The sequence below is a fragment of the Aethalodelphis obliquidens genome, unplaced genomic scaffold (assembly GCF_003676395.1).
Source record: "Aethalodelphis obliquidens isolate GAN/ISIS:26980383/991018 unplaced genomic scaffold, ASM367639v1 scaffold13, whole genome shotgun sequence".
Lineage (NCBI taxonomy): Eukaryota > Metazoa > Chordata > Mammalia > Artiodactyla > Delphinidae > Aethalodelphis > Aethalodelphis obliquidens.
The window spans coordinates 4,633,147-4,700,907 of record NW_020837957.1 but is presented as its reverse complement, the minus strand read 5'-3'; the positions used below and the strand labels follow the sequence as shown (position 1 = coordinate 4,700,907).

The 67,761-nt window shown below is 38.1% G+C and overlaps 1 protein-coding gene across 1 annotated transcript; it reads left to right on the top strand.

The window, feature by feature from the left end:
- Positions 1–7,472: 7,472 nt before the first annotated feature.
- CUNH1orf141 (chromosome unknown C1orf141 homolog) lies at positions 7,473–44,476 on the top strand. Its single transcript, XM_027114520.1, is given in 8 exon segments — positions 7,473–7,547; positions 8,135–8,292; positions 22,977–23,089; positions 30,015–30,086; positions 37,297–37,435; positions 41,994–42,147; positions 43,868–44,288; positions 44,291–44,476. Coding segments are annotated over 8 exon segments (1,296 nt in total). The 3' UTR covers positions 44,455–44,476.
- The last annotated feature ends 23,285 nt before the right edge of the window (positions 44,477–67,761 follow it).

The window sequence follows — 67,761 nt, the reverse complement described above, 5'->3', positions numbered from 1 at the left end:
TGTGCTTATAATGTTGGCCTTGCAACCTTGAAATTTGTTGATGTAGCCAAGTCTTTGCAGTGAGGCCTGTGGATGATTTAGTATGAGAGTGACTGGGGATTTTATTCTGCTCTAGTTGGCAAGTTCTCTATTTCATTGTATTCTTTTTCAAAAAACTGTCATTACTGAGCCAGTAATTAAGAACATAAATCCAAGTTTCCTTTGAAAATAATTTTACTGAGTTTAGATTTGGCAAGAACCAAATTTTATAATTCACTCAACTTCATATTTCATCCCCAGTAAATCATCATGAATTAATATCATCCATTACAGATAAACGGGGATTACTCCTCCTAAACCGTTTCATTCAGAGACATCGCCAAACTAAATTATAATTTTCAGATCCCAGTTAGGTGTAAAATCCTTTGCCTGGTGTTGAGGTTCAAAGGTAGGTAAATCAATTCTTGCTTTAAATGAGCTTTTAACACAGTGAGAAAGAATTTACCATTGTCAGTTGTCAAATGGTAAATCTCTATAGCACAATGTGCCAAGTTCTATAATGAAGGACAGAGTATAATAGCACACAAGAAAATGAAACTGTCACCGGGACAAAGAATGAAAGAATGTCAAGCAAAGTCTCACGGAAGAGGTTGCCTTTACATTAGGAGTTGGGAAAGAATAGGCTTTTGACTGGAAGACATGAGGAAAGAACATCCCAAGTGGAAGGAAAAACAGGAGTGAAGGACGTGCTTGGAAAGGGGCAGGATGTGTCTGGGGAATAGGAGTAGTAGCACATGGCAGAAGAAGATGGGTTATGGTGGGAAATTAACTGGAAAGGTAGACCGAGCCAGGTCCTGGACTGTTTTCTTGAACTGTCTCGTATGTCATCTGCAGGGTTTGCGTGTTATTCTGCAGGTAATGGGGAGCAAGCCGAGGTTTGTGGGCTGGAGCTGGACCTGATCAGTGTCCTGTTTAATAAAGACAGCTCTGATGGCATTTTGAAGGACCAATATTTGAGGGATATTGAGGAGGAAAGTTAGGGGCTAGCAAATTAGGGAGATTAGAAGCGTAGTAACTGAGAGGAGGGAAAATGAACACCTGAAGGTCTGAAGGAAGACATGACAATGAAAATAAAAGCAAGGATCAGAAAGGTCTTGTCCATTTGGTGTCAGTGTTGCCTCACTGTTCATGGAATTATGTGAAAGACTATTGACCCATTTTAACCCCAAGATTCTATGGGTTAGGTTTCTGTGACCACATAAGAACTCTCTATTCCAGAAGGGAGGATTTCCCAGCAACCGTAAGTATATATAAGAATGCTTCAGATATATCGATACATATTTAAAAAGTGAGATCATCTCTTTCACCCCTAGTTAATATATCAGTTGAAAGGGGGATGATTAGATCTATTTACTTGAACACAAACTAATTTTGTTTTTTGATGAGTCTCCAGTATGGCAACATAGTAATGCTTATCAAAGTAGTGTCCCTAAACAGTTACTATATATTCAAGGCCTACAGTAACACTTTATGGGACAATGAGTTTTAGTTTCTGTTCACTGAACTCAGAATAAGAATTTAATAAAAAACTGAGAAGTAAAACTATGAGAAAATTAGAGAAGGAAAGGAAAGAAGATAATAGATGACACGGTACAGAAGATACTGGATTTCTGGATTAAAACAGAAGATACTGACTTGCTGAATACTTTTTGTTTCCCAAGTTCCAAGCATTTAGTACAGGTATAATTGAAGAAATATACTGTGAAGGAAGCAAGTAGGCCATAAGACGTATGGAAACCATTGGTGATTGCATAGTGGCAGGTATGCAGAAAAAACCAAAATGATATGCATATGAGGAACATGCATTTTGCAGAATTTATACGTAATCTCACACATCTTAACCCTAACTGGTAAGTGTATCATTACTTATATTCTTTTCTTATCAAGCACTTAATGTGTCACTTGCATTCACTCAATTAAACATCATAACCCCATGAAGTAGGTCCTCCTATTATTCCCATTTTATGGATGGGACAACACAGAAAGTTTAGGCAATTAGCCCACAGTCATACAGCTGGTAAGTAGCAGAGCCAAGGATTCAAACCCAGGCAGTCTGATTTTAGAGTCCATGTTCTTAACCAGTATACTATGCTGCCTTTCTAAGTTTGAAGGTGGGAGAGAAAGCAGTGTTTTTTAATGCTATGGTTTGATCTAGAAGAACCTCAAGAGGACTCTGTCAAAGATTTATGTATACTCAGAAATGTAAATGCAGGATGAAAGCAAGTGTAGCATTTACTGTTTTCCATTTCCTCTATGGCTGATGGTTAATTCATTTATTCAGTTTGTTAGGTAGTAGGGATGCAAAGATGAATTAGACATGGTTCCTGCCTTCAAGAAACAGTATAGGGGGGAATCAAGTATATCAAATGCTTTAATAAAGTGTGATTAAGTACTAGGATAGCAGTATACATAGACTATCATGTGAACACAAACGTTGGACATCTAAATCACAATGTATCAGGGAAAGCCTCCCAGCGGAGGTGTTATTTGTGTTGGGTCTTGAGAGATGAATGGGACTTAGAAATACAGGGAATGGATAACAGCATTGTAGGCAGAGGGAACAGCAAAGACAAAGCAACAAGTAAAGGAAAATACAACACATTCAAGAATTGCAAGTTGTTCATTAGGACTGGAATATCAAGTACACGTGAGGGAGAGGCAGGTGAGGTTAAAGGCTTAGTCAGAGGCCAAACCATGAGCCTTGCATGATAAATCAAGGAGCTTGACCTTTGTCCTGAAAGCTACAGGGAGGCATTGAAGCTGCAATCAGGGAGGCATGTGATTGTATTTTTCTTGAAAAAATAATTCAGGCAATAGTGAAGAATAAAATGGATAGGATGGAACAAATGTACAGACATATTTTGAAACTACTACAATAATCCAGACAACAAGTTATGGAATCTTAGACTGAGGCAATAGCAATGTGAATGGATAAGAGGAAAAAAACTAAAAAGATATGTAGGATGTAGCATATACAAGAGAAAGTGACTGTTATATACTTAGGGAAAGGATGGGAGGGAGTTTTCCAGGAGAGTGGTGACAAAATTCTGGTTTAGGGAATGGCTGCATCAGAATGGCTTTAAAAAATAGATACCGGGTCTTTACCGCCATAAATCCTGACTTAGTGGATCTAAGGTGGTAACTGGGAATTTGTATTTCTTCAAACCGTTTGAGTTCATTCTGCAGTGTAACTAGGATTGAGAACCTTTACAACTCCTAAGTTTATGGGCTGGATGCCTAAGATACAACCTGTGTGATAATAAAGAGATGCCTATGTGATAATAAAGGTTGGAAGAGATTTTTGGCTAAGGGAGCAGAAGAATGGATTTACTTTTAGACCTACCTTTGGGCTACCTGTGGGAAATCTGGATTGAGTGAGGTATATAAGTTTGGAACTCAGAAGAGAGAATTTCTTTAGAAATAAATGGTATTTACTTCCAAAGCCATGGTTTGGGTTTGGAAGCTCATCCTGGGAGAATATATGGAATAGTGGAAAAGATAGCTGAACATTTAGGAACACTAGTATTTAGGAAGTGGTCTGAGAAAGAAGAGCAATTTGAAGACATTGGCAAGGAATGTTCAGAGAAGGCAAGAAGATGTGACTGTTGTCACAGAAACCAAGAGAAGGGAGACCCATAGAAAGGGGTGGTCAACATTAGCAAAAGTTATAAAAACTCAAATAAGATAAATAAGAGCAGAAAAGTGCCCACCTATGTATAAGATGGTGACCCTGGTGACTTATGAGAGCAGATTTAGAGGAATAGTTTAAGAGGAAGTCAAATGATGGCTGACTGAGAAGGACAAGGGTTGTAAAAAATTAGAAAACCTAAGTATAGACAACTAGCTTAGGAAATTTGGCAATAAAGGGAAGATGAGAGGGAATAATGGCTAGTAAGGTTAGAGGAGGAGTTTTTTTCCCTTTTTTCTTTTTTTAAATAGAAGAGACTTAAGCATGCTAAGGAGAAGAAATTGGGGAAGAAAACCAATGAAAGATAGAGGAAAGAGGATAAAAAATGGAAGTAATTCTTTTAGGAGGCCAGAGGTAGTAGAACCTAGAGTATTTGGGAGGGATTAGCTTTGGATGGGAGAGGAAACACTTCTATTAAAATTAAAATACAGGTGAGATGGGAATGGATGCCGATGAGACTCTGGTATGAGAAGTGGAAGTTGAAGAAGTTCTTACCTGAAATAGGAGAGACTATTTGCCTTGCCTAGGAAGATGGGTGTCACAAGAAAAATGTCTGCCAGGTGCCATCTTACCCAATAAATTTGGTAGAATACCTAGCACAGTGTCTTTCATGTAATAGAGTTAGTAGCTGGAGGCCAAATGAAATGTTTATCATTAAATGAAAATGTATGCTCATAGAAATAGGACAATGAAGCAGAATTTATGCCCATAGAAGTATAAATATGAAGCAGAAGTATGAAGCCAATATGCTGGTTTAAAATAGACATTAAGGGTTTCCCTGGTGGTGCAGTGGTTGAGAGTCCGCCTGCCGATGCAGGGGACATGGGTTCGTGCCCCGGTCCGGGAAGATCCCACATGCCATGGAGTGGCTAGGCCCGTGAGCCATGGCCGCTGAGCCTGCGCGTCTGTAGCCTGTGCTCCGCAACGGGAGAGGCCACAACAGTGAGAGGCCCACGTACCGCAAGAAAAAAAAAAAGAAAGGACTGAAACTTTCTCCCAGTGCCCTTCCTCCACTGGGAACCATTGGCACATTGCCAAAGACCTATGAAAGCATTTGCAAACTGAAAAAGGAAGTATTGGTTCCAAAATATGAAAATAAAACGGCAAAACTGAAACTAATATCATTCCGTCAATTTCATTAAGTGTCAAATTCCGTATTCTTCACTTCAAAGAAACTCATGATATGCACAGTGACTTGCCAGAAATCATATCATAGCTAAATAACTTATTCATAGCAAAATAATTTTAAATCAAAACCAAAAATTCTTTCAAATTGCAGCTCTGTGTGCGTGTGTGTGTGTAAAAAAATGGGATGATGTGGTGTAGCTTAAAATTCTGATGTGATGTTAAAGATGAGGGACTCTAAAAGTAAGATCCAAAAGACACTTTACCCTTTAAAAGGACCTGCTTTCCATCCCTCTCACAGTAAGTAGCATGTCTCAGTTCCCTCATGTAATTTTTACCTTCCCCAAACTTGGAAATACATTCGTTTCAATATGCCGGTTCCTCTAGTTATTTAACTCTCTCTCTCATTTAGAAATAGAAACCTTTGTCCCCAGTAAAATAAATTTTGGTGAGAAATATAGTATCCTTCCCCATACTTGAAGTCATATTATGTTTAAGGGAAACACAGAAACTAAAATTCCTGAAGTTGTTTTCAGGATATATAAGAGGGGTGGATCCTGAATCTGAAAAGACAGTATATAGCATCCAGATAATCTCTATTCTCTTCCAAAATCTCTCCCCTCCTCTCCTGTAGGAGACCCAGAGGTCTGAGGCATTCACACTGTGCTAACACCCTTGCCCTGCCTCTCTCCTTTCCAACCTGCAACCAAAGGTTATGTGGTTCACAACAAGGCAGGCTATCTGCCCGCAGCCTCATAGCCCACAAAAGCCCTTTGTCACATTGGATTACATCATGGGACAGAGGTGAAGTATTTAGATGTAGCAAAATGTCAGAGGGCATGCTGGGATGGAAAGACACTAGCAGAGCACCAGGAATTCACTCCCAGGGCAATAGGTAGTAAAGGAAAGAAAGTAGAAAAGAGAGCTAAAAGAAACCAAGTACAAAATAATATGAGCTTTTGGCATAGGATTCTTTTTTTTTTTTATTCCTAAGTAGTTTATTCTTTTGTACTTTTTTTTTTTAACATCTTTTTTTGGGTATATTTCTTTACAACTGTGTGTTAGTTTCTGCTTTATAACTAAGTTATACATATACATATGTTTCCATATCCCCTCCCTCTTGCAGCTCCCTCCCACCCTCCCTATCCCACCCCTCCTGGCATAGGATTCTTAATTCTTGTCTTTTCATGCTTTATTGTCTCTGTGTGATATTGATTGAATAATATACAATATGGGAGACATCGCATAAAATTTTTTGAGCTAGAAAGAACCTTAGTGTTGACATTGATGTTCATTAGAAATATTAATGAATTCAATACTTTCTGTGAACTTTTACATTTAAGTGCCGCTGGAGCCCATTCAATTCACTGAGCAAAAATATGTCAAATGCATAAATGTCTACTCAAATTTTTAAAATAAATAAAATAGAGGGAGATTGGGTTAATATTCCTGATCCTTGCCTCCACTCTGCCCCTAGCTATTTGTATTGCATTGTAAGGTATTTTGTGGCTTTTAATTTTCTCATCTGAAAGTGGAAATAAATTAGACCAAGTCCTGATGGCTAACACTCAGGTCCCCAAAACTAATGTGGACCATCTGACCCCAGATGAAATTTTCAGCAAATTAATTAACTGGAAAGTAAGAACTATTATGGCAACAGAACCTCACCAGTTTGGTTGCTGCTCCTTCTGTGTGACTGTTTGTCTTCTAAGTGCTGTATTAACAGTTTTGGATCATTGACCAATTTATTTTATTTATTTATTTTTGGTACGCGGGCCTCTCACTGTTGTGGCCTCTCCCGTTGCGGAGCACAGGCTCCGGACGCGCAGGCTCAGCGGCCATGGCTCACGGGCCCAACCACTCCGCGGCATGTGGGATCTTCCCGGACCGGGGCACGAACCCGTGTCCCCTGCATCGGCAGGCGGACTCTCAACCACTGCGCCACCAGGGAAGCCCCCATTGACCAATTTAATTTGAATGTAATTAACTCTGTAAATGTGAGCTCTTCTTATTTACTTTCATTAAAATTAAATCATGACAAAAAGAAAATAGGTATAAATCAAGCTGCATGCCCTTGCTTCAGGTATGAGTCACATCTGGTTCTCATACAGTAATCTTGAACTTTCTCCAACTCACCTTTATCATACATTTAAAAATTCCTGGGCTTCCCTGGTGGCGCAGTGGTTGAGAGTCCGCCTGCCGATGCAGGGGACACGGCTTCGTGCCCCGGTCCGGGAAGATTCCACGTGCCGCGAAGCGGCTGGGCCCGTGAGCCATGGCCGCTGAGCCTGCGCGTCCGGAGCCTGTGCTCGGCAACGGGAGAGGCCACAGCAGTGAGAGGCCCGCGTACCGGAAAAAAAAAAAAAAAAAAAAAATTCCTGGGGCCCACATGCTTCCGGGAATTCTGATCATATGAGCTTCTATCTAAAAAACTTGGGTACCTCTGCAATTCTGTGGTTTATTCCATGATCTATACAGTTCTTTTCTTTACCTAAAACAGTAATGTAAAAGTGGATCTCTTAATTTATGCCTAAATAATTGATTATATGTTTAAATTTAATTGCTTTGGAGATTTATTATTTTTTCCCCTCCTTTTAAAATAGGAATTTACTGACTGACAATGGCAAAAAAAATCTTAGAGAAGTTAGATATTCTGGATGAGCAAGCAAAGACACTCTTGGCCATAAGAGCAAAGGTTTGTAAAATATAGGCTAAAATTCAATTTTCCATTAAAAGGTTTTTATCTCTTTATGCCTCTGTGCTGTGCTCTGAGAGAATGTTTTAAAGAAGATTTTCGGCTCCTTAACTCACTCTTTAGCTTTACGCTTTTCCCTCTTCAGTCCATCTGTATAAATACTTGAACAAAGTTCTCTTTCGATTGCTTTCTTAACTCTATTTCTGGCTCATCTTCCACCATGTGTGTGGCTCCAGGGAGAAGAGCAGGTTGGAGAGAGCTGCCAGCTATAGTTCCAATAATTCTATGTATCAATATTGTCTTTGCTAAATATATAGGTCGTTCTTAAATTCTGGACTTTGGATTTTGGAGGGAGCCTTCATGATCATCTAGTCCAACACCCTCATTTCATAGATAGAAAAAGAGTTGGTACACAAGGCCTCCAATTTTCAGTCTGCATTATTTTTCCATTGTTGCCTGCCACATAAATTCTGTGTGTGAGTGTGTGTATGTATGAAGTGAGATTAATTTTGTCCTTTCCATACCGGATTTGCCTTATATGAAAAGTGCTCCCTTTTTCACTGAGTTATGTTTTGGATTTGCTGCAGAAAAACTGCCTTCAGAGTGAAGTAAAGAAAAAGATTTCAGTGATGCCCCTGACATTTGATTTTCAGTTGGAATTTGAAAAGGATATTGCTACCTCCATATCTGAGGCAGAATCAAAGATCACAAAAGACAGATCACATGGCATTAAAAAAACAAAAAGGTAATCATCATAACTACCTCAAACTTTCAGTTTGAACTTTTAAAGCATTATTTTATATTTGTCTTAGATTATGCAATCTATATTAAATGTAAGCTTTGTCAAGCATGTATATTTCATAATGGTTATGAGTTACAATATGCTAGATTAGCATTCTGAATATTCCTAGTTTATAAAATATTAATTATAATATTTCACTATTGCAGATGATAATTGTATATAGTAATTATAATTCCAGATTTTTAAAGAAAGACTTCTTGAGCTTTACTATATCGCCCCAAATTAATGTCAGGATTTATTTCAAACTTTAACCAATATACTGCAAAAAAAAGTAGGCCTAGAAAACTAAGTAAGGCAGTTTCTCTGTGTACTTACAAGGGGTAGCCTGAATATGTAATAATTGGTCTTTCACTGGCATTGTGTATGTATGTAATGCTATATAATTTTCTAGGCATCAGAAATGTGGAGAAGAGCCCAGACAAAAGAAATACTCAGGTACAGAATCAATAGGACTTCAAATCAGTTGGACATTGGTGGTAGTGTGTTCTTACCTCATTTATTCTGTAGTAAATCATTGTATTAAGTGCAGTTTTACAGATGCCAAACCCAAGTCTTGATGAGGTAAAATAACTTGCCCAAAGTCACAAAGCTAACACATGGCAGAAGCTGGATTTAGACATAGCAGTCTGATTTCCGAGCCTATGCTCTTATCACTACCACATTCAACAGAATGATTTCCAGCTTTTGGTCTTGGTGACTAGATGTACTTTGGTGTTTTGTACTTAGGTGGAGATCATAGGATGAAAAGCAGATTGGAGTGGATAAGAGATTAGAGTGAGAAATGCTGAGCTTTATTTTGGATATGTTAAGTTTTAGATGCCTGTGGGGCATCCAGGTGATGGTGTCCAGAAGACAACTGGACAAATATGTCTTAATCTAAAGTAAAACAAGATCATTTGGACTCAAAATACAGTTTACTCAGATTTTTGTTGTTTATGATTTACCAGGTTGTCAGAACATGTTTCCATTGTGCAGCCATAAGAAAAAGGAGTTTGTTCCTAACACAAATAAATATTAGTGGTTTATGAAATTCAGCTTTATCACAAACTTCTTTCACTACTATTTTGTTTTTATGTACAGCCGATAAAAGCCAATACTTTTACTTTGAAATCATTTATAGAACTATCCATGTTAAAATAGAATATTTTAATAATACATAGAAAAAGTTGCATAAAATGGAAGTTGGGCATGTAGAGAAGGGAAAAATAATGTCTTATTATATATCATGTATTATATAATTTTAATTATATATATTTTATATTTGTATATATTTATATTTTTGAATTTATATATATGTATACCATTATGTGATAGCATAATATATGGCTAATGACCCATTAGACACATTTAAAGATAACGTGCAGTGTGTTTTATGACAGTATTTTCCAGGATGATACTGTTGCTTTCCCTTTCCTTTCTGTAGTTTATAAAGGCATCATTGATCCTGTCTTTAGTGAGGATATCAATAGCTGAGTAATGTTCCTTTTGAGTTGCTTAAGTCTGGCTAAGTTGAAGTTTGAAATCAGAGTCCAAAATAAAGACAAACAGGCACATAGTTTCAAGATTCAAAGACCAAGTAAATTTTGCTTGCTCGGTGCTCAGAGGACCAAAACTATCACACACACACACACACACACAAGTACAGGAAAATGTCAAGAATTTACACAAGAATTAGGGTGTAACCTAGGCCAAAAGAAAGAAAATTTGGTTGAAGAAATGAAGAGGATCTAGTACATACAAATAAGTCCAACTGGCAGCATATCTAGGCTCCGAGTTTTGCTTTTAAGACCACTTCTAACAGTTGCCTCTCTTCAAGTAGCTTTGTGGCAATTTTGTACTGTCACTCATGCTTGAATGATTGGCCCTAAACCAAGTTCAAATAAAGAATTCTTACGGACAATTTCATTTTAATTTTTGTTAACAGTAGCTCTGCTATCCCATACAACTGTAATTTTAATTTATTGATTTTATTCTACAAGTGTTTACTGAATGACTACTATACTCTAGGCATATGACAGCAAGAGTGAAATATTATCTCTTCAATGGAGATTCAGATAAGCGAACGGGCAAACACCAGTTGCCACAGAGAGATTCCTAATGTGAGGATCTGCAAGTTTCCTAGAGGAGGTGGCCCCTCAGGTGAGACCCAGAGAGTTAGTGAAGAGGCAACAAGATTTAAGAGAGAGAAATTGATTCCAGGCCAAGGCAATAACATGAACAAAGGGTCAGCCAGAGGCAAAGGAAAGCCCAGCTCATTTGAGGAACCAAAAGTAGTTCAGTGTTGCTAGACTTGAAAGGGATATGGGGTAGAGACTGGAGATGGATTGGTAAGAAATGAGGCTAAAGGGGTAAATAAAGGCCAGATCACCAAGGCCTTATGAGCCAAGTAAAGCACTGCTGGCCAATCTCCTTCAGTGAGGAGCTGCTGCAGGGTTTAAACAGGGCAGTGCATACTCAGATTTGGATTTTAGAAATATCATTAAATAGCAAAAGAGGTCATTAAAAATTATGGGGGCTCCTCAGAGAACCAAACCTTTTATTAGAATTTATAGTATCTCCAGAAACTGCCTGTTCTAGGAAGCCAATCATCTTGCAGTGAGTCCTTTTTCAGCCATAGAGGAACGATTACTTAAATAACAGAGCGTAAGGCGGTAAGTTTTTTCCCCATATCAACAATGATATGCTGATTACACTGGCTATATTGCACAGATTTAATTCCTCCAAATCTTGAGATGCAGCTCCTGGTCTTATAAGTTACGTTAATTATAAAAGGATACCAGCCTCCACCAGTGCTCACAAACCTCACTCCTACACTACGCCAAGATGTCAGATCTGAGTCACACAGCTTTCAGCTTAGCCTAAACCTTCCATCATAACCACCACCACCAGTACCATAGTAACTCCTGGTAACTGCATGCCTCTTTCATTTTTGATCTCTGGTCTCTTGCTATTCAAAGTGTTGTCTTCCATCCAGCAGCACTGGCATCATCCAGCAGCATTGGCATCACCTGGCAGCTTGTTTGAAATGCAGAATCTCTGACCTCATCCCAGATGACAGCTGCAGTTAACAAGATCCCCCAGGTGATTCCCATGGACAGTAATGATGGAGAAACCCTGCTCTAGCCCAGTGATTCTCAAACATGGAGGACTAGTTAAAACACAGATTGGGGGCCCCCACTGGCAGAGTTTTTGATTCTGTAGGTCTGGGCTGGGGCCTAATAATTTGCATGTCTAGTAAGTTTCCAGGTGATGCTGACACTGATGGTCCAGGGTCATCGTCCTCTAGCTGGATGAGTCCCTCCTCCAGCTGTGTCCCACTATAACCATGCTGCCCAACACTGACATCCGTTCCATGTTTCTCCTTGGCTTGCTTAATATCATAGCAACGCTCAACCTGGTGCTACCCGATTTGTAGCTGAGCTTTGTTTTCAGAGCAGTGGTTTTCAACCCACCTGCATGTTAGTATTAACTGGGAAGCTTTAAAGTAATTGGATTCAACTTTAATTAGTTTGTAGTAGGTCCTAGGCATTACTATTTTAAAGATTTTCCCAGATGATTCTTACATAAAGCTAGGATTGAAAACCATTAAAATGCATAGGGCTTCTTTTTCAGTTACTCCCAGAGACATCTTTTCCATGTAACTATTATCTCAGGATTTCTGCATTTTTCTCGGATAAAAGGGAACTGATAAAGGTGATGGCCACAAATACCCAGAATTTGCTGGAAGGACTTTCCTAAGATTACTTTCCTGATACAGAGAGAGTTTTATAATCATTCAAAAATCTCAGTCTTTTGCCTTTCATTTGTATATAGTCTTTAAGATTTGTCAATAAACACCAAATCTACTCTTCTTTGCAACTTTTCATAATTGGACCTTTTACAGAAGAGCCATACTTCGGCTTCCCTGGTGGCGCAGTGGTTGAGAGTCTGCCTGCCAATGCAGGGGACATGGGTTCATGCCCTGGTCTGGGAAGATCCCACGTGCCGCGGAGCGGCTGGGCCCGTGAGCCATGGCCGCTGAGCCTGTGCGTCCGGAGCCTGTGCTCCGCAACGGGAGAGGCCACAACAGTGAGAGGCCCGCGTACCGCAAAAAAAAAAAAAAAAAAAAAGAAGAGCCATACTCATTTTAGAAAATTACCTGGAACATAAGAAATGTTTAAAGAGAAACAGAGTGAGTTCTTCAACACCTAAGCATTCAGTACTGGATTATCAGATGAAAATGGCAAATTTACCATTTATTAAGTGGTAAGAAATAGGAAACAATTTAGGAGTAAGTAGACAGACTTAGATTAATAGGGTCTTCTCATTAGAAGAATTATTTTCCTAAAAATAAATTCAAAATAATATTCCTTTCAGAAATATTTTTACGACAGAAGGATAAACTTGCATAAGGAAAGATAATGAAATATAGAGAATATGGTAAGAGCCTATAGTGAAATTTAATTGGTCAAATTCCACATGAGAAGCCCGCACACCGCAACAAAGAGTAGCCCCCGCTCGCTGCAACTAGGGAAAGCCCGCATGCAGCAACAAAGACCCAACACAGCCAAAACTGAATAAATAAATAAATAAGATAGTAATGAGTTACACGAGCCATGTTTACATATGGCAATCATATGTAATTGGCAATCATTTTGACGATAAAATCCTAGGTAAAGTGTGACTTATAATAGGTAGGTGGGTTGGGGAGGGACAGGAGCAGAAAGGAGAAGGAGACATTTAAGTAAGTGAAAACAGAGATTCATGCCTTGCTTGCTGCTACCCACACAACTTCTCCCTTACCTGGGCACAGGTTCTTTAAAGGCCCCACGAGGATTCTGGGCAGGTAACAGCCCTGCCTCCTCTAGCTCTCTGTGGCGAGAGCTTCACTTCTGGGCTGGATGGTTCCTCTTCCCTCCAGCTGGAAGAGGACTCCCACTTATTGCTCATACCTGGAGAAACCTGAGACTCTCCCGCAAAGCTTCTCAGCAGTGGCTGCTCACTTCAGAGTATTTGGAAAATGCACTGAGCCCTGCCCTAGAGATTGTGATTTAACTAGTAGGGAAGAGTCTGGGCATAGGTAATTTTTCAGAGCACCCCGGATGGTTCTAATATACAACTAGAGGTTTGAGAACCATTTCTGGAGGCCTCTTCATTTCTCACTCCCTCAGCTGCCATGTGAGACCCTCTCATGACAGCTTGTTTACCACTGATCACTGCAAAAGAATCTTCTCTCACTGCCTGATACTACCTGAGTCCCAAATAGCCTGACCTTCATAGGTGCTGCAAGAACCCACACTCACTGAAATGAGTAAAGAGAAACCACAGGTCATTTAAGGGGACTCACATGAAGGATAGAGATGAAGCCAAACAATCAGAACAGGTACCTGACTCCTAACGAGGCAGACTTATGGGAGGAAACAGAAGAGAACTTTAGAAAATATCTCTCTTAAGGACAGTAAACAGGAGAAAAGGGTATTTGAAAAATAATAGACATTTTTGAATCAAAAACTGAGTAGGGAAATTAAAAATAGAATACAGATGAAGACTGAATTGGTAATCTAGAAGATCAAATAAAGGCACAATCTTATAAAAACACCAAAAAATGGAAATCAGAAGAGAGACATGTAGATACATTCAGGATACTCAGTATGAAAATATATATTTAATACATAAAGCAGGAGAGTAAGAAACAGATGGTGAGGAAATAATCAAAGAAATATAAGAAAAAAGTGCCCTTTGTTTAAGACAGACTTGAATCTTCAAATCAAAAGTGTTACTAAGTGCTAGACTTATGGTAAAATTACCCAATTCCAAAGGCACAGGAAAAAAGCAGTTAATTACAAAGGAAAGGATAGCAAATCAGTTTCATATGTCTCATCTGCATCTCTGAGGCTAGAAAATAGTAAGCCATTTTCAACTTCTAACAAAATGGCAATCCAGGAATCTGCTATTCGGATGAATCATCATTTATATTTGAGAACAAAAGAAAGACAAGTTTTTGGACATGAAAGACTTTAGAATGTAAACTGCTTATTTATTCTTTCTGAGGGACTTGGAGAAATAGTTTTATCCAAATTTAAATTAAATATGAATAAAATAAAGATCCAAACTGGGTATCTTTATTACACAAAAATGCATTTGAAATTTTCCCATGGTGTCTGAATGAAATTCTGGACTTCCATCTCAAAGTGGCTGTTCTATAAAAACATAAAACATTCCAAAGATTACCATGTAAGTGGTCCATAAGAGATTTCAAGTTGGGAAGAGGCAGCTTTAGCTCAACCCCCATCCTCCCATCTGAGCTGTACTTTTCTCTGGGTTTCTTCCTTTGTTTGCCAGTGCCACTTCAATGGTCCATCCCAGACACATGCAGCAGCCTTCCTTTAATTCCAGCCCATGCAGCACAAATCAAGGCCTTTACTTGTATTCCCTTTAAGTCAACTGCAACAGGATGTAATTTCACAGGGAATTTTTCTAACTATAATACAAAAAAAGTGGGAGAGGGAAAAGGATGAATTTTTAAACATTCGAGCAGCCCCAAACCAATACAACTTACAAAAAACAGATTTATAAATTTATGCTAGTGAACTAACCTACCAAATTTATAACTCCAGTTCCATTCCTCATATTGTATGAAAACCCAGTGCTGGGCTTCCCTGGTGGCACAGTGGTTGAGAGTCCACCTGCCGATGCAGGGGACACGGGTTCGTGCCCCGGTCTGTGAAGATCCCACAATGCTATGAGATTAGATATCAATTACAGGAAAAAAATCTGTAAAAAAAACAAATACATGGAGGCTAAACAATACACTACTTAATAACCAAGAGATCATTGAAGACATCAAAGAGGAAATAAAAAAATACCTAGAAACAAATGACAATAAAAACACGACGACCCAAAACCTATGGGATGCAGCAAAAGCAGTTCTAAGAGGGAAGTTTATAGCAATACAATCCGACCTCAAGAAACAAGAAACATCTCAAATAAACAACTTAACCTTACACCTAAAGCAATTAGAGAAAGAAGAACAAAAAACCCCAAAGTTAGCAGAAGGAAAGAAATCATAAAGATCAGATTAGAAATAAATGAAAAAGAAATGAAGGAAACAATAGGAAAGATCAATAAAACTAAAAGCTGGTTCTTTGAGAAGATAAACAAAATTGATAAACCATTAGCCAGACTCATCAAGAAAAAAAGGGAGAAGACTCAAAACAACAGAATTAGAAATGAAAAAGGAGAAGAAACAACTGACACTGCAGAAATACAAAGGATCATGAGAGATTACTGCAAGCAACTGTAGGCCAATAAAATGGATAACCTGGAAGAAATGGACAAATTCTTAGAAAAGTACAAACTTCCAAGACTGAACCAGGAAGAAATAGAAAATATAAACAGACTGAACCAGGAAGAAATAGAAAATATAAACAGACCAGTCATAAGTACTGAAATTGAGACTGCGATTAAAAATCTTCCAACAAAAAAAAAGCCAAGGACCAGATGGCTTCACAGGCGAATTCTACCAAACATTTAGAGAAGAGATAACACCTATCCTTCTTAAAGTCTTCCAAAATATAGCGGCGGGAGGAACACTCCCCAACTCATTCTACCAGGCCACCATCACCCTGATACCAAAACCAGACAAAGATGTCACAAAGAAAGAAAACTACAGGCCAATATCACTGATGAACATAGATGCAAAAATCCTCAACAAAATACTAGCAAACAGAACCCAACAGCACATTAAAAGGAGCATACACCATGACAAAGTGGGGTTTATCCCAGGAATGCAAGGATTCTTCAATATATGCAAATCAACCAATGTGATACACCATCTTAACAAATTGAAGGAGAAAAACCATATGATCATCACAATAGATGCAGAAAAAGCTTTTGACAAAATTCACACCCACTTATGATAAAACCCCACAGAAAGTAGGCATAGAGGGAACTTACCTCAACATAATAAAGGCCATATATGACAAACCCACAGCCAACATCATTCTCAATGGTGAAAAACTGAAACCATTTCCTCTAAGATCAGGAACAAGACAAAGTTGCCCACTCTCACCACTATTATTCAACATAGTTTTGGAAGTTTTAGCCATAGCAATCAGACAAGGAAAAGAAATAAAAGGAATCCAAATCAGAAAAGAAGTAAAGCTGTCACTGTTTGCAGATGACATGATACTATACATAGAGAACCCTAAAGATGCTACCAGAAAACTACTAGAGCTAATCAATGAATGTGGTAAAGGAGCAGGATACAAAATTATTGCACAGAATTCTCTTGCATTCCTATATACTAATGATGAAAAATCTAAAAGAGAAATTAAGGAAACACTCCCATTTACCATTGCAACAAAAAGAATAAAATACCAGGAATAAACCTACTTAAGGAGACAAAAGACCTGTATGCAGTAAACTATAAGACACTGATGAAAGGAATTAAAGATGATACAAACAGATGGAGAGATATACCATTCTTGGATTGGAAGAATCAACATTGTGAAAATTACTACCCAAAGCAATTTACAGATTCAATGCAATCCCTATCAAACTACCAGTGGCATTTTTCGCAGAACTAGAACAAAAAAATTTCACAATTTGTATGGAAACACAAAAGACCCTGAATAGCCAAAGCAATCTTGAGAAAGAAAAACAGAGCTGGAAGAATCAGGCTCCTGGACTTCAAACGATACTACAAAGCTACAGGAATCAAGACAGTATGGTACTGGCACAAAAAAAGGAATATAGATCAATGGAATAGGATAGAAAGCCCCGAGATTAAACCCACACACATATGGTCACCTTATTTTTGATAAAGCAGGCGAGAATATACAATGGAGAAAAGACAGCCTCTTTTCTGGTAAAACTGGACAGCTACATGTAAAAGAATGAAGTTAGGGACTTCCCTGGTGGCACTGTGGTTGAGAGTCTGCCTGCCAATGCAGGGGACATGGGTTAGATCCCTGGTCTAGGAAGATCCCACATGCCGCGGAGCAACTAAGCCCATGTGCCACAACTACTGAGCCTGCTCTCTAGAGCCCGCGAGCCACAGCTTCTGAACCCACGTGCCACAACTACTGAAGTCCTCACGCCTAGAGCCCATGCCCCACAACAAGAGAAGCCAGTGCAATGAGAAGCCCGTGCGCCACAACAAAGAGTAGCCCCACTTGCGGCAACTGGAGAAAGCCTGCGCGCAGCAACAAAGACCCAAAGCAGCCAAAAATAAATAAATAAAAATTAAAAAAAAAAGAATGAAGTTAGAAAACTCCCTAACACCATACACAAAAATAAACTCAAAATGGATTAAAGGCCTAGATGTTAGGCCAGACACTATAAAACTCTTAGAGGAAAACATAGGCAGAACAGTCTATGACATAAATCACAGCAAGATCCTTTTTGACCCACCTCCTAGAGAAATGGAAATAAACAAATGGGACCCAATGAAACTTAAAAGCTTTTGCACAGCAAAGGAAACTGTAAACAAGACGAAAAGACAACCCTCAGAATGGGAGAAAATATTTGCTAATGAAGCAGCTGACAAAGGATTAATCTCTAAATTTTACAAGCAGCTCATGCAGCTCAATATCAAAAAAACAAACAACCCGATCCAAAAATGGGCAGAAGACCTAAATAGACATTTCTCCAAAGAAGATATACAGATTGCCAACAAATGCGTGAAAGGATGCTCAATATCACTAATCATTAGAGAAATGCAAATCAAAACTACAATGAGGTATCACCTCACATCAGTCAGAATGGCCATCATCAAAAAATCTACAAACAATAAATGCTGGAGAGGGTGTGGAGAAAAGGGAACCCTCTTTCACTGTTGGTGGGAATGTAAATTGATACAGCCACTATGGAGAACAGTATGGAAGTTCCTTAAAAAACTGAAAATAGAACTACCATATGACCCAGCAATCCCATTACTGGGCATATGCCCTGAGAAAACCATAATTCAAAAAGAGTCATGTACCACAATGTTCATTGCAGCACTATTTACAATAGGCAGGACATGGAAGCAACCTAAGTGTCCATCATTGGATGAATGGATAAAGAAGATGTGGCACATATATACAATGGACTATTACTCAGCCATAAAGAGAAATGAAATTGAGTTATTTGTAGTGAGGTTGATGGATGTAGAGACTGTCACAGTGTGAAGTAAGTCATAAAGGGAAAAACAAATGCCACATGCTAACACATATATATGGATTCTAGAGAAAAATAAAGGTTCTGAAGAGCCTAGGGGCAGAACAGGTATAAAGACGCAGACATAGAGAATAGACTTGAGTACACAGGGAGGGGGAAGGGTAAGCTGGGACGAAGTGAGAGTGGCATGGACATATATACACTATCAAATATAAAATAGAAAGCTAGTGGGAAGCAGCTGCATAGCACAGGGAGATCAGCTTGGTGCTTTGTGACCACCTAGAGGACTGGGATAGAGAGGATGGGAGGGAGATGCAAAATTGAGGAGATATAGGGATATATGTATATGTATAGCTGATTCACTTTGTTATAAAGCAGAAACCAACACACCACTGTAAAGCAATTATACTTCAATAAAAATGTAAAAAAAAAAAGCTGTCATCTCCCAGTACTTCCACCAGACTTTGGCTTTCCTCTCATAAGCACACTGAATCTTTAAGAACATTTTGCAAAATTAGCATGTTTAAGACCTCCCCAAAGAATGTTAAAATGACCATAATTTACGAAATTGAAGAGAAGAAACAGACAACATAAAGGCACAATATTAGTAATGAGAAAGGAGCTATGACGATGGACGTAGAAGAAATTAAAATAATTATAATGAGTACTTCATATAACTGAGCTGCTTTGAAACATGAGTCTGTTAGTGGATAATCTGGGAAAATGTGAATGGTGAAAATAGAATCAAGAAGAAAAAGAAAATGTAACTAAATCAATAACTAGAAAATTTTGAGAAATTGTCAAAGAACTGTCTTTTACAAAAGCAGTGTCTTGGATTTCCCTGGTGGTGCAGTGGTTAAGAATCTGCCTGCCAATGCAGGGGACACGGGTTCAAGCCCTGGTCCGGGAAGATGCTGCAGAGCAACTAAGCCCGTGTGCCACAACTACTGAGCCTGGGCTCTAGAGCCCGCGAGCCACAACTACTGAGCCCACGTTCCACAACTACTGAAGCCCACGTGCCTAGAGCCCATGCTCCACAACAAGAGAAGCCACTGCAATGAGATGCCTGCACACCGCAACGAAGAGTAACCCCCACTCACCACAACTAGAGAAAGCCCATGCGCAGCAAGGAAGACCCAACACAGCCAAAAATAAATGAAATAAAATAATTTATTAAGAAAAAACAAGAAAAAGCAGAGTCTTGAAGCTGTGTCAGGGTGACTACAACGTTTCAAAGAAGTATTTAAATGGTTTCTGAGCATAGAGATGGAATAGTTCCAATTCTTTTTATAAAGATAGCTTTGAACCTCAAGTCTGACCACAAGAATATAAAACCATTGCAGTATCTCGCTTATAAATATAGATTTTTTTAAAATCTAAAATAAAAATATTAGCTTAACTGTTTCACTGCCTTTCTCAACTTGGGAACATAAAACATAAAGCAGTTTTATGTTTATTTCTCCAATTTCACTCTGATCATTTTTGGTTATTAAAAGTCTGACCAGTTTAGTATTTTGATCCTACGTTTTAGTTGTGGTTTCCCCTTCCCCCATATCAGCCAGTTTAGTGACCTGAAATGAAAAGGGGTATGGCCAGTAATTTGATTCTTCCTGTCCTGACCTGTAAGTGGGAGATGAGTGTGGTCTTCCTCTAGCGCACCTCCTCTTCTTCCCTCTTTTAATCTTTTTTTTTCTTCTGGTATGGGATCATTGGTGTGCTAGAGCCAGCTCCCAACAATTTGTTAGAGCTGATTGTTGAATCTTCAGGGATTTTGTTAGATGGTTATTAAACACAGTCATTATTTAAATTAAATATGTAAGCTAAAAATTCAGTGACATACTAAAAAAGATAAAACTCATCACCTCCTAATTATTTTATTACATTTCACTATTATCTAATGTTTTTTGTTTGTTTGTTTGTTATTTGAAAGCCCAGTGTTTGATTTTATTTCATCCAACAGAAGGTTCTATTTGTGGTACTGAACAGACGGTGGGGATTAGGGCTGAGAGGGGGCAGAAAAAGGAAAAAAAAGCCACATCCACTACCACGCATAGGTTTTCCCCAGAATTGCCGCGTGGGGATGAATGAGTGATTCTGGAATTTATCACCTTCTCTCTCCTCCCTTCCTCTGGCTTCCGCTGGGTCTCGATAATGCCCATGTCTTCAACAGGCGGTCCCAAGGCGCGGGGCAGTGGGGAGATCCCTGGGGCAAAAGGCGTCACCCGGCGGCTGCAGTGAGCAGCAGGTGCCTATCTAACGTAAATAATTCTTGTAACAACCCCAAGAGGTAAATAGTACCTTCAGTTGGCATATGAGGGACTGAGATTCAGAGAAACTCAATATTCTGCAGAAGTTTACATAGAGTTTAGATGCAAAGTATGGTCTAACCTCAAAGCCCATGCTCTTTGGTTCACTGTAAGGAAATCCATATCTGAACATCTCTATATATTCTGCAAATGTATTTGAAAAAATACCTTAGTAAGATAAGGATAAAAAAATCATCTCCTTAACAAGACTAAATAGCCAACAACATTAGGGTGGAATCTTTGACACATTCCCATTTAAATTAGAAACAGAGGGATGCCCGTTCTCACTAGTATGCCAAACTATTCTGGAAGTACTTGCCAATGATATTAAATAACAACATAATATACAAATTTAAATGTTTTGAAAGGAACAGATAAATTATTTTATGAAGATTAAATGATTGTTTATTGAAAAACCTAAAGAGAATAAACTGAAAACTCATTGGAAATTGTAAGATTATAAGAGAGTTCAATCAAAATTTACCAAAACAATTCATACATTCAACAAATATTTATTGTACGTGTACTATGTGCCAGTCACTGTTCTAGGTGCTAGGAATACAACAGTGACTAAAACAAAGACCCTGCCCTCAATTTGCATTCTAGGATAAGGTGGAGAGACAGATAACAAATAAACAAGCAAATGAATGTATAATATACATTCACTAGTGATAAATGCTATGAAGAAAAATATAGTAAATTAACGGAATTAAGATTGATTCCCATAATTTACTATATTAGATGAGAGGGGGCACAAAAAGACCTTTCTGAAGAGATGGAAATTTGAGTAAAGACTTATGAAATACATCTCTTATGATTTAAGTGAGTAAACCTTGCAATACCTAGGGGAAGAATATTACAGGCAGAGGGGAGAGCAAGGGCCAAGGTACTTACGTGGGAGCATAAGTTCCTTTCCTTAAGCCAAACAGCCAAAAAACTCACTCTGCTTCCATGTGGAGGAGAGGGGTAAAGGGACGCACAGAGAGAGGCCTGGAGGGGCATTCAATGGAAGCTCCTCTACTTGGAAATACAAGAATTGGGAGGAAAGTTTCTGTCTTACAATGAGAATTGTGAATTTCATTTCAGTGTGACAGGAAACGGTTGGAGGGAAATGAGAGTCTCATTTATATTTTACAGGTGCCACCATGGTTGCATTGGGAAAATACTGCTGGGCACAAGAGTGATAGCAGAGAGAGCAGATAGAAGAAGACGAGGGATGTAGAGAAGTAGTTCAGATGAGAGATGAAGGGGCCTTGGACTAGGGTAGATGTGATGAGGAAAGAAGTGGTTGGATTTGGAATGTATTTCAAAGAAAGGTCCAATGAGATGTGCTGAGATATCGGGAACGAGATATGGGGAACGAGAGAAATAAAAGTCAAAGATGATTGCAGAGTTTTTGGCCTAAGCCTCTGGCTGAATGGAAATGAGAAAACCTGGGGAAGGAACAGATTGGAAAGGAAGTGGAAGCAAACATTTGGTTTTGAATATGTTTGAAATTCCCATGATATATCTAACTGCAGAAATCATGTAGCAGTGGGATATGTAAATCTGGAGCTCAGGGAAGAGTTTGGGGTCTGTACTATAAATCTGGAGGACATCAACCTATAGATAATAAAAAGTGGGAGACTGGATGACATAAACTAAAGGTGAGTGTCTGAGATCTGAGTCATAGCATTTAGAGGTCAGAAATATCATAAATTATATAATTATTATAATTACATACCCTCAATAGTCAGTTAAAGAATTTAGTGGAGAAAAATTTCTGTTTACAGTAAATGGATTCTGTGATCCTATCTGGTATACTATTCTGGAATCTGAGCTGACCCTAACTGCATAAACCACCACTATGACTAGGCTTGGCAATGTCCCCAGTATCTCATTTAACAAATTTCCAATGTATTTTTCTAAAAGGGTTAATTAGCTTGTGAACAATAGTTTCCTGAGTGCCCTCAATTCTATGACAACAGCACTTTTCTCTCTCTGTTTCCAGTGATTACCACTAATTTTTTAGCTCCTGCTTAATCAGTCCCAATCTTTTACACTTTGTACTATAATATATTAAAACAATAACATTCAAATCTGTATAACTGGGACTTGCCCACATTTCTCCAAATTTATTTTTTAGATTAGTTTTGTACATTTTCTGATTATTTTAATTTAGATTAATTTTATTTCTTTCAGATATGTCTCCTTCAAAAATATGCCTGAACCTAAAAAGAGTGATTTTGAAAAGTCAAATTTAAGACCACACTTTGTACCAACAAAAATAAAAATTCAAGAAATCAAGTCAATAGGTAATGCTTTGTATATTTATCTCTGTTTTGATGTATTAATGAAGTTCTTTTATTAAATACTTTATTATTTATTAATGTTTGTCTTATAAGTTCTTATAATTCGATGTTTCTGTTGAAAGCATTTGCTTGAAAGCCTATGGGTTATAACTGAAGTGTGAAAGATGTCAGTGAGCTATAAAGAAGAATTTCCTAAGAGAAAGAGATGATAAATGTCAGAATAGACATTTGTACAATTCACAAATTAAGAATATATTTTTATGTTTACTTTTCTGGAAAGAAAATCTCTGGATTTCCTTTCAGCTCAATCCTGAGTTTTCTTGTAATTGTTTTAAAAAAATCATTCAAGCTTGTACATCTTACTTAGTAGAAATTTACTTTACAGGGACTGTAAAGGAACTCACTTTCCTAGAAACTTCAGGAATCTGTGAGCTAGGAAACAGCGTTATAGATCCTCAGAAAATTTGAGTGTTTTATGTTGTCTTTGTTTTTCTTTCCCTGGCATTATCAAAAAACCCATCTAATTGTGTCATGCTCATCAACAACCCTGACTGAGGCTCCTTGAATCCACATTGCCCCATATTGCCTCATTTCTGTGACACTTCGTAATCTAATTCCTCAAAAGATTTGTTTACATATACTGTCTCTACTCCCTCAACATTTTTTTTTTTTTTTTTTTGCGGTACGTGGGCCTCTCACTGTTGTGGCCTCTCCCGTTGCGGAGCACAGGCTCCGGACGCGCAGGCTCAGTGGCCATGGCTCACGGGCCTAGCCACTCTGTGGCATGTGGGATTTTCCCGGACCGCGCCGCGAACCCGTGTACCCTGCATCGGCAGGTGGACTCCCAACCACTGCGCCACCAGGGAAGCCCACTCTGTCAACTTTTGTTTAAACTTCAACCTACTCCAAATTGGTCTTGCCTCCACCATTCTACTGAAGTTACACTGATTAAGAGTACCAGTGATCTCCATGTTGCTAAATCCAAAGGATATTTTTCTGCCACCTCTCAGTCCCACTATAGTTAGTTGATCACTCCCTTCTGCTTAAAACTCTGTTTTTCTGCTATCTCACCCTTTCTCAGTCTCTCTTTTTAATTTCTCTTCTTCATCCTTAAAATACTGTATTTGCTCAGAGCTCAATCCTGAGCCTGCCTCTGCTTCTACATTCTGTCTCCTTGGGTGATCTAATCCAGTCTTACAGATTAGATCACCCAACTGTATTTTAAATCTCTATGGTTTAAAATACCGTAGAGATACCGTTAAATCCTTCATTTATAACTCAATCCAGACTAATCCTCTGAAGGGCAGGTACCTACACTGAACTACCTATTTGATATCTCCACTCAAACTTCTCATTACATCTTAAACCTAATATCCAGAACTGGTCTCATGATTCCCTATCCTAGCCATCCTCTCAAACTTTCTCTCCCATCCCCTCCCCACAACAGCATTCCATTCTCAATACATTGGACCAATTTACTCCAACTGGCTCAAGTCTAAAACCTAGAAGCAATCCTTGATCTCTTCTTTCCCTCCTCCCCAAAGTTCAATATGTCAACAAGCTCTTTTCATTCTAACTCATCTTGAATTAATCTATTTTCACCATGTCTGCTGTCACCACCCTAATCCAAATCATCATCATCTTTGTGTGTCAACTATAGTAGCTTGCCGACAGGTATTTCTTCTTTCATTCTTGCCCTCTTTATAATCACTTTCCTTTTTTATTAAACCATTTAAAATTATGAAATAACATACATTATGAAAAGTGAATATAGCATAAAATGTACAGTATAATAACCAATTATTAAAAAAAATACCTATATAACCATATTGCACATCAAGAAATAGAGCATTGCCAACATCACCACTTGACCTTTCCCAAATCACCTCTCCCTTCCTTGTCCCTGGGAGTTACTACTGTCCTGATTTCTGTGGTAATCACTTCCTTACTTTTCTTTACATTTTTACCATCTATTATTTGCATCTCTAAAGAATATTGTTTAGTTTGCTTGCTTTTCACTGTATATGAATGTAATCATGCTGTATGCATTCATTTTTTTTTTTTTCTTAGCATTGTTTGTAAGATTCACTCATATTGTGCTGTGGAGGTGTAGTTGCTTCATTTTCATTGCTGTTAAGTATTCCATTGCATGAATATATCACGCTTTGTACTACTCTTGAAATTTGGGGTTTTTAGTTTGTCAGTCATTGCAATGCTGAAATGAATATTTTTGTTTAGGCATCCTGCTGCATCTGTGTAAAAGTTTCTTGAGAGTGTATATCCAGCATTTACATTACCGGGGATGCTTATCTTCAACTATAATAGATAATGTCAACTTTCCAAAGTGTTTTTACCAATTTATGCTCCCATCAGATTTGTGAGGGTTCTTTTTGTTCTGCTTCCTAACACTTGGAATTGTCAGTTTTCCATTTTAGCAATCTACTGGGTATATAATAGTATATCATTATGTTTTAATTTGCATTTCTGTGATTACTAATAGGTTTGAGAACTTTTTCATAGACTATTGACAAATTGGATTTATACTTTTGGAAATCATCCAAGTTTTACCTTATTTTAAAATTAGTTTTTTATCCTTTTCTTGTTGATTTTTAAATATATTCTTTTTACTAGTTCTTTGTTGGTTTGGCGTGTTGTGAATATCTTCCCCTTTTCTATGGGTTTTCTTTTCACTCTCTTTATGGTGTCTTTTTGATGAACAAAAATTCTTCCACTTTAATAAGGTCAAATATACCAAATCTTTTCTTATTTGATAAGTACTTTTTGTACCATATCTAAGAAATCTTTTCCTACTCTGTGGTCATGAATATCTTTTTCTATTTATCTTGCAAAAGATTTTAGTTCTTCTTTTTACCTTTAGGTCTAAAGGCTACCTGGAATTACATTTTGAGTGAGGTAAGAGTCAAGTTTAGTTTTTGTTCATGTGAATACCCAGCTATCCCAGTGTGGTATTAAAAAGGCTATTCTTGGGCTTCCCTGGTGGTGTAGTGGTTGGGAGTCTGCCTGCTGATGCAGGGGACACAGGTTCGTGCCACGGTCCGGGAAGGTCCCACATGCCGCGGAGCGGCTGGGCCCGTGAGCCATGGCCGCTGAGCCTGCGCGTCTGGAGCCTGTGCTCCGCAACGGGAGAGGCCACAACAGTGGGAGCCACGTATCCAAAAAAAAAAAAAAAAAAAAAAAAAGGCTATTCTTTCCCTAATACTCTGGGCTCTTTGTTCTGGAGTTCTTATTATGTTTCATTATATTATTTATCCATTTCAATATCAATACCAAACAACATTAATTTCTGTGGCTTAAAATAACCCTTGATATCTGGTAAAGCAAGTCTTCCCACCTTGTTCTTCAAGAGTATCATGGTTATTTTCTGTTTTCCATTATGATTTCTTCTTCTGACACATTGGTTATTTGGAAGTTTATGTCTTAATTCAAAATATATTAGGCTTTTCTAATTAGCTTTTGGCTATAAATTTTTAGCACAATTACATTGTAGTTTGAGGATGTAATCCATAGAATTTCAGTCCTATGTAATTAGTTAACACTTGTATTTTCACCCAGTATATGGTCGATTGTTGTAAATGTTCAGTATGTGCTTGAAAATAAAGTATATTCTGCAGCTGTTGGGTGCAATGTTCTACATATGTCTTTTAGGTCAAATTTCTTCATTGTTTTTCAACTCTTCTATATCCTTTTTTATTTTTCTGCTTGCTTATTCTGTCAATTGCTGAGAAATTTCAGACTCATTTATTTTTTCCTTGTAGAATTATCAAATTTTGCTTTACAGATCTTTAATATAGTTTAGGCTGTGTTATTAATTGCATAAAATTTTAGAATTATTATATATTTCTAGTGAATTGAACCCTTTTTCATTACAAAGTGATTGTTTTATTATCCAGTATTACTGTAGTTACCCCAGCTTTCTTTTGGCTAACATTTACATGGTATATCTTTTTCCATCATCTTGTTGCCACATTTCTGTAACATTATGATCTCTTACATAAGAGTCTTATCTCTTGTAAACATCAAATTGTTAGATTTTTAAATCTACTCTGTAATCTTTGTCTTTGAAATGGAGCATTTAGTCCATTTATACTTAATGTAACTACTTATATCTTTGGATTTAAATCTGCCATCTTATTTTGTTCTTTCTCTCCTGTTGATTCTGTGTTTCTTCTTCTGTCCTCTTATGTCTTATTTAGGATTGACTTTTTAAATTTTAAACTTTTCCCCTTTACTAATTTGGTAGTCATGCATTCTGTTTCTATTCTTTAAATGATTACCCTAGAAATTACAATATTCATCCTTTCAAAATATATTGTTACCCTCCTTCTGGACAATAAAGGAATCCTAGAACATGTTAATTATTTTCCTGCTGTACTGAGTTTTATGTTATCACTAAAGTCCAAAGTCTTACCTAAATATCATCTAAATCAGCTATGGTGAGACTCAAGGTATGATTGATCCTGAGGCAAAATTCCTCTCCAGCTTGAACCTGTGGAATCAAACAAATTATGTGCTTCCAAAATACAGTTGGGACAGGAATAAGATAGACATTCTCATTCCAAAAGGGAGAAATAGGAAAGAAGAATGGAGTAATGGGTCCCAAGGAAGTTTAAAACCTACTAAGACAAACGTCATGAGATCTTAAGGCTCAAGGATAATCCTCTTTGGCTTGATGCTCTGCCTTCCTGACCCACTGGGGCAGAGGTCCTGCTCTCACAACTCTGCTGAGTGGGGGGGGGTCACATCTCCCCCACTTCCCCACTGGGACTCTGCTAGGCCAGGATTTCATCCCCAGGACTATCTAGTGAGAGTGTTGGCCCACCCCCAAGGGCTCCATAGGCAGAAACTGAGGCAGTGGCCTCTGATTTTGATACTGAGGCAGGCCTGATGATCTTTGAGTCACCTTCATGGTCATTCTTCCCTTGTCTTGAGGAATAGCATGTTTGCAGTGCATAGCTCTGTGGTCCTATCCTGTAAAACCCAAGAAGTCCGACAGCCTTCCTTCATTTTATCCTGTCTCTATCCCCTTCACTTCAAACTGGCAGTGTCTCTCCTGGGATGGCTGATTAGGTCCATGTTTCACACCCATACCAATCTCCTTATCTCCTTATCAAATGGTCAGTGCACCACAGCCTTAGTGTTCTCTTTTGAACGTGCTTTCTCAGTTATTGTAATACGAGAATTTTCTAAATTCTTAAGTTCTGGTTCCATTTTGCTTAACGATTTTGTCTTCAATTCATTTCTCCCGTCTTGCATTTTTACTACAAGCAGTCAGGAGAAATCAAGCCTCTTCTTTAACACTTTGCTTAGAAATCTCAGCTAACTATCCAATTTCATCACTCACAAGTTCTACCTTCTACAACAAAACCAGAACACAAACACAAGTCAGCCAAGTTCTTTGCCACTTTATAACAAGGATCACCTTTGCTCCATTGTCCAATAGCATGTTCCCCATTTCTGTCTGAGACCTCATCAGAATGGCCTTTACCATCCGTATTTCTACCAACATTTCTGCATATGGTTATTCATGTATTCTCAGTGAAAATGAAAGCTTCCTCAATGGCTCTCCTCTTTCTTTCTGAGTTCTCACCAGAATTGCCTTTAAAATCTCTTCATGGCCATATTAGCTTTTTCTAGCATGCACCTCACAACTCTTTCGGCCTCTACCCACTACCCAGTTCCAAAGGTTCTTTTATATTTTTAGGTATTTGTTACAGCAGCACCCCACCTCTCAGTCCCAATTTCTCTCTTATTCAGGCTGCTATAACAAAGTACTATAAACTGGGTGGCTTAAACAACAAATATTTATTTCTCACAGTTCTCACTGGAGGCTGGAAGCCTGAGATCAGTAGGATCAGGTTCTGTTGAGAGTCTTCTTCTTCGTTTGCAGACAGCCACCTTCTTACTTTATTCTCACATGGCGGAGAGAGCATTATTCTCATCATGGACGTTCTACCCTTATCACCTCATCTAAACCTAATTATCTCCCCAAAGCCCAACTCCCAAAACCACCACATTGAAAATTAGAGCTTCAACATATGAATTGTGGGAGAGACACAAACATTCAATCCCTAGCAACTACCCTATCTAAATTATACCTCCCTCTCATGCTGTCCCTCACCAAAATCTGTCTATGTCTGTCACGGCATGCATCTCAATTTATAATTGTTCACTCCTTTGTTTCTTTACTTAATTCTTTTCTGTACTATCCAATAAAATGTGTGCATCATTGGGCAGAAATCACAATTCCAGAGTCCAACACCAGGCACTGGCCTGGCACATTGCAGGTGATCAACAAATAACTGTTGATTGAAGGAATACCAGATGTAAGTTTGTTACATCTATTATCTCATTTAATTCTTACAGCATCCCTGTTACATAAGTACTATTATTTCCACTTAACAGATGGGGAAGCTAAAGCTCAGTGGGGTTAAATGATTTTCCTAAAGCTACATAACTCACAAACAGAAAAGTAGTTTTTGGTCCCAGGCTACCTACATCCAAAGTCTGCATGCTTGACCATACATTATACCTACTTAAAAAAAAAAATCCATTAAATGATAATACAAATTAGTAAAACTCATAATTGGAGATGGGGGATTCAGGATTAGAGGAATCTTTCTCTTTTCAAAGGAATTAATGAGAAGATTTATTTGACTATCAAGTATGATTCTGTTTTATTTAGAAATCTTTTTTTCTAAGAAAATACAGCTTTATTGTACAATAGTAATTGAATGTTATATTCTGTTAATAGAAATTCTTTTTAAAAGCAAATTATTCTAGAATATATTTAGCTCTAACAAACTACATTTCTAAAAAGTTTACAAGTAGAGAAAATGGTTTGTTGAGTTAAATTAGAAGTAGTCTAACAGTATAGAAATATCATTTATGTTTGGATTTCTTTCTTTAGAGCCAGTAGAAGAATATCTAAAATCAAGATCTATTAGATCTTTTCATTATCTTAAGGATACAACTGAGGTAGGTTTAATTTGCATGCTTACAATTATTTAATAGAAATCCAGATTATCCCTAATAGTTTTATATATTTTTCTACAAATCCCAAATTTAAATGAATTTTAGGATTCAGAAGCATAAAATTTTAAAGTGATTTCGTCTCTGACATTATGCAAAACTTTATATATGGCAATAACAGAGAAAATAATATGTTATCTGTTGGACAGGCAATACAGTGGAAATTATTTATTGAATGTTATCATAAAGTTACCAAAGTCAGTTAAGACAGGGCCTCATAGAAAATTATATGTGCATAATTTAAATATTTTATTTTAATTTAGAATATAAAAATATACATCCATTTGTTAATCTTTTGATGTGTAGCCAAGACCTTTTTTTTTTTTTTTTTTGCGGTACGCGGGTCTCTCACTGTTGTGGCCTCTCCCGTTGCGGAGCACAGGCTCCGGACGTGCAGGCTCAGCGGCCACGGCTCACGGGCCCAGCCGCTCCGCGGCACGTGGGATCTTCCCAGACCGTGGCACGAACCCGTTTACCCTGCATCGGCAGGCGGACTCTCAACCACTGCGCCACCAGGGAAGCCAAAAGACCGTTTTGGTTATAGTTATTTAACTCACATAATTACAATAACAATGATTATAACAGGTTTAGCACCAATACTATTGGAAACATTTTTTAAAAATTTATTTTCTTGAAGTATAGTTGATTTACAATGTTGTGTTCATTTCTGCTGTATAGCAAAATGAGTCAGTTATACATATATATACATTCTTTCATATTCTTTTGCATTATGGTTTATCACAGGATATTGAATATAGTTCTCAGTACTATGCAGTAGGACCTTGTTGTTTATCCATTCTACATATAATAGTTTGCATCTGCTAATCCTAAACTCCTAATCCATCCCTCCCCCACACCTCTCCCTCTTGGCAACCCCAAGTCTGTTCTCTATGTCTGTAGCACCAGAACTATTGACTCTTGCTAACAACCTGAGCAGAGGTACATGGGCATCCTGAAAAGTGACCAACCAGCCTTGACCATTGAGCATGCCTGGATATTATTCAGGAGGTTTTATCTAGGAGACTAGAGAGAGAAATTAATACAGAGAATCAGCAAAGGGAAGTCATTTAAGAGAGTCTCTTAGGTGTTAATTTACTTCTTCTTATTATTATATTTATTTATTTATTTTTTAAACACAAAAGGCAATTTATTGGCTCATGTACATGAAATGTCCAGGGCTGTCTAGCTTCAGGCATAGCTGGATCCAGGGGCTGATATGATGCCATCATGGGTCAGTCTTCATCTCTCAACAATGGTTTCCTGCCTTGGTTTTCCACTCTGTGGCAAGATGGCAGCTGAAGTGCTGGACCTCCTTCCCCTCTTCTCAGCAGGCTCTTTCTTTCTTTCTTTTTTAACATCTTTATTGGAGTATAATTGTTTTACAGTGGTGTGTTAGTTTCTGGTTTAGAACAAAGTGAATCAGCTATACATATACATATATCCTCATACCTCCTCCCTCTTGCGGCTCCCTCCCACCCTCCCTATCCCACCCCTCTAGGTGATCACAAAGCACCAAGCTGATCTCCCTGTGCTATGTGGCTGCTTCCCACTAGCTATTTTATATTTGGTAGTACTCGTAAGTCCATGACACTCTCTCACTTAATTTACTTATTATTAACCCTGTTTATTGCTAATCTGGAGAATGAAACATGAAGAAATACATACTTTGCACCATAATTAATAACATGTTATCATTTTATTGCAAATTTATACCTTTTATACTTTTAAAAAATATTGACAAAATACACTGTCTGGCTTATTAGTTTTATCCTCATCTACATGTTTTATATAGGTTTGTGTTTAATAAAAATCTCCCAAGAAATATAAATATATTGTAACTTCATCATAAGATTACTCATCATAATAAATTTACTAGCATCTTATATAAAACATTTTAATTTTTAGAAAACAAATTAAAATATACATATGCCTTTTTAAATTAAATAATATAGAAAGGCTAATAAGAACACAAAGCCCTTGCACCCATTCTTCCTGTTCTAATTTCCTCTTTTCAGAAGCAACCATGTTTAACCTTTTGGGGTTTCAATTCCTCTTATGATTAACTCTATAATTCTAAAGAATGAGCTTCTACTGCTAATTTTTTATTTATCAACTTTAAGCATTATCTACTGCATAATCAAAAACAAAGATTTGAATTAGTTTATTTACACTACATCTCACCTCTCTCCCTCTTTCCTCTTCTGTATCTTTTTTTTTTTTGGCTGTACGCGGGCTTCTCACTGTTGTGGCCTCTCCCATTGTGGAGCACAGGCTCCAGACGCACAGGCTCAGCGGCCATGGCTCACGGGCCCAGCCGCTCCGCGGCATGTGGGATCCCTCCGGACCGGGCCACGAACCCGTGTCCCCTGCATCAGCAGGCGGACTCTCAACCACTGTGCCACCAGGGAAGCCCCCTCTTCTGTATCTTTGATAGTTACTTTTCTGCTTCTTCTGTTTTAACATTGAAATAATATATCTAAATACTTTTTTCTTTCCTATCAACTTTAATCACTAACTCCTGATTCCTCTTTACTTAAGATGAAAGAACTTAACAGTTTTAGCCTTTCCTCCACATCTTCTTCCCTAGGTCAAGTATATCTTTATTTTTACACTTTTGAGGTCAGTGATTATACTCACTTTGAAACTCTGATTAAGCCTTTATGTTTTGTCTGTAGATTAATTCTAAAGCTAAAAACGCTTTAAACAGCATTTATATTATTACATTTTTGTAAATAATTGTTTATTGTAGAACAAAGTAGTGTGCTAGGACTATGTTTCTTCTCAAGGGGTGCAGTGTAAAAACAATAGGCTCTCTTTTCTTATTCTCCATCAGTTACTAAAAAATAATGCCATATACTAATTTCCCTTATATTTACATCTTGACTGTCTTGTGTACTTTTTCTGGAGTTCCTAGTTGCCTTTCTTTTTTCTTGTGGTGAATGATAATAATAGCAAACATCTATGTAGTACGTGAGTGTGCCAAGCACTGTTCAAATGCACATATATGCATATATATGCATTCTTCTTTTCCTGCCTTCTTTTGGATAATTTGAATATTTTTTAACATTTTAATTTATTGACTTTTAGCTGTACCTCTTTGTGTTTGGATTTTTTAGTGGTATCTTTAGGGATTAAAATATACATCATCAACTTTTCAAAGCCTACTTAGAGTAAAATTGTACTATTTCACATAAAGATTTAGAAGCCTTTAAATTGTATGAATCCATTTACTAACCCTGTCTTTCATAATATAGTTTTCATGTATTACTATAAACCCCATAAGACAATATCATAATTTTTGCTTTCAACACTCCTATATGTTTTAAAGAAAGTAACAGAGTAAAAAAACAACCAAATACAACCAGATCTGATGCTCTTCAGTACTTCCTGAAGATATATTTCCATCTGGTATCATTTCCCTTTATCCTGAAGAACTCCCTCAAGTATATTTTGTAGTGAAGGTCTGCTGGCAACAAATTCTCTGTTTTCTTTTACCTGAAAGTGTCTTAAGGATATTCTGAAGGAAATTTTTGCTTGACACAAAACTTTGGCTGATAATTGTTTTTTCTTTCAGCATATTGATGATGTTCCAACATCTACTGGCCTTCACAGTTCTGACCGCCATAGTTTCTGATGAGAAATCAGGGGTATTTTGAATTGTTCCCCTGTGTGTATAACTTGTTTTCCTCTGGCTGCTTAAAGATGTTTTCCTCATACTTGGTTTTCAGCAGTTTGATTATGTGCTTAAGCATGGTGTTCTTCTTAATTATCCTGCTTAGGGTTCATTAAGCTTCTGGAATTTATAAATTTATGTCTTTCATCAAATTAAGATCATATTTCATCTCACTACTATTTATTTAAATATTTTTCTACCCCATTCTACCTTTCCTGTCCTTCTGGGATTCTTGTTACACATATATCAGACTTTTCTTTTTTGAGTTCAGCAAGTATTTATTGAGTTCCTATAGCAGCCAGCCTCCTGTCCAGAGACTTGTGGCCTGAGATCACAGGGTAGGTGAGCAGGCTCAGACTTTTCATTATTGTTTTCTCACAGGGACACATATGTCTCTGAATCCCTCTAAAAAACAAAAATTCTCCTCTCTTTTTTCATATTGGGTAACTTCTATTGGTTTCTATTAAAGTTCCCTGACTCTTTACTCTGATGTCTCCATTCTGTTTTAAAGTCAACCAGTGAGTTTTTTTACTTCAGGTATTATATATTTTCGGTTCTAGAATTTCCATTTTTTAAAATAGTTTCTATTTCTCTAAGATTTCCTTTTTTCTCATTCACTGTGAACATATTTTACTTTTTTCATTGAGCATAATTATAATAGCTGCCATAAAATCTGATAATTCCAACATCTGGGTCATTTCAAGGTTGGTTTTGATTGATAGCCTTCTCTGTTGAGACTAGGTTTCATTTTCCTGGTCTTTGTATGTTAAGTTGGATTTATCCTGGACACCACAACTGTTATAATGTGGAGACTCCAGAGTCTGTTATATTCCTACAAAGAGTAATGATGTTACTGTTTAGTAGTCAGCTAACTTGGTTGGGCTCAAAATATACTCTGTCTCTATAGAAGCAGCTCAAATTTCAGTTCAGTTGTTATATCCTTAGCTGCACTGCTTGCGGTTTTCCCTAAACATGCATCGTTCATGAGTCAGCAAGAGACTTGGACAGGGTTTATACATAAAAGATGGGGCTATCATCTTTGGCACTCTTCTTTCTATCATTCCCTTCTCATTTCCCAGAAGTTTTGGTCAGCCTGAACTTTTTCCTCTGGTTCTTCTGGCCAGAAAGAACTTAAGTTTTCTATCAGAGTTTTAGATGTCCTATACTTTGGCCTGCCTTCAAACTAAAAGCCATAAAAATAAAAACTTCACTCTACGCAAGTCAGTAATTCCAAGTTTCAATGCTTTTTCTTTGTCACCTGCTTTTGTTCATTCTCCAGGACCTTCAGGCAACTTGTGTGTGTGTGTATGTGTTTGTGTTTTCTAGAGTATTTTGTCTAGAGTTTATAGTTTTTATCTGAGAGAGAGTGGCTCTGATAGAGGCTTACTCAGCCATATTGAAAAAGAATTTTCCAGAGTTTTTACTACTTCCTTTATTTTTTCCTACTGCATTGCTCAATATTTCCTAAACATCTATAAATAATAGTGATGATAGGTGTCACTATTGTCATGCCACACACTCGTGTATTGTCATTAACCATAATATTAGTTATTGGTTTTATACGGGTATAATTTTTTAAATTTTGCTAAGATATTCTTTATCATATTAAGAAAGTATTCTCTTTAGTTTTATTACAGTTCTTATCAATGATGGTTACTGAATTTATCAAATGTATTTTAAATATTACAGCTATTAAAATAATTACATTATTTTTCTCCTTTGATCTATTGGGACATAAATTATAATAACTTAGAACTATTAGGAGCTTTTAATTTCTTTTATTTTTTTTTGCGGTATGCAGGCCTCTCACTGTTGTGGCCTCTCCCGTTGCGGAGCACAGGCTCCGGACGCGCAGGCTCAGTGGCCGTGGCTCACGGGCCCAGCCACTCTGAGGCATGTGGGATCTTCCCGGACCGGGACACGAACCCGTGTCCCCTGCATCAGCAGGCAGACTCTCAACCACTGCTCCACCAGGGAAGCCCAGGAGCTTTTAATTTCTTGATAATTTTGTTTGGCCATTACAAATTGTTCCATTAGTACAGTGTTGAGTAGTATTTTATTTTGAATTTGTGAAATCACCTGAAGTCATATGTGAAATTAGCTTGTAGGCTTCTTCTGGTGCATTATCTTTCCAGACTTTGGTGTCAAGACTATGTCAGCTATGAAAAGAACTGAAAAGTCTTTGTTGTTATTTATTTTTTAATTTAACTGATATTATATTGCCTAAGAATTGTTTGTTGCATAAAAATTTGAAAGAACCTATGTATAAATCTATTTGGGCTGGGTTACTTTTTTAAAGGTAGTTATTTGAAACTTCTTTACATTTCTTTTAAGAATTATTGGTATGCTCAAATTTTCTACTTCTTCTCAAGTCAATTTTGGCCATTTTTCTTTACATTAAAGTTTATCTGTTTGACTCTGAAGACATCGATAGTCTATCCCTCTCACAACCACCCTTCTTGACTATTGAAACTTACCCTTTATACACTACAAATGATAAATGCTCCCCTGCCCCACCTGGCTTTGAATATGCTGTTGATTGTCTTATGAATACCCTGGACGTATGTTGTTGGCCTCTCCTGATATGTTCTTATCTCCAAATCCCAGCATTAAGTTCTTCCTCACTGATGAAATGTTTCCTGTCTATTCCAGCCCTCTCTTCTAAACTCCTCCTCGTTTAAAGATTGTATTGATTGGTTTGGTTCTTAGTGATATTATCTTATTACATTATTTGCCAATGACTCATGTATGCTAATCATATATATTTAGAATGTGAATTCTTTATGGCCTGGATTTTTGTCATATTTAAAATTTTTATCTCATATTATCCAGAATGAAATATATTCTGTGCCTAGTGTGAAAAAAAATTGTAGGTACTAAACAAATATTTGTTTGGTTGGTTGAGGGACAGTCACAAGTTACGCAGTTTATACTTACATATGCTTGTTTATTTGGGGTATCTAAATAATTATATTTAAATAGAAATATACAGAGACAATCTGAGACACTAGGTAAAGCTGGATCACTTTTTTCCAGTTTCTCCCCCTTTACTCAGAACTATTCTGCTGTACCTGCTCTGTGTATGAGACAGTAAAGTTTCTGTATAAACCAAGAGGGCTTTTTTTTCTCAGTACTTAAACTTTAGACTTTCTCTACATTTGGAGAAATACATTTTATATGAAAATAATGGCTAAGTTTTAGAGACAAAGAAAATAAAAGTTAGTAAAAAGTGTGAGCATAGGCAAATTTTTAAATTTCTGTAGACTTGTTCCCTCATCTAAGAAGTGGTAATAACATCTATTTCATAGGGCTTTTTTTTTGAGGATTAAATAATCATTATATTTGAAATTATTTAAAGATCTAGTCAGCTGTTAGTTATCATAATTAGCTATTCCAAATATGAATAATCAAGTATAAATTATTTACAATATAGATATGGAAAAAATAATTTCTAAGATAGTTTCCCCTTTTCTTTATGTTTAGGAAGAACATGCTAAGCCCTTCCATGAACTGTATTCACAGCATAGACAACAACAATGTAGAAGAACATTGGGTTCTACAATCTTTTCTCCTGTACCCAGCATTCAGTCTAATGCTTATAAGAATGAAAAAGACTCTATTTCCAGGTATACTCATTGTGTGTTTATATTGAAGTAACTGAAAATTAACTGCATTTAACTTTAAGATATAGGCATTAAGAAAATCTTTAGCCAAGGAATATCAGTATCTAATCATATTACCACATTATTTCACTACTTAATAACATCTGAAGACTCTATAGCAAAAATGGTAAAGCTTAGATTCCTTAGTATGGCATATAATATCTTTCCAGTCGTCTATTCTGTCCTTTGCTTATACTGAGTCTAATCACAGCAAACAGTCTGTTCCAACTACTGTGTGATTGACCCACTCTGTTCTTTATGCTCAGAACATACTTCTCCTGATAGATTCCTATTCATCTTGAATAGTTGGGACACTTTTAGCTGCAATTAAAAGAAAACTAACTCCATATGATTTAGACAAAAAAGATATTTATAATCTCAAATAACAAGAAGTCCATCAGTAAGGCAGCTCCAGGTTAATTCAGGGGTTTAATGATGCCATCAAATATCCAGCTTCTCCATCTTTCTTCAACTTGCCTCTACTGTCTCAGCAACTAGCTTGTCCTCCTAGCCTTGCTGTACAAGATGGTGACCACTATTGAAGATAACTGGTAACAGCACCCACTGAAAAGGAGAAAAGCTCTTTGACCCTTTTTTTCTTTTAAAGATTTATTTTATTATTTTTGGCTGCGTGGGGTCTTAGTTGGAACGCAGGATCTTCATTGAGGCATGTGGGATCTTTCGTTGCGGCATGCAGGCTCTTCCTTGTGGTGCATGGACTTCTCTCTAGTTGTGGCGTGTGGGTTTTCTCTCTCTAGTTGTGGTGCACAGGCTCCAGGGCTCAAGGGCTCTGTAGTTTGCAGCACACGGGCTCTAGTCGAGGTGTGCAAGCTCAGTAGCTGTGGCACACGGGCTTAGTTGCACTGTGGCATGTGGGATCTTAGTTCCCTGACGAGGGATGGAACCTGCGTCCCCTACATTGTGAGGCAGATTCTTTATCACTGGACCACCAGGGAAGTCCCTCTTTGACCCTTTTGTAAGAATGAGGAAAATGCTCCCCAAAGCCCTCCAGCAGACCTCCCCTGGTGTCTCTTTGGCTAGAATAGCTTCATACACTCATATCTAAAAACCAGTAAATCATTATCAGCTTTTAACACAACCCACAGTATGAAATACTTTTTATATCACAATGATTGATATCTATATCAATATCTATATGTATCTATCAATCTATCTGTCTGTGGAGCAGAAGATTCAGATTCATAGACCCCTAATTATTTGTCTTTCTGTTAGTTGAAATTGATTGCAGTATTTTAGTGTTTTGAACAATTGTTACTAAGGATCTATGTGATACACCCTATTCTATTCTACTTTTTAAAATGTTGGTCAGGAGATGCTAAATTGATTTATTGTCTAAATTGATGGGTTGTAGCTCACATTTTGAAAAGCACAGGCTTAGATTATTCCAGGTTCATTCCCTTGATTTAGGAAGGCGCTCAGCCTCCCTTGGAGGACAGGGTTGCTTGGAGAAAAATGAATAGGATCGGAGTTCTGTTAGCAAAAAAGGGGGAAAAAAGACTCTTAAGTAGGCAACCCTCTTTTTAACGCATTATCCTTTAAGTTCTACTCAGATGTCACATCTTCTCTGAAATGTTCCTTGATAGCAGTGGCGGGCTGTTCTACGTGTGCCCTTATATGTTTTGGCCCCTGACACCTGTCTCATCTCATCTTACTCCACTCTCCTCATCACTGCACTCCAGCAACTCTGGCCTTCCAGTGAGCATTCCAAGCTGGTTTCATACTCAGACCTTTACACTTGCTATTCCCCCAGCTCTTCACCTGGCTGTCTCCTTCCCTTTCTCAGATTTCAACTCAAATATCCCCTTGTGAGAGAGGTCTCCCATAGCCACCTTAGATAAAGTATTATGTTTATATTTTTCTGTAATACTTACAAGTAGTTGAAATTATTTTATATATATGTTTTGTTGGTTGGTTTGTTTGTCTTTTGACTATTTCCTCTCTCTAGAGCAGAGCTTCCTAACCAATAAACTGTGGTAATTTTGTGCTCAGAGAGGGTTATAGGTGTGCTGAAATGCTGATCCTTCAACCTTCAAAACTGTGGAGTTGGCCCCATGGTAGCCAGGCTACAAGTGTTCTCAAGTGTTTATCTCAGTGTACTGAACAAAGACTATTAACTAATATGTCTGTCATTATGTGGAAAAGGTTGGGAAACATTGCACTAGGATACAAACTACTTGAGGATAAGAAAAAAACTGAATTTATTGCCAACAGCATGTGTGTCTGGGAACATGTTTAAGAAAGTAGAGAAATGCTGGAGTGGCCAGCAGGCATATTTGGAAGAGTTCCGCCCTGGACACTTTATTCATGCCAGGTGGCAAAGTCTGTTTGGCATGTGCTAACTGACCTGTCTCCATACCAAGTGTTTAACCATTTGAGGCTTCCTACTGGCTAATAATGACTTTACATTTTAGAGAGATTTGCAGATTTCGGAATGCCTTTCTTCAACAAAAATCCCCCAAGACCAGTTTTATGTTAGCCAAACATTAGATCCTTGATCTCAGTCTTTTCCAGTTCTATCTTGTTCACTTAAGAAGTTTTTACTGGGCTTCCCTGGTGATGCAGTGGTTGAGAGTCCGCCTGCCGATGCAGGGGACACGGGTTCGTGTCCCGGTCTGGGAGGATCCCACATGCCGCGGAGCAACTAGGCCTGTGAGCCATGGCTGCTGAGCCTGTGCTCCACAACGGGAGAGGCCACAACAGTGAGAGGCCCGCGTACTGCAAAAAAAAAAGAGGAGAAGTTTTTACTGAATAGCTACTACAGATCAAGCACAATACCAAGTACTTTCCATGTTATTTTACATTGAAAAATATTTTATACAAAGTATTTTCTAAATGCCATAATATATATGTGTCTTTTGTGAAAATCTTTTATAATTTCAGCTCAAACTGAAAAAAAAAACCTAGGGGATCATTTGATTTGGTTGGTCACTTAGAAGATTAAGTTAATAAAAGGTAATTTATTTAATTTTTTTATTTTATTTTGTTCGAAGATGTTTCTGAGAAGAAGAGTTCTGCCTTTTATTTTCTTGTAGACCAGAATGAATTTATTCTGTCTTATTATGGACATCTAGGCCCATACTACAATCCAATGACCGTTCTAAGACTGCTCAGCTAGTCACATTCACATTCAGACAAGGTCATACACATGTGACACAAGGTCACATTCAGACCTTGAGCACATGCTCTGTCTGCTGCAAGTTCACAGTCAAATGGAGAGGAAGACAATGAAAAATGAATGGAGAGAATACAATTGCATTTTTATAGTAGATACAAATTTAATTACACTACAACATGGATGTGAAAAAAAGTAGCTTTTTATTTTTATATAGTTCTGATACTTCTCATGAGATCCTCAAACCCTGTGTAATGAAAAAAATTCATATTAATCCATTGTGTTTTAAACTTTGTTTGGAGTAAAAATGCACAGCCTCTTTAGGCTTAACACAGTCTTTCTGTTTCTTTCTACCATGGTATCTTAGTATATGAGTGAGGGGCTCACTGGACTTTGTGACATTGAGGAAAAGGTACTTGGCCAGGGATCTGGGTCAGTGCCCTTGTACTGCTGACCTCATTCCTAGATGTTCTGTGGCTACTGACATTTGTGCTTCATGAACACACAGTCTATTCTCTCTGAACCTGGATAGGGTCCACTCTCAACTATCACTAGTATGGTAGGACTCATTTAGTTCTTGTCATGTCTTCATCTCTTCTTAGACTGTCTATTTATACCTCACCCAAGTCAAGCCTTTGCTATGGGTCACTGCACCCTTCAATGACAAGCATGTTGCAAGCCTAATCTCAGTGTCCATGTCACGTGTGGACCAAGGGAGATCTGGAATGAAAACTATATCCTCTCTCTGCCTAACCACACCATTTCATCCTGATAACAAAGCTAGGGTCACCCTGTGTTGGCAGGAAGCTACCCTGCAAAGCACTTTCATCCCAGAATCTCAACAAAGGATGTGGCAAATATATCTCTCTTCCTTTGTTGTTCTCCTCAACCTACATAATATACTTCCTCTCCACTCAAAAACCAGAGAGGCACACATACTATGGTCTTGCTTCCACCCCTGCTTTTGCTATTTTCCCCCACAAACCAAGCAGGAAAGGATGGTCTTGTCAGGTTGAAAGCATGGCAGAGGGTTTGAGGGAGATGTTAGCAGTAGTGATTTTTTTTTTAATTGGGGTATAGCTGTTTTACAATGTTGTGTTAGTTTCTACTGTACAGTGAAGTGGAGTTCCCTGTGCTATACAGCAGGTTCTAATTAGTTATCTATTTTATACATATTAGTGTATATATGTCAATCGCAATTCATCCCACCCACCCCACGCCCCCGCTTCCCCCGCTTGGTGTCCATATATTTGTTCTATAGCAGTAATGATGTTGAGGAATGGGAAAGGCAGACAAGAACAGACAAGCTGAAATCAGCCCTATAAACATTTATGCTGAACTTGTGTTCATTTTCAGAATAAAATCTCCTCCAGAGATGAATGATTTTAGTACAAAAGACAATAAATCCATCAGAAAGGATCAATTAAATGAGTATTCAGTAAGAAAGAAAAGCTTGCCCCCCTTGTGCTTTGAGGATGAACTGAAAAAGTCAAATGCCAAGATAATCGACATTAGTCCAGCAAAGACAGCAACTTCTTACACGGTAATAAAAACATCTACTACTGTTCAGTAAAAATGTGTATTATTACTCCTTGTGGGAATGTCGTACTCCAGTGCCCAGAATCTTTGATAAATTCTCCTTCCCTCTTGGCTTCATATTCTGAAGTGACAACAACACAAGTTCTTAGTGTTCTTTTTAGAACCTCCACCCCAAATCTGGGGATTCCTCTGCACCAGCTGAAAATTTTGTGTTTTTCTTTATAAAGAACAATTTATCAAATTTTCTTGATTATAAAAGAAATATAAAGATGGTATTTTTTTTAATGACTGGATTATGTTTCACTTTTCTATCAATCTATTTTAAGTATTTCAACGAGAAAATACATTTATTAAAGGCCATCTGGTAGCTCAGAGTCTCTGGGATGCTGGAGAGACAATCTGGCTTGAAAGCTCTCCAATCAGGACTAACCCTGTTACAGCCCCACGTTGCTCTACTGGGGCCCATGCTGTTGTCACAGATAAAAGTTTACAACTCTGACTCTGGGCAGGGGACACTGTTTCTAAGATCTTTTCCAGTGCTGCCCTTCCGCTAGATATATCTACCACCATCCTCACTAGAATAGTTTTCACAATGCCTACTTTTCAAAATGCTTGCTTTTTCTGAACTGAAGACTGTCTTAGGTGTGTCTGAGTGGCAGAGCCTAGGTCACACACCTACGCCCTAACCTCAAGCGAGGCTGATAAAGTGAGTTTTTGCCTGTACCTAAGTGTACTTTGACTCGGAAGGTGGAAAATTCCCTAAGGTATTGATTAGACAGACCAAAAATTTGACAGACCTCTACTCCTATCACTAAATAGGTAACATGGGCATCACCAGTGGATTGCAAAACTAGATCTTTTGTCATTTTTTCAGTGATCGTATGCATTAATATGCCTTTCACACTAAGGACACTAATATACAATGAGATGATCCTAATTTCTTACTTCATTAATTATATTTCTAAAAGAAAAGTAGCAATCATTGACTTAAAGTTTACAGACTAAATACTAGTTCTACTCATATTTGATGAGTTTCTGTGGAGTTAATCTTTTTTCCTTACAATGGAAATGTGGAAAAGAGTTCAGTGAGTAGCTCATACATACAGATTTTGCTACTACTGTGATAAAAGTAATCTATTTTTAAGTCAATCTATTACTTTGGCTATTTTATTCCACAGATATATATTGAGCACTTTTTATTGGACTAAGTATTGTGCTAAATGTTGGGGTATAGTAATGAATATAATTATTTTAAAGAAAATTTTCCACTGTCTGAACTTACTAGGATACTCAGACTGTAATTTTGGCTTATAATCAGTTATATTTCTTTTGATTTTTGACTCAATCCATTTTTTGGTATGCTGCTTATTTCTGGACATGGAAACCTAAGAAATGACAGAACAATGTTCCATCCCACCAACTATCATATTTCCCAGTGACAACACCAAACATAAAGACTTTATATCTCACTCTATTTCAAAAAGGGTTTTAGGAGGCCAAAAGTTCAGATTTTACTCCTAACATCTGAACAGAGTGTCAAGAGAAAGAAGTGTGTCACATACAAGGACATCTTTTTTGTATGTTTAAATACCATTATTGTTTATATTAAAAACTTCTATGTAGTCATTTCTAGAATACTTTACGATTTTATTTTCATGTTTTAAAAATTATAGCCTTCTTGCCTCAATAGACTGATGACGAATACTCTCTTCTTTAATCCACAGGAAGAAAATGATACAAATCCCATAATTTTCCATGAGACTGGATATGTACAAATGTTACTTTTGACAAAAAACAGGCTTCCTCCCCATTCTATGGAAAATGGGAATGGTTACCCATATAAAAGATCAAATATTGTTTTAGAAAGAAATTGTGGAATGCTCAAATCTGTAGCTAGAGGTCAATTTATTACTCCTTCCAAACCCAAAAGAACTCTGCCTACAACACAGAAGAAAGCTATACAAGCAGTATCTTTTGAAGTAAGCCGTAGAGTTGTAGATGATAAACTAAGGAAGAAAACTAGCAAGCAGATATTTGAAAACGTATCTTGGAATAAACTTTATAACTTTTCACAGACTTTTTCCAGCCTAACAAAAAAATCTGTGGGTTTCCTTGATAAAACTGTTGTTCAAGAAATGAGTGCTAAAACGGCAAATTTGAAAAAACGTTTTCTACAGTAAAAACAATGAGCAAATTGAGTGCCTCGCCTGTCAAATATTGCTCAAAGCCTTCAAAAAATATACTCAAAGTCCATAAAATAAATAATGTAACACCATTGGATGATTTGTTAAACTTGTCAAGTAAAAATTAAGCACCTCATAAAATACTGTTTATACAGCAAAATTTGGGTAACAGGAAGCAAATAAAGTTCCAAGATCACAGAAGAAATCCTTGTCTAAATGGTAATGTTCTAGTGGATGGTAGAAGAAAACAAAGTATAGAAATTGGAATTACAAACCAACAGTGGTATACTATTTTTAGTAAATAAGAGGACAAAATTAGGAAATAATGATCAACAAGAGGAACTAGTTCAGGAGTTTCTCTTATCTCAATTAGATCCCTCAATCATCAGCATTCCTACAGTAAAGTAGATTCAGGACCAAGAATGGCACAGACTGACTCTGGAAATTTGCTGTCGGAAGCCAAATAACATCAATAACCTTGCTCCATAATTGGATATCAAACAAGACAAATATACCATTAACTTGATGCATGTGGAATTAATCGTTGTAGCAGCATTTTGGATAATCATTAGAAACCAGTATTACATTAGCAATTCATGCAATTAAAAGACTTTGTAAAATTTCAAATACCTTTTTGTTAGTAAACATTGGAACTTCTTTACTATATAATGCCTTTACCAAGTATAACTTTGACTTTTTTCTGAATTGCTAAATAATTTAAAAGAATAATTTATCTTTAATAAGATAAATAATTTTGGCAGCAAATCCTTAAAGGATTAAAAGTTCTAAATATATTATTATATTGCTATTTTATCTACTCATTAACTTCTCGTGAACCCAAACACTATAAAGACGGAATTCACCTTAGAAACAAGTTGCATTTGAAGAGTTCATTGGCAATCCGCTAGTTTAAGGACTTTGAAAAAAAAAATCTTAACTGTTAGTACTTGAGGAGAAGTAGGTTAATTAAAAGGATTTCAGTTAAAGGAAGGTTTTGGAGGTCTTTTGGAAACTTTCCAGGGTAAGGAGGTAAACTTGTTCAGGCTTCTCTGTTTCCACTGACTGGAGGTTTTCTTTATTGTGCGTCATCAGTGTTACTCTTGGACATCTTTTCACAGTAGAGGCAGATTTTGGCTCTCAAATAGGATGACAAGTAGAGAAAATGGAGATGAAGGAAAGATAGTGTAACTGGAGACTTTGTAAATGAGGGAAGAGCAAGAGAAAAAGGGTTCAAGATAAGGTGGTGGCTTCAGGTATGTAGGAAGTAGTAGGGTGGAAACACACAAGCTTTCCCTGGCTCTTTACCTTTCATTTTGTTACTGGCTGGGGAGGAGAAGCAGCAGCTGCAGCAACTCAAAGTCATGAAGTCCTCTTTCTTTCTTTCCAGAAAACAGGGATTGACCCTCCTGCTCTCTTTGCTTGCTCTTATCCACTCTCCCCCTACCTCTACCCCACCCCCATATTCACTCCTCCCCTGCTCACTGCAAAGCAAAATAGTTTCCCTAACTACCCTGCTGGCTCAGAAGAGAAAACACAGACTCTTCTTAACCACTAACAATAAAAATGACAAGAAAGAGAAAATATACCTAATAATAGCCCAAGTAATGACGGTAGGGTTTCCTGATATTCAGTACAAGAGAAACAGGTGTAGGCCCTGGGTTTGGGCAGTTATGAGTAAACTTGGGCAAATAATGTAAACTGAGTCTCACTTTTCCGTATCCCTGCCTTAAGATGAGGACAACAATACCTTATTTTACTGTATTATCATTTTTAAGATTAAAACAACAGTGTGGAGTATCTTGAGTATGGTAAGCATTCATTTAAATTTCCCTTTTTATTCCCATCCTTTCTCCTGCTCTTAGTGTAAGCATAACATCTTAAAAGATGTTCCCCCAAGTGTCTTACTACCATCTTTTCTAAATTAAATGCTAAACCTAACTACAATCAGTGTCCAGACTTCAGCCCAAAGTAGACTCAAATCAGAACTGAGGATTTTGTATGTTATTTTTGGAAGTTTCTGCTGGAACTTGTGAGTTTTATCCTTTAGAAAGGCACTAAATCAACTTAAAAATTCCATTTGGCTGAGATTGGCCATTGACATAGCTGGACAGCAGGGAGCAGTGGATTCTGGGAAGATGGTGACATAAACTCAGCACCTTTCTCTTCCACTCTCAGATTTAATCTATTATCTCCTCAGCCAAATAGATGCTGGCATCTGCAAGACGTGGGGTGCAAGATTAGACATGGTTTCTATTCTGATGCTGAGATCTGAATATGGCCCTAGAAACCAGTCTCTGAGTTAGAAGGTAATAATGGAAGTTGTGCTGTATCCAGGGACTAGCTAGCATTTGGGATCTGTGGATTACCCAGGGAAAGGTTGTCTTTGGTCCTGTGTAAGTACGTGTTCCTGGTCTCATTGGTCCCCAGGAGACCAACAAGGAAACTGTAAACCTATGAACAAACTGGGAAGTCAGAGGTCCATGAATTTTCCTTCAGATGCCTCAACAGAGGTCGTGTTCTGCTTGCTCTTTTAGTACCAGTCCATAATGGGCAGGATTTTACCTTCTACCATTTACACAACTGTGGTCACTAGATATTGCAAAAAACAGACCTGAGCTTCCCTGAGCCAACTAAGAAAAACAACAAGCCATCTAAAGGGGCACAGCAAGTAGACGGTGGCCAGCCAGGCAGGATGTAATGGAGAAAAGGGCAAAATTATGAGACTTGCCAGAGGTTTCACCTAGGGATGGGGAGGAATAAGCAAACATAGTAATTTTGTAGGATTAACAGTCAGAAAAAAATCTGAAAAAATAAAGTTTTTTCCTGTTTGCTTATCCTGCCAAGTCCTGCTCATTCAGCAATCAGCTATTAAATAAATAGAACAGTTAAAGATGCTAGAGGAGACAGGGATAATTTGACAAGAAAAATAATAAAAGCACTTAAGTTGATTCAAGTGCAGCACGGACACCCCCCCACACACACTCATTACACTATTTGTTATAAAACACTGGTTGTATGTATTACTCTCAATTGTAATCTGAATTGATAGAAGAGTTAACTGTTACCTGAATAGAAAATATAAGAAGACTTCCAAAATAAGGAGAAATGGAATTAATTAAAAAATGTATGGAAAATGAGAAAGAACAAACATAATATCATAAAAACATTGATATCAAGTATCTGTCATACTACATTTGAACTGGTTGAATTTTCTCTTTAAGAAACAGAGACTCTCAGACTGAGTTAAAAATAACACTTAACTATACAATCAGCTCTCTGTATCCATGAGTTCTACATCTGTGGATTCAACCAACCACAGATAGAAAGTAGTCCAAAAAAAAAAAGAATTCTGGAAAATACCAAAAACCAAAACTTGAATTTGCCTAGAACCAGCAACTAGTTACATTTACACTGTATTTATAAATATTTACATAGCATTTACATTGTATTAGGTATTATAAGTGATCTAGAGATTATTTAAAGTATATGGGAGGATGTGTATAGGTTTTATACAAATACTACTCCATTTTATATAAGGAACTTGAGCATGATGGATTTTGGTATCTGTTGGGGGCCTTGGAACCAATCCCCTGTGGATACAAACGGATGACTGTATACTGTTTATAAGAAATATCATTAAAGCAATAAAGAAAGCTTGAAAATAAAGGAGTGAAGATGGAGATATCAGACTAATGAAACAAAAAGAGATTGGAGTGGCATTATTAATATCAGATGTTAAAATTTAGGATTAGAAACAATAAATAAGACAAAGAAGAACCTTATGCCTTATGTAATAATGAAAACACAATATCTGAAAAAGATATAACAGCATCTTTGGTGCACTATATATGTACCAAACAACAGAACAGTTAGTTATATAAAGCAAAGGCTATTGGAAATCTCAGGAGAACTTAAAAAACATAAAATTATTGTGGAAGACCTCAATTCACCTCTTTCAGAGTTAAACAGGTAAAAAAGAAGTATGAATATGGAGTAATTATATAATGCAATTAATAAAATTGATGTAGTGGATATAAACCCCGTTTCATTGTTTCTTTGAAACAGAGAAAATAAATTTTTGACTTTGTCCATAGAAAATGGATTATGTGCGAGGCTACACAAAAACACTTAACTTTTTTTTTAAATGAATGTAGAGACCTTAAAAAAATAACCCAATAAAAAGAAATCAAAATTAAACAGAATCCAAATATATTAACTATTTAAAAATAAAGAAAGGATAAAGAAGAAATCAAAACTCAAACTATAAAGTGAAAAATAATGAAAAGGAAGCCACTTCATTTCAAAGCTTATGGAACAACAGCAAAAGCTGGTTTAAAAGAAAAGTGTAGGTCTTATTTTTCTTTCCTCTCTCTCACCCTTCTCCTCCTTCCCATCCTCCCGTCCCCCTCCTCCTCCTCCTCCTTCTTCTTCATTTCTACCTTCTTCCTTCTTCCTCTTTCTTTCTTCTTAGTGAAAAGAGATCAGTGAAAAGGATCCCGAGGTTCTTATTTTGGAAAACAGAAAACATATAAAACAAACCAAAAGCAATTATGAGTAAGACATTAATACAGATAAACATTAAAAATACTTTAGAAATAAAAATACAGTATAAAAAATAGATAAAAGCAAAAGTTGTTGTTTTGTGTGTTTGTTTTTAAAACACACTAAAATGGATAAGCTCTTCTCAAACCTGATTTAAGGGAAAGGAGCAAAAAAAGCACTATAAGATTATGAATGAGAAAAGAAACAACCATAGACGTAGGAGCGAGCAAAAGAATCATAGGAAATATTACATGCAAATTTATGCCAACACATTTGAAAGTCTAAAAAAAAAAAAGGTTAATTTCATATCAAAAAAGAAATGCCCAGAATTGACCCCTAGGAATGGATATTTTGAATAAACCAACTTCCTAGAAGACAGTGACAAGCACCAGGACTAAATGAGTTCAAAAATAATTTTTCTTATTTTCTTATTGAAGCCAGTGTGGTAAGTAGAATTTCAAAGATGTCTCTCCAAGATTCTTGATCCTTATTTTTCAAACACTAGATACAGTTGTGAATGGACTTTGTAAATGGGTTTAAGTTTATTAACCATCTGACCTCAAATATGGAGATTATTTGGAATTATTGGTGGGCCTGATGTAATCACATGATCCCTTAGGAGCAGAGGAATGCAGAAGTCAGAGAGATGTGGCAGAAGTGAAGGTAAGAAAGATGGGAGAGAAGTAGAGGTTGGAGACTTTAATTCATAAAGGCAAAACTTTTAAACACTTGTTTACGATATTTTCAATTTGTTCACAATTACTCATTTCCTCCCTACCTTTTCCATGTGTCTCCATAGTTGGAGTGTATCTCCCTACTCCATTGACGTGGGCTTGGCCATGGGACTTACTTTAACCAATAGAATGTGAGTAGACATGACTTACATGATTCAACGTTGCCCCTCTTGCTCCTGTCCTCCACCATGAGATCAGCATGTCTCAAGTAGTGGCCACTCCTTGAACCTAGGTGCCAGTATGAGAAGACATTTGGAACCAAGGCAAGCTGAATCCTGCAAAGCCCAGAAGAGCCTCACCCAACCCATAGCCCTCATGTAACATGATCAAAAAATAATTTTTTGGCATTGTAAGTCACTAAGACAATGTACAATTGTTTCCACAACAAAGTCAGACTATTACAATCTCTTTGGCACTTTAATCTTTGAATTTAATTTCTCACAAGAAATTTTATAGTTGAGGGAGTTGTATTCAAAATTGGGCATTTCTGTGTTAGCATTTTATTATTGGAGTGTATTAATCTCATAACAGTGCCTCTGATGACTTATGCTGGGTGATGGGCTGGCCATAATTTGAGATGGGAAATAAAATAGGAAATGAAATTTTTACTCTTGACACATCATGGTCTCCGAGTTAGTTGAATTAATATAATTGTTACTGAGTCCAAGCTTGTACTGCTCACTGCATGACAGGTCAATAAATCGAGAGACAAGGTGTTGGGGCAAGGAATAGTGACTTTATTCAGAAAGCCAGCAGACCAAGAAGATGGCAGACTAGTGTCCCAAATTGCCTCTTACCTGAGTTAGAATTCAGGCTTCTTTTATACTAAGAGTGGAGGGGATGTGGCTGGTTGCTGCACACTGAGGGGATGTGATAATCCTTTGTTCTTGCAGCTGCCCAGGCAGGTCTGGTCATGATGTGCCTATAAACCTCCAACAAGACAACTGTTATTCTGTTTTGCAACTTTATATAAATGAAAAGTGTTACACCTTTAAATAAAGGTCAAGGGAGGCAGAGCCTTGAGGATGGGCTGTCGTGTAGTTTTCAGGTTACAGGCAACACTGTTTTACAAAGGTGCAGAGCCAGCATGACTAGGCGCAGGCAACAGAGCACAAAGGTTAGAGCTAAAGGAATAGATCCAATACAGAATCAGGTTTGTTCTTCTCTGTTAAATAACGATTAATGTGTATTTCAGAGCCTTCTGAACACAAAATTAACACTATTAACCAATATTCCTAGGAGAATCCAAAAAGGTACACTGCTGGAGCGATCTCATAAAGGTAGGAGCAGGACTTCCCTGATAGCTGCTAAAATCCTCTCCAAAGGGTGCTAGACACACCCCTGATTGAACATAACTTAATGATTAAATTCAAAAGGTAAGGGAAAGTTAGACAAGAGCACTTATTCCCCCTCCCTTCTTGTTGCCCTGTGGAGAGAGGGACTTCTCTATGGTAACGCCCATGGTCTCCTGCCCTACACATTGCACCACTTTTCTCCACCGAGGAGTGAGAAGCCTCATTAGGAGTGGAAGCAATTAGCCCAAGTTTCTTGACTGCATGGGACTAATCTGTTAAAAGGCTGTTAACACTAGGGAATTGATTCTTTTCTTCCCTCTTTGACCCAATTCAGAGGGAGCAGCAATATATGGGGTAGATGTGTGCATTCTGCAGACTCAAACATTCCGTTGGGTGGGCAATCCCATCCTTGGAGACAGGGAAGCAGAACACAGTCCTAAACAAGTCCATTTAGCTCTCAAACCTAAGCCACACTCTCCAAACAGCTTGAACTGTGTTATGATTGCCATCAAACTACCTGCTGCATCTATTTCCCAGTTACTCCCAAATTTGGGTGGGGAAAATGGACCTTATTCTTTAGCTTCCTCAAATTCCAACATATATTTTCCAATGTACTTTCCCCAAATGCCTCTTATCAAAGATTACGATTCAATCATGTAACACTGAGTGTGGATATGGAAGGAGTGGCAGGGAGAGAACCACCAGAGCAATTCAAACTGCAAGTCATCAATCTTCCCTTGAGTCCTTAGCCACTGTCCTGGAACTCAGTCTAATAGCCTGGGCTAGCATCAAATAGATCCCAAAATGGCTTAGACCAAAAATGACTTCTCTTATATCAAGAAACCCATGCTTGGTTTTCTTTCTCCGGGGACCCCCTACCTCTCTGCTTACAGTAGTAATAATAAATACCAGAACCTCACTCTCCTCTTGCGCTTTTGTGACTATAATGCTATTGGCTAAAATCAATCTGAAGTCTGGGTTTAAGACAGGCCTGAGACTAGAGTGAGGCTAGAGAAGTGCCTAGGGCACCACATTTAAGGAGGCACTTTCTATCAGGGCCTGAGAGTGAGTGCTTTTTATATGTGTTACCCTAGGTGTCTCTCTTGCCTCATTCTAGTCCCAGCTCTGAGTTAGCAGTGCCCACAAGGTAATCCATAGAAATCAACCTCCCAGGGCACAGAGCTGGGTGGTAAGTAGATTTAAGGATCAATTGGGGGCTTCCCTGGTGGCGCAGTGGTTGGGAGTCCGCCTGCTCATGCAGGGGACGTGGGTTCGTGCCCCGGTCCGGGAGGATCCCACATGCCGCAGAGCGGCTGGGCCCGTGAGCCATGGCTGCTGAGCCTGCGCGTCCAGAGCCTGTGCTCTGCGACGGGAGAGGCCACAACAGTGAGAGGCCCGTGTACCACAAAAAAGAAAAAAAAAAAAGATCAATTGGAAGGTAGTACACACTGTCAGAAAGTTCTTTACTAATAATAAGTTAAAAATCTATGGGGAATCCCCTGGCGGTCTAGTGGTTAGGACTCAGTCACTGCCAGGGGGCTGGGTTCAATTCCTGGTTGGGGAACTAAGATCCCAAAAGCCGTGAGGCACAGCCAAAAAAAACAAAAACAAAAAAACACACTGACTTGTGTTTAAAAAAACAAAAAAAGCTGATTAACATCCTATAGGGAAATGAATTTAAAATTTTGAGGTTATCTTTTCCACCAGAGGGAAATCAATTATATCTCTACAGATAAAATTTATTTGCATTGCTGTGAACAAGTCATTTGCATTACAGTTGATTTTCTACAAGTAGAAAGCCCATCAAAGGTGCATACCCCCGGGCTTCTCTGGTGGCGCAGTGGTTGAGAGTCCGCCTGCCGATGCAGGGAACATGGGCTCGAGCCCCAGTCCGCGAAGATCCCACATGCTGCGGAGCGGCTGGGCCCGTGAGTCATGGCCTCTGAACCTGCGTGTCCGGAGCCTGTGCTCTGCAACGGGAGAGGCCACAATGGTGAGAGGCCCGTGTACCGCAAAAAAAAAAAAAAAAAAAAAAAAAAAAGGTGCACACCCCTATAGAATTAATCTACCAAGGATCCATCCAACAATTCCCAGTGCTCCACTGCAAGGACAATCAGTAATCAACTTTCTTATTTCTACAGTTGGATAAATTTTTTAAACATTCCTCCTCTTGCCTGGAAGCCATTCAGATATTTAAAGAGATCAGAGACATCTCATCTTTCTCCAGGAGTCAGGTGCCCAGGATTAAGCACAGGTGAGGTATGAGCAACACGGAGTTTTATTTCAATTCCCAAAGGGAGAATCAAAACCACTTATTATTAAAACTGGGGTATATTATTAAATGTAAATCCCACTTACCGCCTATTTCACTCTAAAGAAAGCCTTCATTATATATATTCTCTGCCCAAAAAAGAAGTAGGACAGTACTTGTAGCTAGAGCAGTGGGTTGACAACAGAAAAAAAACAGAACTAGTAAGACAAGTAGTCACAATGTAGATTCCAAAGTGGTGTTTAGTTTGTCAACATGCTTAATTAATTTTAGTCAATAATTAATTTGATCTAAACACTACACTCTGTGTGAAACAGAATCAAAATATGGCCTGTATGTTTCAGATATGAACTCTCTATGTTTAGTGGCAATAATTGGTAATTGATGCCTCTAAAGGCAATTCTATTTCATTCTGTTGCCTTATTTTTCTTTCTGTTAGCATCCTTACTATCATGTTCTTTTCTTTCATTGATTTGCTTAGGACCTCAGAGGTTAAAAAAGGATCTTGAAAATCTTCTAGACCAAAGCTGTATGGTAGAATGTTCTGCAATGATGGAAAAGTTCTATATTTGTGCTGTTCAATATAGTAACTGCCAGCCACATGTGGCCATTAAACACTTAAAATGTTTCTAGGGCAGGGTTTCTCAAACTCAACACTATCAATGTTTTGGGCTGAGTATTTCTTTATCGTTGCCAACATTGCTGAGAAAATTCATGCACCATACTGAGTAGGTCCATGCACAGTCATCCTATTTAATTTCAACCTTATTCTCTCAGCTCTCAGCAATCTTCTTATTTAACTCCTGTTGACTTCCCTTTGCGCGTTCCATGGTTGTTGTTCCAAACTCTCCCACTCTGCTCAAACTCATGACTTCACCCTGCCCACCAGTTCCCAGAATAGGAAGAAAGCAAGACAGTTGCAGCTGTAATATGAGATTACTTCCTGTGTAAACCTGGAGTTTACTTAAAATTTCCACTTCCTATGTGGACAACAGTACTGATCATCTCTGAATTTCTCCATGCTATGAGAAATTCATAGCGGGTTTACTTGTTTTTTTTTTTTTGTTGTTGTTGTTGTTTCTTGCGGTACGCGGGCCTCTCACTGTTGTGGCCTCTCCCGTTGCGGAGCACAGGCTCCGGACACGCAGGCTCAGCGGCCATGGCTCACGGGCCCAGCCGCTCCGCGGCGTGTGGGATCTTCCCGGACCGGGGCACGAACCCGTGTCCCCTGCATCGGCAGGCGGACTCTCAACCACTGCGCCACCAGGGAAGCCCTATAGCGGGGTTACTTGTATTCTTGGAGCAAAGAGAGGGAGCCCAGTGCAGTGAAAAGAACACTGATGAAGATACAAGAGGCCAGAGTTTTTCAACAGTTCTATTCATAATTCACATGGTTGATTGGGCAAGACTTTCAACCTGTCCAGCCTCAGATTTCCCACTTGCATACGAGAAAACATTTCTAATGATTTTTTTCTCAAGATTTTAGATGACATTTCCAGGTCTAGACCTTTAAGATTCTACCTTCTTCCTCTTTACTGTTCAACTTTTAATCAAAAAATGTTTATTGAGTACTTACTATGTGCATTCACTGTGCTAGTTGCTGAAAATGTAGCAATGACTAGGACAGACTCGGCTTATGCCCTCACATAATTTGATGGGGAAGTGAACTACCTGTTCAGTGCTCTACCCTGAGAAAGCTCAGCCCTAGGGAAAACAATCTAAGCAACAGATTGCTCTGTTCTTAGGCTAATCCACGGGTACCAGGAGGGTGAGACTAGGCCTCCTCTCAGTTCATGATTTCTCCCATGCAGCTATGTCGACTGCTTAGTAGAACCGGGGTTATATGCAGAAGATTTAATAATGAGCACAGTACAGGCACTGGCCAAACTTATGGCTGAAGCAAGGTATTATTCCTAGACTTGGTTGCAGGTTTGTGGGGAGGTCTGAGGGATTTCAGAGGAGGAGCTAAGATGACCATGGCTGTAGGTCAAGTCTCAGAGGATCTGAGGAAGTTACTGTTTACCAGCATTTATAGAAATATTCCTACATTCTAACTGAAGAGTCGCCACACTGGTGTGTTGCTACTGAATATCAGTGTGAAGTAGAATTGATGAGGCAGCATGGACACACAGCTGTGTTACTTATCAACAACTTAGCCTTTCCAAAGTCATCAGGAGAAGCCTTCAGCACCCCAACATTTCTTAGAGGTGCCTCCTTGGGTCTTTATACGTATGTAAACCCTCCATCTTAACTTTAGTTTCTTCTCTTGACTCTACTCAAGTTATCATCCGGGACCTCTTTCTCCTGGGCCATCTCATAGTTCTGCCTACTTCTGAGTCCAAACAGGCCCATCACCTCCTTGTATTGACATATTACTATGTGGAGTGGTTTAGTATCCTAGACTACCTCATTTGGCCCAATGCATTGTCCTTCCTTGGAAATAACTCTAAGGATAGTTATTTTTTGCCGAATGTGGAGAAGCCATATTATGCTTCTGTAATCCAAATTATGCAAAGAGCTACTCCACTTCTCCTCTGTCTCTCTTCCTGCCTTTCTCTCTTTTAACATATATGTATCATATGCCTACTTTATGTAAGACACTCTTCTAGGTATCAAGAATACAGCTGTGAACAAAAAAAAGTCTCCACTCTTATGGACATGGACCTTGAAGTTGATGAAACAAGCTTCAAGCCCCTTTTTCTAAGGCTTGGATTATATTTTATACATTTTATAAAATTTGCAGAAGATGTTTGAGCTGAAATTGGTTAAGAATGTTGTCTCTTTCCACTCCGTTTTTTTTTTACCATCAAATTTCCCCTCATAGCAGATGACACTGAGTGGCAGAAATAATATTGGGAATCCTTCTAAGGAGAAATTGAATTAGGAATATATCTGGTCTGGGTTTAGTAGGTTGTGTATAGATGGTATGCAGCCACTTCTGTATGAAGTTAAGTTGTTTTAATGTAGGAATGGCTTCCAAGAATATTCCCACCATCTACTGCGCTACTTACATACCATGTGACACAAATTTACAGGTCCAGAGGACATATCATGAAATAAAATGTGTCCAGTAGTGGCCAATTTCAAAACCTTATGGCTATATGAAGAAACAAGATCTGTAACATACAGAATCTGAAGCTAACTCTGAAACCTTCTTCCAGTCATCAACACAATTATTAGCAGAGGATTTGAGTTTTATCAATACTTAGCCAAAACAGAAATCCTCTCTTGTTGGCAAATACTCGGTAATGTAGTATACACAGTTATAAATGCATTTTTTTTTCTGTTTTGATGGGAATCTTGCAAAATAGAACTTATTAGAATTTCTGTGTTTGTAGGGTGTGTATTTGCAATAGAACTACAGTGAGTTTGGGTGTCAAGATGCATATTTATAAATCCCATGTACCAATAACGGTAACAAACTGGTCAAACCATGCCAGAAGAAAGACTGAATTATTTTCATGTTATCTCTATTAAAAACAGCACAGGGAGATCAGCTCTGTGCTTTGTGACCACCTAGAGAGGTGGGATAGGGAGGGTGGGAGGGAGACGCAAGAGGGAGGAGATATGGGGATATATGTATATGTATAGCTGATTCACTTTGTTATAAAGCAGAAATGAACACACCATTGTAAAGCAATTATACTCCAATAAAGGTGTTAAAGAATTATAAAATTTTATTACATACAGAAGCAGTCAAATAAAAATGCAGCAAAAGTATAGAAAAATTATAGATAGAAATGTGACAAGCAATTAATAAAGATATAGTTTCTGTGAATTGTCAGATTTTAAAAAGTTGTTAGTTCTGGTTTCTTATATTAAGTAGATATCCATTTTGGTACCTTATTTTACATGTTTAACTTTGCATTTTTTTCTTAGGAAGGACTCACAAAGCTTCAGGTTTCATAAAACTTCCATCCACCCCTGCTCATGGAGCTAATATTTTATTGGGAGGAGACAGACAATAAGCTAATATAACATAATCAATAAGTGGCAAAGCTGAAAGAAAAGATAAGGTAAGGTTAGAGAACAGTAAGCCATAGGAAGTATGACATTTTAGGTAGATTGGTCAAAGAAGACTCTTAAAAACAAAAAAACTACTAAACTAAGACTTTATTTGAATTTCACCAGTCTTTACACAATGTTTTTTTCTGTTTCAGGATCCAATTCAGGATACCACATTGCATTTCTTCATCTTGTCTTTTAAGTATCCTCTAATCTGTGACAGTTTTCAGTCTTTCCTTGTTTTTTATGATCTTGAGAGTTTTAAAAAACACTGGTCAAGTATTTTATAGAGGCCCTGAACTTAGGTTCGTCTGATGTTTTCTTATGATTAAACTAGGGTTGTGAGTTTCAGGGAAGGATACCACAGAAGTGAAGTGTCTTGCTAATCACATCATATCAGGGAGTACATGTTAACTACATGACAATAGCATCAAGAGGAATAAAATATTTAGCAATAAACTTAACCAAGGAGGTGAAAGACATGTACACTAAAAGCTACAAAACATTGCTAAAAGAAATTAAAGAAGACACAAATTAATGGAAAGATATCTGTGTTCGTGAATTGAAAGACTTAATATTGTTAAAATGAACATACTACCCAAAGAAATCTACAGTTCAACGCAATCCCTATCAAAATCCTATGGAGTTTTTTGCAGAAAGAGGAAGAAAATTCTAAAATTCATATGGAACCACAAAAGCCTCCAAATTACCAAAGAACTCTTGAAAAAGAAGAACAAACCTGGAGGCCTCACACTTCCTGACTTCAAAACATATTACAAAACTACAGCAATCAAAACAGTATGATACTAGCATAAAGACAGACATACAGACCAGTGGAACAGCATAGAGAGCCCCTAAATAAATCCATGTGTGTATGATCAAATGATCTTCAACAGTGGTGCCAAGACTATACAATGGGGAAAGGATAGTCTCTTCAACAGATGGTGCTGGGAAAACTGGATATTCATATGTGAAAGAGCAAAATTAGAGTCTTATATTACACTATGTAGAAAAAAATCAACTCAAAATAGATTAAACACTTAAATATAAGTCCAGAAATTATGTGATTCTTAGAAGAAAACATAGAAGAAAAATTTCATAACATTTGTCTTAGCAATGATTTTTTAGTTATGACACCAAAAGAACAGGAAACAAAAGCAAAAATAGACAAGTGGGACTACATCGAACTAAAAAGCTTCTGCACCACAAAGGAAATGATCAGCAGAGTGAAAAGGCATCCTATGGAATGGGAGAAAATACTTGCAAAGCACATTATGTGATAAGAGATTACTATCCAATATATATGACGAACTCCCACTAATCACTAGCAAAAAAACAAATAACCTGATTTTAAAATGGGCAAAGGACTTGAATAGACATTTCTCCAAAGAAGACATTCAAATGGCCAACAGGTATATGAAAGGGAAAGGCAAATCAAACCACAGTAAGATATTGCCTCATACCTGTTAGGATGGTGATTATAAAAAGTTTGTTTTTATAAAAAACAAAACAAAAACAGAAAATAAGTATCAATGAGGCTATGGAGAAATTGGAAACCTTGTACACTGTTGGTGGGAATGTAAAATGGTGCAGTCACTATGGAAAACAGCATGGAGATTCCTCAAAAAAATTAAAATTAGAACTATCATGTGAACCAGCAATCCCACTTCTGGTATTTACCCCAAAGGCCTGGAAACGGGATTCCGAAGAAATATTTGCACTACCATGTTCACTGCACCATTATTCACAATAGCCAAGACATGTAAACATCCTAAATGTCCTTCAATGGATGAATGGATAAAGAAAAAGGTATATCAATATAATGAAATATCATTCAGCCTTTTAAAAGAAGGAAATCCTGTAATATGTAATAACATGGATGAAACTTGGACATTAAACCAAGTGAGATTAAGTCAGTCACAGAAGGACAAACTGTAAGATTCCACTTATGTAAGATACCTAAAGTAGACAAACTCAGAAGCAGAAATTAGAATAGTGGTTTCTGGGGGCTGGAGAGAAGGGACAATGAGGAGTTGCTCTTCAATAGATACAGAGTTTCAGTCATGCAAGATGAAAAAGTTCTAGAGACCTGTTGCACAGCAATGTGCATAGGTACAGTTAACTATACGATACTACATACTTAAAAGCTTGCTAAGAGAGTAGATTTCATATTATGTGTTTTTTCCTACAATTAAAAAAAAAACAACTTGCTGCCAAATCCATGATTACAGATTTTCTCCAATGTTTTCTTCTAGACATTTTATACTTTTAGGTTTTATATTTAGATCTATGATCTATTTTGAGTTAATTTTTATATAAGGTATATGGTATGTGTTGAAGTTCATTTTTGTTTGTTTGTTTTTGTTTATGGACATCCAATTGTTCCAGCACTATCAAAAAGACTATTCTTTCTCTATTGAAATTGTGTATCTTAGGCAAAAATCAATTGACTGTATTTGTGTGTCTATTTTGAGGCTCTCTATTCTACTCCATTGATCCATATGAATATCTTTATGTTAGTATCACACTGTCTTGATTACTGTGGCTTTATAGCAAGGCTTAAAAATGGGTAGTGTGTGGGCTTCCCTGGTGGCGCAGTGGTTGAGAGTCCGCCTGCCGATGCAGGGGACACGGGTTCATGTCCTGGTCCGGGAAGATCCCACATGCCATGGAGCGGCTGGGCCCATGAGCCATGGCCGCTGAGCCTGCGCGTCCAGAGCCTGTGCTCCACAACGGGAGAGGCCACAAAAGTGAGAGGCCCATGTACCACAAAAAAAATTAAAAAAATAAACAATGGGTAGTGTGGATCTTCCACCTTTCCTAATTGTTTTGGCCATTCTCATTCATTTACCTTTCCATTTACATTTTAGAATCATCTTGTCAACATCTATAAAAAAAGCTTGCTGGAATTTTGACAGGAATTGCATTAAATCTATAGATAAGTTTTGAGAGAATTAACACCTTAATGATATTGTATTTTCCAACCTATGAACACAGTATAGCTCATCATTTCTTTAGTTCTTCTTTCATTTGTTTCTTCAGGGTTGAGAGAGACCACTTTGATAAGATGAAATTTGAGTTAAGATCTGAATTAAGCGACAGAATGAACCATGGAGATATGTGGAGGAACTCTATTCTAGGCAAAGTACAATAAATTCAAAGGCCCTGAGGCGGAGTGGAATTCAAGGGTTCTAGGAACAGCAAAGGGGCCATTGTGGCTGAGTTGACAGAGGTGGAGTGGAAGCGGTAGAGGGTGAAACCACAAAGGTAACAAAAGGCCAGACCACGTAAGGCCTTGTAAACCATTATAATGTTTTGAATTTTATTCAGAATAAGATGGGAAGTGATTGAACAGTTTTGAGCAGTGGTGTGATATTTGACTAATATTTTATGTTACTTTGGGTCCTTTGGGGAGAAAAGATTAATGAGGAATGGTGAGTACAAGATAAAAGCAGGGAAACCATTGAAGAGACAATTACAATATTTTAGCAAGAGCAGATGGTGACTTGGACTAGGGGGCCGGTAGAAGAAGTAATAAATGTTGGAATACGGATGGACAGTCGGCCCTCCATACCTGTGGGCTCCACAACTGCAGATTCAACCAACTGTGGATAGAATATATTAAAAAAAAAAAAATTCCAGAAAGTTCCAAAAAGCAAAACCTGAATTTGCCCACACTGGCAACTATTTACATAGCATTTACCTTGTATTCAGTATTATAAGTAACCTAGAGATAATTTAAAGTATGTGGGAGGGTTAATAGCTTACAAGCAAATACTGTGCCATTTTACATAAGGGATTTGTGCATCTTCGGATTTTGGTTTCCGTGGGGGTCCTAAAACCAATCCCTCTCGGGTACCAAGGGAAGACTGCACTTTAAAGATGTAGTTAATGGAATTGGCTGAAAGTTAGCTATGGGCTGTGAGAGAAAAAGAGGAGTCAGAGATGACTCCAAAGTTTTGGACTTAAGCAACTGGAAGAATAGTTTCCAACAACTCAGTTGGGGAAGACTGTGAGAGAAGTTTTGGAAGGTGTTTATCTGGTTTAGAAGGCATGAGCAGGGGAAAAATGATTCTTTCTAAAATCTTTTTCACCTTTGAATTTTAAGCACAGAATCTAAGGATTTGCAGCCTACGATCCACGTACACTGCAATGGCAACCATCTGTAGTAACCAGCAGCCTGTGCATTGTGGTCTGAACATGAATGGTAGGGGGAAGGCAATAGGCAGAGAGTAGGAAAAGACTATTCCAATGAGTAACTCAGTTTATCATGTCTCTTAAAGAGCATGTAGGAATGGGTGTTACCTGAGTCTGTGGGTAGGGAAGACCTCACTGAAGAGTCTCTCTTTTGAGACCTGAAGAAGTTAGCCAGAGGAGGGAGGTGGGATTTGTGGGAATGGGGGTTTAATCTGTAAGTCAAGTGATGAGCAGGTGCAAAGATCCAGAAATGAGAGGGTGTATTTGAGGAATTAAAGAAAGTCAACCATGAATTTAGAGCAGGGAGAGCCAAAAGGAGGAAGCTGTGAAGTAAGGCAGGAGATAGATTTTATCCTGATAATTAGATCTGCATTTTACAGAATCGCTGTGGCTGCTGTGTAGCTGCTATGTAGAAAATGAATTGTAGACCCACAGTCATCTGGCTGAAGACCAGTGACGATGTCATTGCAGTAGTCTTGGTGAGGGATGAAGATGACGGCAGTGGGTTCAGACTTGGGAGGTATTTAGGGGACTATATATGGCAGATGAGAAGAGAGAGGCCCCGAGAGTAACTACTAGGCTTCTAAGGTGAGCAACTTGGTGAATGGTGCTTCCTTTTACTAAAATGGGGACGCCAGTTATTAATTGTCTCTCAGCTCCAAACTTTGCACTAGGTTTGGACCACACTTCTCTATTCTGCTTTGTGAAGCTGGTGCTTGTATTTTGCAAACCATGCATCTGCTTTGCCAGCTGGCTCTGTGTTAGGCCCCGTCATAGGTGGTGCTAGAGGGAGATAGCAAAGCTGGAGGAGGAAGAAAAAAATGTCCTTTCCAGTCTGCCTTCTGTTAGCAATGCTCCAGCAACAAGTCTTCAGCCCAGGAACAGCAGGGCCTTCGCATAGCAGCGGGTGAAAGCCATTTGCGGTTTTCCCTGAATTTGCAGGGCCAATCTATTAGTGCCTCTCAGAGCCCACAGCATCAGCCAGTTGGTGCTTCCTCCTCAAAGGTCTGGATCCCAGGCTTACGGGGAGCCTTTTCTAAACTAAAGATTCCGGTATCAGCTGAGCAGCATCTCTTCCTCAGAGGTCTGTGTTTTAGCTACTAGGGTTCCTCCTATAGGTTTTAATAATTCCAGTCTCCTCCCATTATTCCCCCTTCCCTTCCTGCAGTTGCTACCTCCATGATACCTTGGAGGGTTTTTTTTTAAACCTTGAATTTGATGAATTTATTTTTATTTATATTATTTATTTTTGGTCTCATTGGGTCTTTGTTGCTGCGCGAGGGCTTTCTCTGGTTGCAGCGAGCAGGGGGCTACTCTTCATTGCGGTGCGAGGGCTTCTCAGTGCAGTGGCTTCTCTTGTTGCAGAGCATGGGCTCTAGAGCGCAGGCTCAGTAGTGGGCTTAGCTGCTCCGTAGCATGTGGGATCTTCCCGGACCAGGGCTCAAACCCGTGTCCCATGCATTGGCAGGAGGATTCTTAACCACTGCGCCACCAGGGAAGTCCCTAGTTAATATTTCTTTATATTAGATTCTCTCTAATCAAATAACTAGTGTTATTTCTGTCTCCTAACTGGACTCTGATTGATACAGAAATTGTTACTAGGAGTGGTTCCAGGAAACAGACCCTGAAAGATGGGATTTGGGGATTGGTTTGGATTTGAATGTAGAGCTGAGCACCTTGCTAATGGGAAATGAATACTGGTTACCCATGTCATGCAGAAGTAGCATGATTGATTAAATAATCACCTGTAGTTGATTGTGAGGAAGTGCCTGCTGACCCAAGTGCCCTGGAGCCTGTGCCTGCTGCACTTGACCGTCACAGCAGTAATTATAACCATGAAGACCGTGGTGTGGGATAGATTCTTCTGAGTGGACTAAAGCACTTACAGAAAGAAAGTATCAAACTCAGGTCCTTATACTCTCTGCTTCAGTTTCATCAGAGAGCTAGAGAAATTCTATGGCAGCTCTAAAAGAATCTCTCATTTCTTGTAGCTACACGACTGGTATTCCTAAAAGTGAATAAATATATACTTGTCCAGTTTACAGAATTTACATCAGTTGAATTTACAGCTTTGCCATGTCTCTTATGAAGAAGTTAGGAAAATGATAGGGAAGCAGAGGGACCCTAAATCTTGAAGTGGGGATACATCCGGCTGGATTTAGATCAAGTTGAGAATTTTGAATTCTCAGGTCACTCTGAACCTCTTCTAACAGTAGAAGAAGCTTGTCCTCCTGTGCCTGATATTAGCCTTTCCTTGCTTGAAAACTATCCACTATCCCCATTAGTAGGGTCAGATATCAGTATGCTCCAGGGGAGCAAGTACAAAGTCTGACCCAGGAGGAAGCAGTTTATATACCAAAAAAACTGCAAGATTTTCCTAATTTATATCAATATAAGCCTGGAGAATATGTATAGGGATGAGTTTTAAGGAAGAATGGGCCATAACACTGGATTGGGCCATATGTATTGACATGAGTGCTCTTACCAGAGGTTCTGGATTTAATGTTTTAACTCATGTAGGTGGAAATATTCTGACAATTTATAGTTAGTTAACTAAGACCTGGCCTTAAAAGTGGCCTCTGTTTAATGAGATCGAGAGACCAAAACTTCCTCCATTATAATGTAGATGAAGGAATGCCAAGGTTTAGGGAGATAGGAATATTGGAGGGCTTTTATCATGAATAATCTACATATCTATCTCTCAACTACATCCTGAGAGGACACGCCCATCATCAACACGTTGAGAAACATCTTTTTGTGTACAGCATACACATCCTTGAGAAGTTCTGTCATGGCTCTTCTCCATAAGCCAAGCATAAAGATGGGAAATTTCACTATTGAGGTGGGCTCACTATTTATAATAGAGATGATAGAAGTCTGGAGTATCAGAGGCAAGTAGCAGTTCTTAACCACCAAAGGCGAGATGGGCATATTTACCATAAAAGGAAAGCAGTAACATAGTGGTAACCAGAATATTTTAATCCCCAGGAATCTTTGGCAGTGGCTAATTGATTACAACATCCCTACGAATGTAATAGCAAGGCAACCTACTAAAATGGTGCTTAATCTATATAACAGGAAAAGCCAGACTGACAGCAAAAAAATCTAACTTGAGTTTCTAAAATGGAGACTCACAGACTCTTACTCAGTTTCCAGACATAAGCCAGTTTATAGAACCAGAACCCTTTGCACTGAAGGGAGTGTCAATTGTCCTTGAGGAAGGCTCCTGTATCATGGTACAAGTATACACCATATCTTCCTCCGAGTCTTCCTCAAAGGGAACTGCAGTGATTTACTAGAGTGACTTCGTACTGGGGGAAAGGACATACGCAGACCTTTTGGGGATTATGGAACACTGGCTACTTGATACTAATTCCTGGGCACCCATATCACTGTAGACTACCAGTGAAACTGGGGGCTGAGTCAGGTGACAACTAGAGTCTTAGCCCAAATCTGAAACACAGTGGGCCCAGTGGGTCTGTAGAGCCACTGTGTGGTTATTTATCCAATTCTTGAATGTATAATTAGAAGAGATGCATGTTTAGACATAACAGATATACTTGGCAACTAGCAAAATCCTCACAATGGCTCTTTGACTCATGGAATAAAGACCATAATTGTGGAAAGCGAAAGCCTCTGGAACTTTCCCATCCTACCGGAACAGTAACAAGAGGGAATAGCATATCGTTAGGGAAATTGCAGAGATTATTGTCATCATCAAAGACTTGGAAAGATGCATGAGTGGTGATACCTATCACATTTCCATTTAACTCACCTGTTTGTCCAATACAGAAGGCAGATCTTGACAAATATCTGAGAATGATTATAAACTTAATCAGGAGGTGACTCCAATTTTAGATAATGTTTCACATGTAGCATTTTTACTGAGGCAGATCAACACTACAGCTCCTGACACCTAGTATGCTGTATTGATATGGAAAATCCTTTTTTCTCTTCATCAGTTTATTAGGACTGACTAGAAGCAGTTTACTTCTTAAATGGCAGGGTCAGGAGTACATCATCACAGTCTAGCCTCAGGGTTGCATCAAATCTCCTACTCTTTGCCATAATATAGTCCACAGAGATCTTAATCATCTGAACATTCTCATACAAAATCAACTGGTTCAGTATAGGGATTGAAATATGCTAATTGGATCTGATAAACAGGAAGTAGTAAATTTTTTACATTTATTTTTTTTTGGCCAAACTGTGCAGCATGTGGGATGTTAGTTCCGCGACCAGGGATCGAACCCATGCCCCCGGCACTGGAAGCTCAGAGTCTTAACCACTGGACCGCCAGGGAAGTCCCAAGGAAGTAGTAAATATTTTGGATAGTTAAGTAAGACAGCCAGGATCTCAGCTGGTTAGAATTCATTACTTGATACAATGGGGAACAGTGGAGGAGAAGCAGTTTGCTGGTGTTCAGGGGATAAGGATGAATTTAGTTTTAGACACGTTGAAGAGCCTCAGAGAGAGTCATCCAAGTGAAGATGTTCAAGACACAGTTGGATATACAAACCTGGAGTTCAAGAGAACATACATGAGTAGATTTAGGAAGTGTTAATGGAATGTTAAATCATAACTGAAGCCATGGAATGAGATGATATTATTTAGTGTGAATATGTAGAATCAAATGAGAAGACCCACGGCTGAGCCTTGAGGCATATGAAACTTTTATTTTAAAGATATGGTAGAAGAGGAGGAACCAGCAAAGACAAATGAGAAGGGGCATCCAGAGAACCAGGAGGAGTTGCAGAGTGTGTGGTGTCCCAGGAATCAAGGAAAGAGAGTGTAGCTAAGGGAAGGGAGAGGGTCAGCAGTGCAAATGCTGTGAAGTGGTCAAGCAAGAGAAGGACTGAGAGTCAGCTGGGTTTACTTCCATGGAGGTCATTGGTGACTTAGGGGTGACCAGCTTCAGTGTAGTGGAGGGGATAAAACTAGTTTGGTTTGAGTTGAAGCGTGATTGGAGGTGGTTGTAGATTGGGCAGAGCCATGTGAATAGGTGGATAGTGAGGCCAGTCAGTTCACAGAGACAGAAGATTCAAAGCTGCTGACTTTGGATAGATTTGTATGAGGTTCAGTTGTAAATAAATTGAGTTTGAAATGTGTCTGTATTTTCAATGCCTAAATTGATGTCTGGTATGGTATTGTTGTGAATGGGTCATGAGTGACAATGATTTTAATAGACTGGTGTTCCTATATCCTGATTATTCTTCATAGCATTGCTAAACACTAAACTTGGCAACTGAAGGGGGTAATGGCATTGTGAGAACTTTAGAAGCAAGTATGTCCACCTACCCCAAATAAGGCAGGGGTGTCCAGTGGAGGAGCACAAACTGAATGTTGAACGGACTAGGGCCAAATCTATACAGTTACTTAGAGCTGTGAGACTCAGGGCATGCCTAATACTTCCACTAGGCCTTTGTTTTCCTGTTTATAAGTTGTTTCACCATACCTACTTCCTAGAGTGGTAAGGATGCAATAAGATAATGAATTTCAGTTGCAGCACGTTGCCAGGCCACCCATCAGTCGTCATTGAGGTCATTCCTTCCAGCCCAACACAGAGAAGTATAAGGCACTGCAGAGAAGCTGCACTCTACTTCTTTGCACTTTGGTTCTCAGAAGTTTAAAAGCATTGTTCAAATAGGAAACACCTATGACCTTTGCTCCCTGGCTATAGCATAATCAGTGGTACAACACAGTATGTTATTGGGTATGATCTAGGCTGGCTGATCTAGTGAAACAAGAAATTGGTGAACACCAAAAAGGCCAAATAAATTCCAGTATAAGAAGAGCAAGTGAGCCAGGGCAAATTGAGACGTGTAGGGAAAAGTACTGATCAATTTCCTTCATGGAGAAACATGATGGCTAAAGCAAAAGACATGATTTAAATACAAAGGAGATTTTTCTGCTAGTAATTACACCTAGCAAGATATAAAATATATCAACCTACAATGTTGACATTTCCAACTAGAGTAGGCTTGTATATCAATGAGAACATTTAAATCCAGTCTTTCCAATCTTGTACAGCTTTTTAAGATATTTTTTAAACTTTATTAAATTTTATCAGATAATGTATAAATTTCCCATATATAATTCTGTGATTAATATTACTAAGGTTAGGAAAGAGGTTTGAGTACCTAAAATACCTAAAAGTCTAATTCCCTATAATAATACCCTACTACAGTATTGGTACATATCTTTTTTTTTTATTGGGGTATAGTTGCTTTATCTTTTCTTTTTATTCTTTAAAAAGATTTAATTTTATTTATTTTTGGCTGTGTTGGGCTTTCGTTGCTGCGCGCAGGCTTTCTTTAGTTGCAGCAAGAGGGTTGTGGCTCTTCGTTGTGGTGCACGGGCTTCTCATTGTGGTGGCTTCTCTTGTTGTGGAGC